A 72,089-nucleotide genomic window follows, 5' to 3' on the forward strand; every position below is an offset into this window, starting at 1 on the left:
AAAGCCTTAGCTGAAAAACTGCAGACTAATTATGCATGTTTGGAAAAGATTAGAGATAGAGAGAAGGACCATGAGCAAGGGAACAGTAAACTTACCTGACAAGACAGAATCCCAAGAAACCTTAGTGTGATTAATTTAGAAAAAAATAGTGCTGCTATTGGAAAAAGTAAACAAAAACTAGAAAGCTTTTATAAAGAGATTTCAACCAGAAACTTAAAACAAGTTTTCCTATAGGAAAGGAAAATATTATGTCATTTAGGATAGAGTCCTTTTCATAAACTAACCATATGGCACAACAGTATGTAACCAGTCAACTACACTGCTTACATACATTCCTAAGCAAACCATGTAAGATTGCATCAGAAAATGGTGACAATATTTTAAATGACTGTTTCATGCTAACTTTGTATTTAATTTTCACTGTTACCATCACACAAAAAGAAATATACATAAATTCACAGGTAAAAAACTCCAAGATATGCAATTTTCCAAGTCATGTCATAATTTCTTAGTAACAACTGGAAAAAAACATCACACCCACAAGAACTGCTTGAACAGTGATAGTACAAGCAGCCAGGTTTATAGATGGAAAAGAAAGAAAAAGAACAGAATTAGGCATCAAAGCAAATTCATAGGAGGCTAACATGGATTATACTAAAAAAACAACTCTCAAAGAAAACATGGTAAGGCACTGTGCAATAGGACCAGAAACGTTATAGGCCAGCATTATATGTAGCTGCAAGGATTTATTTTGGATGAAAAGGGAAAAGTTGTGGTCAGTGTGTGTAAGAAATAGATTAAGGCTTTCTGAACGTGAACAGGACATAGTCTTCAGTAGCTGATCTTAATTACATATTTCTATCTAGGTGCTTAATAAAAAGACATCTGTAAAAAAAACCTGGCTATGCTCCATAAAACAAGGTATTTTCTGTTAGCAACAGAAGTGGATGGACTGACACTGTGCTGACCTGGAATTTAGGCCTCAAAGTGGTAATTCTAGAGATCAGCAATTATGTAGGAACAAGTACATGAAGGAAGGGAAGGACTTGTACTGGCACCAAGAGTTTTTATGTTCTTATCTAAATGTGAGCACCTTTGCAAACAAGAACAGACTAGAGAAAAATAAAGTGAAGATATCCAAGCATCCCCCTTACTCCCAACACACAGAGTGTTTCTGCTGACCAGCTACACAGTGCTGCTTCAAAAAACCACAAACACTTGTACACCATTACTGAATCTCTGAAGTTGTTTCTTTTGATATGGCTCAAAATAGTTTTGGGGTTTTTTTAAGCGAGAACATTCCAAGTTGAGGTTTTCCCATTTTTCACCAGCAAGTGACATAAATGGATGATGTTGGATGTTTCTCATCCCAAAGAAATAAGCAAAAGTTTCTGCTCTGAGAACAATAATGGGAAAATGTAAGGAACTAAGAGTTTTTCGTAAAAAGCTTTGTATTCCACAGGAGGCTGATCTGCCAACAAATTTCAAGTAACATGTTTCGGGCAGCAGACAACTTTCAAGTCTTGGTTTGAGCTTTAAACACCCTAATACAGGGTGCAGTTGCAACTTCTAGAAGTTTTTTTGTATCTCTACTAAAATTATACAGCCTTTTAAGAATGTATATGTTACAGAAAAATACTCTTAAACCTTCTCAAAAACAACCCTGGCTTGTGGGACAGCACTTCTGCAGCAAAACAACTGGTATCTCAGGTTGACTTGCAGGATCAGTAGTCTATATTTCTAGAAATGAAAGGAATCAGGTTTTAGTGGTTTTGAATGACCAAGTTTTGTTGTACTGATGTGTTGAAAGGTTGCGGGGGGTTGAACTCTCGTAGTAAGACAGTATGTGACTCTGGAGGAGAGCAGATAACTACACTCTTATTTATTCCTCCAGACATACCTAGTACAGGGTTACAGATCCATTGCTGAATCCAAGGTGAAGATCTACTTTATCATTAGCTCTGCTCAGTCTGAGGAAATGCACCAAGCTCCACCTACAGTTACATCCAGTCAAGGATTAAACACTGATTTACTCCACGCAGTATGATTTCCTTTTTTTTTAAATGCAAGCATCCTAAATATTTAAGTACCTTTTTTTAAAACAGATATATTCATAACTCTATAAAATGAAGTCTGAATGAGGCAGCTCTAATCACTGCAGCTGTTTACAGACAAGTCAGTAAGACAAAAATCACCACTTTTGGCAAGACAGAGCAAAACCCAGAAATCCCAGAACAGGAAACAATACCCCTACAAGTAGCAGTAATCAGAAACTGGTGAAGAGAGTACCACATCCTAATAGCAGTGTTTGAGATAGTAATTGAAATCAGAATCTATTACAGGCTCAGAGAAAATCTGCATAACATTTGAGCAGGACTTCACATCTTGACAGTTTTGAGGAACTAGAGCCACTTGCAATAAATTATTAACTAAATATTAATAGCATGGATTCTTTCTCATCTCAAATCACCAGAGATTTTTAAGGTAATTTCATAGTCCATTAACTTCACTGGAGCTTCAACAGAGGAAGCTAACAATGGCTTGAATTTCCAGCAAGACTCCTGGAACATAGTTTAGAGGTGTCAGTCATAGCAGGAGTTTCAGTAGAGACAGAAATAAAAGAAATGGTTATACAAATGTTTCTGGAGGAATATATACAATCCAACCCCCAGTTGTGTTTCTGCATTAAGACTCTACTTCTCAGAAAGATATCAGCTTCAGAATGCTGCTGTTAATCAGAATTCATCTACAACATATAGAAGCTGCTTTGAAAACCCATAGCTTTGAAAACCTTAAACTAAACATGAGATCTAAGCTGCTAACCAGGATGCAGAAAGACATTATTCTAACCCTCCTCTTCCTACTGTTTCAGGAAAACCTCCTCCTGTTCTCATCAAGTAAGTTTTATGGAACTGAACTGTGCACCCAATGCTCCCCCTGACCCTGGCAGAACTCGTGCTCCATTCCACCACTCCCACCCAGAGAAGCACCAAAAGGGGAGCTTTCACTCTTCCAGCCTTCTGCCCTGCGCATTTAGATGCTGTCCCATTCCCAAAACAACTCCCTAAATAGTTTCTAAACATTCCCAACTTTTCTAACACTCAGATCATCCCTCTTCTGTCTAAAAATATAGCTTGCCATGATTATCTTCCTATGCCATCTCTGTCACCAGCTCTACTAAATCCTCTCATCTACTTACTTTTTTTTTCCCCCTGTGCAATAAAAATCTAGTCCTCATCTTCAATGCTCTGCATATTACTATCATCTCTCAGGTATGTCTTCTCCTCTACCGAATGACTCGTTTTAATAGCTTCTACCATACTCAGAGGCTCTGCAAGTAGCATATACAACCATTATATTAGCTAATCAGCATATAGACAGGACTAACACATTGCCAAGATGAAAAGTTACGTACTTACCCCCTTGATGTAGGCACATCACATGTCTCTGCTGGCTTGGCACTCATGAGACACATGGAGCAAGGCTGCCTCCCATCACTCCTTGGAACAGGCTGATATTCAGTATTTTTTAATAGCGATCTTCTAATTTGCAAAAAAAAAAAAAATAAATCTTTCCCCTCATGCCTCGAATTGAACTTATCTCTGTGAATTGCCATTACTATCTTGTAAAAAACTAAAAAAAGTTATTGTTTTATTACATGGCTTTATGACATGTACACTCAGTTCAACAACTTTTTCAGCAAAGCTAAGCAAGGGACTTGCATCTGTGCTTCATAACTGAGCCTTGGACAGCTGAACACTGGACAAGGGTTTGCACCTACTTACATGTGCTTTTCAACTGCCCATCTCTGCTTTGCTCATGTCATCAGCCCTCAAGCATTTCCACCTTTCCCTCCAACATCTCCCTTACATTTAGGGCATGTTCCCTTCTAAATCCTTACCACCACTACCACTCCCTTCAAACAGATCATTTCCCGTGGATACTCTACCAGAGCAAACTAGCTTCAGCTACAGATGGGTTTTTTCTTCTTGACCGAGAACCAGCAACTTGCAAATTCACAGTTGATCTACAAAGATTTTTACATAAACTCATACTGTGAAGACTACGCAGTACTCCTCAAAATGCTAACCGTAATCCAAGGTCTTAAACAACTAGCTGTTCAGCTCTGGAGCTTGCTTTTTATTGGGAATTTGGCTGAGGATGTTCTAAGCCCACACTACCAGACTGAGACACACTGTCCTCTCTGCTACTATTTGCTATCCTTGTTTAGGGAACAATCCAAGCCTACTTGAAAACGGAATGAAACTATAAAACTTCAAATGGACGTCTTGTGGTCTGCACCTAAATGCACCCCTCACTCAATACCACAAATCTTGTGAAAACATTCCCCACACTACAGGGAAAATGCAAGCTCTCCCATTTAGCTGTTCATCGCATTGTGTTAGCCCATACCACCACCAAAAGTCTCCTCAATAAAAACACACTTCCATGTCTATTCATCACAAAAGTATTATAGCCCAGTACTTATTTCAAAAGCTTAAAACTATACCCCCAATGAATCCATCTGATGTCCTCTGAAACTAACCCCTCAAAAAAACAATAAAAGAATCCTGCCAGGAAGAAATCTCACTTAATTTATCCTTTTTTTTTTTCCCCATCCCAAAGCATAGGAATTCCGTAGCAGATGCACTGTTACAAACAGTTGCTAAGAGGGTTCACTCCCTTCTACTCACTGTTTTCCAGGTTTATACTCTGATTTCAGTTGAGCAAGACTACACATCTGACACTTTTTCCTGCTCCATTCAAATTTTCAGAGTCTCTGTTCAGTTGAATGTGTCCTTTCACGCTCCTGTCTTCATCCACATGCAAGTTCCTGGCATCATCTTATTGTAACTTAATGGTTTAGAACCTTCCAGCTGAGAGTAAAGTAAGTTTCTTGAAGCTGATCAAAGTCAAAAAAGTAGTGATTCGCAACAAAGATATTAAAAAGAAACTTTTTAAAAGAAGCATTTTTCCTCAAAGAACACAATAGCTCTGATAAATATTCTCACTTCAGGAAAATAAGCATGGTTATCTTTTCTGTTCTCCAGTAAAATCATTAGCCAGAAATTTCTCTGATCAGATTTACCATGCAATTCTACTAATATAAGATGGCAATAAGCAGGCAAGTTGGGAGGACAGCAGGGCTGCTTGCTCCACAGCAGTGCTAGTTTTCACTGGTTTGATGTATTCAGTTACAGCCTGGACTGCCAATTGACCTGATTCAATAGAACAATTTGTTTTGTTAGTTAAATAAAAGTTGATGCTCTGACAGATTAAAAAAAAAAATGGGCAAAATCTTGATTCTGCTTAAGTTAATAAAGGTTTTTCCATTCCCTGCAGCTAGGCCTTCTCACAAGATTATCTGGCTCTGAGAAAACTGTTGTGTCAAAAGTGTACAAATAATAGTTACTATTAGGGACAGTACTAGAGCTGTCTCAAGTACTTTGGTTTATGTTTAATCTAACCACAGCCACATAAATCTGCACTAAAACAACTACCACTTCTCTCCTACCAAGAGACTGGAATTTTTTTTCCCCCTCTTTCACCTCATTCTGCACAGGCCTTTAAATCACATCTCTCAGGATTATAGTAACAGCTGGCACCTGTAAAAGGACCAGAATTTAATCACTGAAGAAGCACATATAAGCTTATATGAATCTTTAAACAGAGAATCAAAGAATTAAGTTTATAGCAGATACTCCCAGTGCAAAACAGCACCAGCAATGCCAAAACCGAATTTTCGTGAAAAAACCTAACACAATACGACAATAGTTACTCCTTGAGATAACATTTTATGAAACCATAGAAGAAACAGGCAAGATGAAACAAAAACATAAGACTTTGAAGTTTTTGCTAAATACTTGTTAAAATCTGTCATTGAAATTAGCGGTGCAAATAAATAAGAAGGATAAAATAAATTGGTTTTCAGTCACAGAATCTGTCAAAAGCCATAGTTTTCATCATTATTATTGTAGTTTTCCTCAGTTGGTGTAATGTTTATCTGGTTAAACAGCCACTAATCCCTATCCTCTAGGGCAGAATACTTTTTGTAAAATAACCCTGTCTAGAAAGATGAAAGACAAGCTAACACGTAAGTGGTCTCCAAAGGAAGACACAGTTGTAGTTGCAGGCAAAAACTGTTGTTGTTGCTTACAGCAAAGGTAATGCACAGGGCCATGTCTGCATGATTGTCTAAAGTGGAACCTGACCTCACTCATGCTGTTTTGTGCAGACCTAGCTCTCCAAAACAGTTATCTCAATTCCTGGCTGTCAGGACAAGTCAGGAATCTTCCCCTATCATTGCATGGGAGTATATCATATAAAATATACATTAACTATATGTAAATAAAGAATATGTCACAAACCAGCTTCAGAATGCCTTATCCAATGGAAATTTGTAAACATTACAGAAGGATCAGATTACTTCCAATTTATAAAAGGCTAATTGAGACTAAGTTTTCATTTACAATGCAAATGTAAAAGCAAATGTAAAAAAATCTTAAAATTTACTGCCAAGGGTCCCTTAGGTGAGGCAAGGGATAACAGAAGAGAGCACTGACATTTCGTAGGCTATTAAAGGAAACCAACCTAACCTCAGCTGGAGTTGCAAATTATGTATTTCCAAGTCTCACTTACGGGATCAGTTCACAGCATACCATACCAGATCACAGTTTTCCCCTAGTCCTACTAGGAGAAGCATCCTTTTACAAGTTTTCAGTTTGACCCACTGAGAGCAAAAATGTTTAGAATTTATATGAATTTCAACCTCGTAGTTTACTGTGAAGCCTAACAATAGCATAACACCGGCCCTGTAGGCCAATTTGAAGATGTAGAGACAGAAAAAATTGTGCATGTTGTCAGAGAAGTGTTTGGCCAAAAGACTGTGCATTCAATTGAAATTCTTCTGTAGAGACCCAACAAGCTCTGGATCTAGCACTTGTATCCCTGCAGAAAACAGCAACACCACATTTTCAACCCAGAAGTCATATATGCAAGCATGACAGTTAAACTCAGTGTTTATAGACCAGACCTGCAGCATCTGCACGCTCTTGTACAGCACTTTTCCAGCTTCTACATTTTTCAGCAAAACGATGCAGTTTACAGGACAGTACACTGGTGTTTCAATTTGTACCCAATAATTAACCTGTAAAAAATGCACATTAATTATGCATGCATTGTTAACTTCTAATATGCTTCCTGTTAATAAAAGTTGAATATGCATGCAACGTTTAAATCTTAGTCTCTTCAGAGTCAAATTCTCACTGGCTCTTTCATATAATTTTTTTCTAAAACAATTGCATGTCAGTTTGCACTTTTCCTGAACTCAGATCTGAGGCTTCTCTGTCCTCAGAGCTGCAAAGAGCAGATCTTACAATGTCAAGACCCATGTCAGATTTGCAATTTGTCCAAAAGAAAGTGCACACTTTCTCCACAGTTCTTGTCTTCTGGCATTCAGCTGTGTATGGTCCAGCAGCATGCCAGCATCCAGACACAAAATAAACAGAGCAAGCAATAGTTGTTTGTTTTACCTAAAGCAGAGGGCAAAAGCCCTAAATTAGCTTAAGAAGAAAAAATATTGTTTCCTGTAAATCATACAGTAATATTGTTTTCCCAAGTTTTACTCCTCATCCTTATAAAATATATTACATTTTCTCAACTGTTACCCCATTATAATAATCCACAAAATATTTTTCCCCTTATTTCAGCATGCAAAGTAGAAAACTATTCTAAATGGCTTGATAGTTATCATATAAAGAGAATGCTTTTTCCATTCTCAAAACCTTTATGATGCTACTGTCCATTTCCTAATGCAGAATGCACAGTAAGCTCAGAGTTGAATACGGCAAGGTGCCTCTTCAAATTCCTTTTTGAAGCTGGCTGATCGCAGAACTTGACTTCAATGTTGCCATCACTGAATGCTTCCCTCCTGGCTTCGTCCAAGTCAATGGGATCTCTCCGAGAAACACTTGCCTTTTGCCGCCTCATAGTAATCCCCAGGTTCCCAAGTTGCCTGGTTGGTGATGCATGTTGTTTGACAATGCAGAAGCAGATTGCAGACAAAAAATTTTTCTTGAAGTTTTCATTCATGAAAGCATACACAATAGGGTTGCAAATAGAATTGAAGAATCCTATAATCTGGACAATTGCAAAAGTCATTTTGACTGTCACATCATCATAGTCCTTTTCAAAATCACCTGGAAAGGAAAAAAGAAATATGCTGTAAGCATCAAATGGCATAAATGCCTACTACTTAGCCTATTTATATCCAGTCTGGCATTAGAAGCTTTTGTTTGAAATCAACAAAAGACCTCTCTGGAGGTTCTTAATATTAGCAATAGGGTTTTATCAGCGAGGAACGATCAAGATCTGCCACATGGCCCTGCTTTGCATATAGGTAAATAAGGACAGAGTCATTCAAAAGAGACAATTTATGAGCCAAAAAACTTGTGAAATGGCCAAGCAACAGCAAGCTTCCAGTCTGCTAAGTACTGGCCTTGTTTATTCAAGTTGTTCTTCTGGCTCTGAGTTTCATGTCTGTATTAAATCTGTTAAGTACTTTAACACCAATCCTTGTCTTGTCACTGACCACACACAGCTTCCATCTCTGTGCTGGCACAGATCAGCTCATGGGGGTAAAAATGTATCTTCTTGCTCACATCTCACACTTTTTAAATCACTGAGATCACAGAGGACTGAATACCTTGAATTCCAATACCCAGTGACCAAACTCTCCTGGATAAATACTATAAAGGTTTATATGTCAAGTAAAATAAAGGCCTTGCAGCACCTGAAGTAATTCCTGAATTTGGCAATGAAAAGAAAGCAAACAATTCATGGACCATTACAGACAACCTTAACATGGGACAATTACAACAATTTTAACAGTTACAGCTTCCGACCTTCTGATTCTGACCAGGCATAAACATTGGCTCATCTGACTGGCTGCAGGGCTACTGATTTTTTCTGCTACAACCTTGTTTGTGATAGAAGACAAAGAAATGGCTGGTGCCTTTGGCAAAGTAGCATTCCACAGCTACTGAAAACTTCCTCTTGTTCCTACATAGCCTGCCGCGCAGTCCTGCATGCTATCCCAGTACTCACACAGGAGATGGGAGATGAACAGTGCAAGACTGCAGAGAACATGGCAAACGCAAAAAGCAAAGATAACAAGCACTGAGGGTATTTCCAAGCTAGTATCTAGGCAAGATCACTGAAAAAGTTCAACTGGATTTGTTAGGTATTACCACTATGATGTCCAGTATTTGTATTTCCAATATGCCTACCTCATTAAAACCAGGGCAAGTGAAGGGATAAGTATTTCATAACAGTTTAACTCAAAGCAGTATAACAACTTAAGTGGATGCAAACAGAAGTATTCACACATTGAATTAAGATTAAGTTTGAATTTAAAAGTTCTTGTTCAAGAAGTTTTATAAGAGGTTTTGGAAATAACTTTTACATTCCAGCCAGGTACTTTTGACCTTTTACCAAAGGAGGGTAGCATGACAGACACAGAAAGAAAAAGAATCTACAGAGATTTGCTCACCAATCCAAAAAGTCTTTTTGAGTCTTGTAAGGCACAGCAAACTTCCTTTTCAGGGCTGGATTATGGGCTGTACAAACCCAGTGGCAATGACAACCTCCTTGCTAAAAAGCTTACATTCTAAAAGAACCGGCAGAGAACTTGGGTTCCCTCCCACTCACACTGCACAAAGTTCAGTAGAGTTTACAGCAAGATACAAAGGTTTTATTATTTTTTTTAACTCCGTTAAAACACACAGCAGAGAAGAAATGTGGTTGACAAGTTTATCTCAGATATACGGTATCTCCCAAACACTCCATTAAAGGTCCTTTCCAACCTAAATGAATCCATGATTCTATGATAATAGGTTTTTTGCAATGTTCTTGTTTTCCATGAGCACTGCAGATCTGCCTATCGCTCAGACTTCAGAGTAATTCATCTGTTGTTGGCTATGTATCTCTATTACAAGACAGCGATCCAGGACTTAAAAGCACAACATTAACCTTAGCTAGAAGAAGGTATTATATAGCAGAATGCTACTGCAGCATTAGCTTTTTACAACCTGTTTGTTGTAAAAACAACAAAAAAGTTCCATTATTGTGGGGGAGGGGAACAAACAAAAAAAAACACAAACACCCAGGAAAGGCTTTATTATATGACACGTGACAGATACTCACTGTATTCTATCATCATGTGAATCACATGGAAAGGAGCCCAACAGACTGCAAAGAGAAACACCACTGTCACCATCATAACAATTGCTCGCTTCTTCTTCCTGAAATTGCATCAAGACATTCCATACTGAATCACTAAGAATTGACTGGCAGTTAGATGTGTCTCTTGAAGTTAGATCTGTAAATGTGTTCTGATGGTTGCAGATGCAAATAAAACCCTGGAATAACGCTCACAAGTGAAACAGACAATGCAGCATCATATAAATCTAGCACATCAATTAACATCTTTTATTTCTCTCTTTTGGGAAAGCAATGGACTTTGCAGCTGCAGCAAGCAATGACATTAGGAAATCCTGCAAGGCATTTTCACTCTATTCAAGTAGATGCAATTCCAATAGTAAGGGCAGAGGGACACATGAAATTCCATTAATAGCTTAATAAAAACCCAAAACAGTCCCTTCCTAGGTCTGGGAGTACTGACCATACTTGCAGCACCTGATGACACAGAAAGTTTGACAGTAAGTCAAACTGCACCTGCAACATTCAACCTTTGCTGGTAGGTGAAGTGCTAGAGTAAGAGCAAGAAACACACTCCCTGCCTCCACTGTAATACCTCACAAACTCAAGGTATACATGAATTTATTATCATCCCCAAATCGATATAATTCATATAACTACATTTATATATGCCAAGAGGGATCTCACACTTGAGCTGAAGAACTAGCAGTTCACTGGTAGCAGTTACAGGATCCTCTCCCCACTGAGAGTAGCCCAAAAACTGCATGTCACCTAAGTCCTGTGAGACTGCACCCTCTTTCAGTTTTGACTTAAGAGGGTCTCCTTAGGCACTTTGTTAGATAAGTATCTGAGAAACTATCTTTAAGCTGCTTGTCAGTATTCTCCTTACAGCCAATACTTAAGGTGATACTCTCCTCAACAAGCAGAACTGCTAGAGGTTTGTAGCACATCAGGCAACAGATCAAAGATCAATTTGCCAAATGAAAGGAAAAAACATGAGCCAATATTAAGGGTAGCCCGCATTTAGTGCTGAATAGCAAAGTTGATAATCATCGATTTTGCTACCTTTTCAGATAGCACATTACCATCTGGATAGTCTCACACACACACACATCTGAAAACACTCAAAACTCTTTGGAAGCAGTATCAAGTTAAACTACCAAAGTATTTTTTAAATTAATTCAGGTTTTTTTCCCATATGCCAATTTAAGTTGTAACAGGATCAAAAAGGAGTGTTCACAGTCTCAGAATTATATAAAGAACTTTCCATAAAACATGCAGAAATAATGTAGCAGCATTTTCCCCAAGTCATCTTCTGACTCATGGCCTCCATGTGTTAAAAACAAGCATTTCACAATATATAACATGAGATTTATTGAAAGGGCTTGACGGCTACACTCTACTTTGAAGAAAACAATCTGTGTAAATTGCCTTAAAGTGGCTATCTCAGTGTTAAGTAACTAGATAGCTTTAATAATCTGGTCTATGCTTGTAGACTTGCCAACAGATAAGAAAAGACAGATTTTAGGGTGTTTTGCACTGCTCTTCAAAAACTGGTGGGGAAAAATAAAAATCTTTCTAGAAGTCAAAGTTCCAACTGTATTTTACTTTACAAACCTTGATATTTTAGACATTTCACTCCCATGAATGGTTTGAAGAACTGAAGCATCTCCCACTCGTTTCTTAATCCAGAGTTCATAGCCAATTTTAGTGTACAAAAAAAGCATCAACATCAGTGGAAGAAGGAAGAGTATAACAAGAATAAAGGTCGTATATATCTTCTGATAAATTGGACTGGCCCATTCTTCCAAGCAACAAACATACACTTTTTCATACAGAAAGTCATACTTAACCTGTAATAAGTGTAAAGGAGATGAGTCACTACAGTGTTTACCCCAAGTGTAAAAACCAAGCACATTCAAATATTCCTTGCTCTTAATACAACCAAAACTCAGACAGACTTTTCAAAGTGGCAAAATTCTTCCAACCGGTTTTCCACATCAAGTGTTGGTTGATTCAAGTTGACAAAGAGAGGTCAGGAGATGCTTTGATTTGCACTTCTCCTCAAAACCTTTTTTTTTTTTTTAAATGAGGATTTTTCAAAAGACACCTTAGTACACATTCTGCAAGTAAAGATGAGTGTACAGAAATCTCACATATTAGTAACTTTGGAAAAAAAAATTGTTAACATTCAGACTCACAAGCAACAGGTTCCAACCAGTTGTTTGGGTTTTTTTTGTTTCCCTCCAAAAGTGTATGGTAGCTCCTTAAACTATAACGGGCAGCTCATTACATTTTAAACTAGGCACAGTTCTTCCACATTTCAGGGAAAGCTATGTCATCCTGAAACCGTAGTCTAAGCCCTACCCTGCCATGTGCCAGTGCACCTGTAAATGAAAAGGAGGCCACAGTGGAAGTCATAGATGCAATTACTGCTCTTTAGCATAATGGTGGAAGGTAGACATGACTAGTCCCTGCTGGTAGTCCTCCCAGTACATGAAGATCCTAATCCTTAGCCTTTCTCATGCTGGCACACAGAACAAAAGCTCCACTTCTCTCAGCTCACTCTCATTTCTTCAGTTTATTCAATTTCATTGCTAAGGTAAAGAAATATCCAGCAAGGACCTAGTTTAAAATTTAAGTTCCCATTTCACCTAACATACCTCAAGCCGTTGCACATGCCACATAGGTGATCCAACAATAAGTGCCAGCAACCAGACTATGCCTGTAAACAAATACATTTTTAAATACTTTGTACAATAAATAGCCCCATAAGTTTTGGATACAAACAGCTTAACAGCTTCACCTTTAAGTCAAGAAAAGCAGACAATTTAAATAACAAAGTTTTTGATATGAAGCATATACTAGTCAACATTCACACCAATAACAGTATGCTCTTTTGTCACCAGTTTTCTTTCTCTCAAACTACCTTCATTTATTGGTATACAAGTGTAAAGGCCACTTAATTCGCACTGTATGTTCTCTTTGTGTTACAAAGGAAAGGCCATTTAAGCTGTTACCTTGCTTTAGCAGTGCTTGTACATTTTGAACAAAGAAATGAAAAAAAAGAAAAAAAAATAAAAGCTTGCCAAAGGTTTATCAGTCTTGGTTACATAAATTTTTGACTTCAGATTCCAAGCCTATTGTCAGGGTTTTAGCTAGTAATTACTGTAAATACAGGCACTATCCTTGAGATATATCTGGTAACATTTATAAAATATCATTAATCCTGCCTCTGAATCACTGGTCATATCAGTGCCTTCTCTCCTGTCATGTCATCTACACCAGCACACTGAAGATTATTTCACCATGCACACAATTACTGGAGATGCCTAAAATCTTACCAAGCATTGTGAAAGCTCTTTTATTGGTGTACTGCCACTTCATTTTTAGTGGATGCACAATTCCCTGGTGTCTTTCCACAGCAATGCAGGTCATTGTAAGAATCTCCGTTACAATAGCAGTGGATTGAACAAACGGTACCATCTTGCAAGTGAAGGCACCTGCAATAGTCAGAAAGTAAAGTATGCAACTGCTGCAGTTCATGAAAAAGCTGTTAATACTGGAGTGAATTAATTAGTCAATACTCAAGTGCTATTGTACAAGAAGAACAGACTAAGATTCTTAGACTTATTTTAACAGCTCAACTGCTAAGTCACCCAAGTTATTCGTCAAATGCAGCTTTCAATAGTCCTTCTTCCATCGTACGCACTACATCTGCAAAACCAAGACTTCTAAGGACATATTAGCTTGCTCTGTATCAGACATTTATTCCTATTTCACTTCTGACCAAGTCTTCCATCATCTGTTTTCAAATGCGCCAAGTTACAAGGATATTTATTATCTTTTTATCTTGGCATATTACTCTTCAGTTTTATGAAGGTCTTAGTGTTACCTGTTTAAAAGTTTACCTTTTCTGCTGTTGTAAATACATTCCTTCTGCTCATTTAAATACCACTCTATTTGTACACTTCGACATTTAATGCAACATTTTGCCAAGCAATATATAGATAAATATATAGGAGTCCTCTAAGAGGTGTAACATAAGAGAAGTTCAGCTTCATCACCTTTCCGTTCTCCAATTTCCCTCTTTCCTGATTAACACATTATGTTAAAGATGCTGTCCAAATTAAATGCAATTTCCTGCCTGCATTTTCACAGTTCTATAGGTTCCCATTGTATTTATGCACAGCTAGCACAGATCTTCAGAATTCATTACTGCTATAGCTTCCCAAAAGTACATATGCAATCCTTAACATACCATTCTCCATTACTCATCCTCAAGGTCCAACTATCTTAGAAACTGTGGTGTAAATTACTGTCAGAAATCTTATTTTAATGCCTTTCCCAACCTACTTCTCATTTACTCATTTTCCAACCATATTTCTGACCCTAAGATAATTTTGTATGATGGCATTCTCAGTTCCCTCACGTTCTTACAATTTAGTATCAGCTAATCATTTCTGCTACAGCTGGGGTTATTTCCCTTATTTGATCATTAATGATACCTTACCTAAATATAATCTATGAACTCAAAATAGACAAAGGAATATCTAATCCAATCATAAATCAAGCTTTAAGATGCTACAGACACCAGCCACAAAAGCATTAGAAAACAGAAAACAGGATACTATCAAAACTTAATCTTGCCCTCCATGAAGGAAACAAGGAACAGGGAAACTTCTGTCTGCTAGGCCAGACTAAAAGCCACTGTAACTTACAAGAAGGAACTGGTTTACTACTGGTCTTACCAATTCTAGCTGCCCCCAAAAAAATCACTTTTTATGTAGCTCTAAAAAGGTAAGGAGAGGGCAAGGGGCAAAGGATGGAAGTCAAGTACATACTCAACACCAGCAACACCGTGGATGTGCACAGAGATCTGGCTTAAAACAATAAAAATGCACCATGCAGCCCAATTTCAAGTTACTTGAATGAAATCTTAGCATAGTCAGTAGGAACTGCATGGAAGAAGGTACACTGGGCTGCAGATCTGTTTCTCACAGGGTATGTGTTTTTCCAGGGTCTCAGGAAGAGCAAGACTTGATATCTTGTATCAACAGCAATTTATGCAATAAAATTCCCCCCGCTTCCTCCTTGGCTTCAGTAAGCACAAAGTAAAAACCCTTATGAAATATGGCCGACATCTTATTAACTCAGCATCTCAGCAGTTTCTCAGTACACCACACATGCAAGCACTAGACCCACTCAAGTGAAATTTACAGTCCTTCAACCAGTGTGTTGAAACTTCCTGTAGTAAGATAACAAAAAGCAAGCTCAAATCGTATCTCTGCACATGGCAGATGGTGAGTACAACCAAAGAGGCGGCTACGGCGCACAATCTCTGCCCACTTCTGAAAATCAGCTTACTGCCATGAGTAAACAGAGCTAAAATGATCTTCAGCCAAATCCAAATCCTCCTTGGAATCAAAAGGAGAGTTTCCACTGTTGGTTTCAAGTGCTTTGCTTTGCAGACTAAGTTACAAGCGACTCCTGATACAAATAACATGAACAGAAAAGCAAAATTTGTATATGAAACAAATGCTTAAGTTCCTATTTCACTAAAGAAATGAGCTGAAGTTTGAGTGCTGGAGCTGTGGCAAAAGAAACCCTGATCAAATTTAGTCCACTTGAACTACAATCCATTACAGGGGTTTACCTGTAATGCACTACACCTTCACTTAAGTCCCAGCATCCCAGGGTATTCTTAGGAAGAAAAGAAATATCACACTATTACTCAAGTAACAAATGAGGCAACCTGAAATTAGTATTTCAGAATAGTAGAAAGCTCAGAGTGAATACTGGTTATTCCAAGGATATTCTGAAACAGAACATTAGACAGAACAGATTACTGAAAGGACTTCAGAAGTCCTTTATGAAAGGCCAACCACCATTTTATTCATTGGGATTTAGCTGCCTAATGTCCAAAGGGTTGATTCTATTGCCCTGCTCCTTCAGATACTTCCAGGGTACAGGTTCCCAGCATGGCCTCACGGAGTTGTCTCAGTCAGTCTTGGCAAGCACAAAAGAGAATTAAGAGAACCGTGGAACAACACTGGTTGGAAACAAACTCGAGATCTTTGATCTAACCTCATGGCAGGATCCACAATCAAGCCAGATCAAACCAGATGCAGCCCAGAGGATCCAGATCTTGAAGACCTCCAAGGCCAAAGACAGCACAGCCTTCCCTGGGTAAGCCTCTTCCTCTGCTTGACTGTCCTCACATGGAAAAATGTTTTCCTTATATTCTGACTTTCTTGTTTCAGTTGAAACATTTTACCTCTTTTCCTCCTGCCATGCACTGCTGAGAAGAGCCTGGGTTCATCTTCTCAGTAACCTTCCAGTATGCAATGCAAAATGCTGCTAGGTTGCCCCAAAACTGTCTCTTCTCCAGGCTCAACAAGCTCCATTCTGTCAGCTTTTCCACCCATATAGGGCAGCTGCTCCCACACTTGACATCTGGATGGCCCTCTGCTGAACCAGTTTATCAATATCCTTCTTGTACTGTGGGTCCAAAACTGGACGCCGTATTCTGGACACTAAACACAACCTTGCCTGTGAGACTCTATTTAACAGGCAAAGTAGGTTTTACTACATCTAAGCCTTCCCAAAACAGAGATAATGCACTTCCTCCTTCCCTTAAATTGATCACATGCTATAATCACTGAACAAGGGAAGTGTGTAGAAGGGGGCCTCAAATCCAGGGTCTCCAACCCTGAGGAGAAAGCCATACTGTTAGGGCCCCACCTCCAGGACCACCCTCTGAAATGAGCCATCTCACAAGAATACTTAAGGATTTTCACATCCAGGAAAAAAAAAAAACCAACCTCACACAATACCTGCAAACTTGCATACTCACTACTAGGGAAAGAGGTAGTGAGGTCTAGTCCCCGATCCAATAATGCATGCACATTTCACTTAATATTTAACCCATTTGTGTAAAAAAAACCCTTCACCTGCAACAAGAAGAAACTGATGCAACCTCATTCTTGAGTGCCTGTTAGTTGAAAAATTCCCTTCTGGAACAGCTGAGGGAAAAAAAGCCAATTTTTACTATAAGGAAGACATATTAAGTTGGGGGGGGGGATTTAAATTCTGTTACTGTATCTATCATAGTTTAGACAGTGAAATTAAAGACAGAGAGGCAAAAACCAGACCTGTATACATGTATCACTACATTTTACACATCGAGTCTATTCTTCACGTGTTTGTGTTCAGACTTATGACAGAGTGGCAAAATTTTAAAGAATATAGTAGTTCATGCTTTTTTCCTAATCACGCTGATAAAAGCACAGAGTTTAGAACATGGTTTGGAGGTAACATTATTTAACAGCTAGTATTATCCAACTCTTCACTAATATTCACTAACATAACTGCTAGATAATCCGGTTATTTGTATCAGGTGCTATGTCCTTGTCATTATATACTCACCTATAATAAATCAACATTGGATTAAGAATACAATGAAGTTCTTTATCTCCCAATCAATCTGAAAATAAGAATGGATTTGCTTTTTATCTTCATGATAAAAGCACTTGAATGGTTTTATTTTATTATTTACTTATTTTTAAACAACATATTCTTCAAAGCATATTTTCAGATCCTATCTAAAGAGGACAACTAGTAAAGAAGTAACATACAAAAGTAAAGAATAAAACCCCACTTCAGTGAGTTTCAGTCAGGATTATTTAAATCTCACTCCTTAGAGTCTTTTTGGAGTCCTTAAGCTAATCACTATTTGAATAAAGGAAGAATTTGCCAAAGAAAGAACTTCATTTTAATGGAGGAAGGAAGGTAATGTGAACTCTATGCACACTGAAGTAATGCTGAAAAAGCAAAAAGGGTTTAAGAGAATTTTTTAAATACAATGTTTAAAAGTTCTCTTGAGACAGACCAATCATCAACATAAACCTACAGCTGCTGTCAAGAAAACACCAACCCAAATTGCAATAATCAGACTAGAAGAGGCAAGTAGCCTTTGATAAGGAAGAAAGCAATTGGACTTATTTGTCTTTCAAAGGTGAGAAACAGAAGCAGCAGGGAAGTATGCACTCCACTTCAAAGCTAAAAAAAAAAAAAAAAAAAAAAAAAAAAAAAAGAGGTAAGAAAGGACGATATCTACTTGCTTCGAATAAATCTGATATGTCAGTTACAACAGTACATTCACTGCCTACAGGTAACTGCTGAAAACAATGCTGTCCTCTTGCACTTCAGTTACACTGCAACGCCCATCCAGCAACTTCATCATCGTTAGTAAATGACAACTATATAATAAATTACGTTAGAAAATAGTGATTGATTAAGTTTCCCTAAGGGGGAAAAAAAACACCTTATGACATGCATATATATAAAATATCCTCTTACTTATCAAAAAGTAGTCTTCTAACTTGTAAAAGAACTATATTTAATTAAACAGACACCTCACATTTTAATCATTAACTGGCAAAATGAAACCCCTTTCTAGAAAAATAGCTATGAAGTTGTCCTGGTTTCAGCTGAGATGGAGTTAATTATCTTCTTAGGAGCTACTATGGTGCTGTGTTTTGGCTTTGATGTGAGACTTTTCAGTTCCTTGGGCCTTGTTAGCAAAAAGGGTGGAGGGGCTCAAGGAACTGGGAGGGGACAGAGTCAGGTCTGCTGACCCAAACTAGCCAAAGAGGTACTCCAGACCATGGGACATCATGCCAGGTATATATACCTGGGGGGTTGGCGGGGTGGGCAAATCGTTTCTGGGGGACTGACTGGGCATTGGTTGGCAGGTGGTGAGCAGCTGAATTGTGCCTCACTAGCTTCTTTCTTCCTTTCCCTCTGGATTTTATTCTTTTCTTCCCCCTTTTCATTATATACTGTTATTGTCATTGTTGTTACTATTGTTCTTTCATTTTTATTCTATTATTAAATTGTTCTTATCCCAACTCCCGAGTTTTACATTCCTTTCCAACTTTCCTCCACACCCCTCTGAGTGAGGGGGGAGTGAGCAGGTGTCTGTGTGGTACTTAATTACCAGCTGGGTTAAGCCACAACAGAAGTGCAGATTCCAAACAACATTAAAATGTATATATACCCATGTTACCTAGCTGCTGATTTAAATCATTAATTACTAAAGCCACCTTCACTATCAAGTGAAGGAATTTAAAAGCTTAGTCACTTCTTTCCGAGGTGACCATCTTGTTCTGTTATTACTAATTCTTTATCTTAAATCCCTACAGCCTTTAAATCACTGAAAACAAATCAAAATCATTATTTGCCTCTTCTTTAAATGATGAGAAGTACAACAAAAGCAGACAAAAAAGCATGCACCAGAATCATTATTTGCCTCTTCCTTCAATGGAGTGCAATAAAAGTGGGGAAAAGCATGCAAAAAAGCAGACACCAGAATCATTATTTGCCTCTTCTTTCAATGAAGAGTGCAATAAAAGCAGGGAAAAAAAGCACGCAAAAAAAGGCAGGCAAATTGTACAGTTCCAGCAGGATTTGGCTACAGCCCACCTAACACAACCGTATGCTCCTGATCAGTCACCCACTCTTAGAAGAGAAGTCAGTCTATGTGGACTACTCTGCTTCCCTATGTATTACTGTTCATTGATCCAATTTACATTTCTTCCCTCAGGTTTCACAACAGATCACCTGGTAAATACAACATACAGGATTGCAAAGCAAGAGCAGACTTCAAAAAAGAAAATCCTCTTCTACTGCCTGCTTATGCATCCCATCCTGGACTTAACCAGCCATTTTGAGAACAGAAGACATTCCCCTCGTCCCTAAATCAGAATCGGGACATAATTATAAAAATCCAGGATTAATGCAGTCGCTGACTTACCCTTGAAAACAATGTTCAGCTTGATTCATGTGAAAAGCCCGGCTAGATAGATCCTCAAACTGAAGTTTAAATTCTTGAGCCTGACTCCAAAATTTGTTTGGACACCAGCTACCTGAGGTCATTAACGACCATTAAATGAGCCAAACTAGAAAGAGGGAGCTTTGGGAAAATGGGGCTGCTTTCTGCTTCCCAATGCAAAACACACAGCTAGACTTATTCCAGGTCTTTGGGACACCCAGGACATTTTTATACCATACTGCAGAAAATACGTAACAGCTATGTAATGCCTTCAAATGCAGAGCTAAACACAGCTCCAGTACATTACGCATTCTGAGACGACTTCGGCACTGAACGCTTCTTGTTCTAAAACAAGACTGAAGTGTTCCTAGTGCCTCTTTCTCAGATTCTGGTTCTTCTGGGTTTCCCCCCCTCTTTTTTTTTTTGGCTGTAGCTATATTGAATCTTTCAGAACAGAATTTTGCTTAATTACTTTATAGCTTGCAAAAGAAGTTTCAGGCATCCACTATGCCTAATATCAGAAAGAATCCAATCCATATTTTTTCAGAATTTCTAAATTCTAAACCTCTAAAGACTGTTTAACAATATTTTTTTTCTTGAAAAGACTTGCTGAAAAATTATCTCCTTTTTTGCCTGCTCATTTTTCACTTACATACCTCCTGTCCAGAAACAGCTGACTTCTTTGAATATTTTAAATAATAACAATACCTTACCTAATATCTTAAATATTTTTATTATGTATATTTTAATTATTAATTTTAAATGTTTAACCTTCTACAAGCTAAGGCTTTCAGCAAAGACTTCAAACAGACTGTTAGCAAAGACAACACTGCAGGATTTAATACTGACCACTTCCAATTGGGAAAGAAAATTATTTGCACAGGAACACTGGGAATGAAAATAACTAATTGCTTCCCTTTTTCAAGAAGCTAAGATGTTCCCAGAAATATTCCTTATGCACTGCTAAAAACTGCAAAGAGTATTCAAGCAACGCTTAGTTTTCCCCAATGATAACACATTCAGAAGGCTGCAAATATAAATGGTATTCACTTAAACAATTCCTCATGCCTTCATTATCAGATGTTGTGGCTGTAACTATGATTTAGACATTTCATTACCCATTTAAAAGATGGGGTTTTCTTTATTACGGTAACAAAGGCAAAATCCTGAAACGATTCTCTGATAAAAGGTAAATTGCTCCTTCTTCTGTTCCATGTTGTTGGCCAAGCCCTTGCACTACAATCTCTATCACAGCTTGTAAACCAGTTCTCTCTAGTTCACATGATGCAAGTAAGTTAAGATTTCTTATAACTTCTGGGCAGAAAATAAGTCAGTCATCATTACAGAGATGATAACCTTAAGGGCCTTTCATACCTGGGCAATGCTTGTTTTATATAGATTCTCAGGTATACAGGCATTTTGCATCCTTAGGAGTTTACTATCCATGATGCACAAGTCTCTCACATGTTACCTATACAGGATAAAGAACATTATACATACGCTTGCCCAGAAAAAGACACGAGTGTAGCACTTGAGAGTAGACTTGTGGTAGTTTAAGTCTGTTCATGGTCAACTAAAACAGCTGAGATAAAATGGCATGGCATGAGCCCACACACCTCAAATAGCCTATAGTTTATTCACTGATGCCAGATGGAGTCCACACTATTCCCTCTACCCTGCAATTTGAAATCATGGACCACACACCTTGGGCTAGCTGACCTAGGTATTCCACACTGTGTACCCTCCTTCCCCCTTCCCTCCAAGGCTCACATGCAGCTTCAGTGGCTTTGTAAATCCATGGGCAGAGAAACAGGCACCACAGTCTTCAGGCAAACGTGGATCAGCAGCTTATTTCAAAATGCAGCCATTGGTGAGCAAAACCAAATACAGGCACCCAAAGATGCAGAATAGCTGTGTAGCAAAGTACCGCTACTAGAACACAAAACTACTGCAGTAAACTACTGTCTGCCTTTGTGGTACAATCAACAAGTAGTACAGCTGGATTTTCGGCAGGGATACAGATCAAAGACCCTGAACTCTTCTCAAGAGACACTGACCAGCAGGGAGCAGAACAGGGCAAGGCAAGCACATTCCCAATTCACTCAATGCAAGGCAAGAGAATGCCAGGTATTTGTACCAAGCAAAAGCACATAATAACCACTTCATATGAAACCAATCTACCTGCATCCTAAAACTTGCTTTATTTCTTTGCCTGACTAATGCAACAGCAAATATTTCACATCAGTCATTGTGTTTAATATTTACACTAATTAACGATATGCACAACTTGAAGAAATTCCCCATGCAGAATATGTCAGTACTTGTTGTTTTGCTGCTTTTAAGCAAAACACCCTGCCAACATATTATATATATATATATATATTAAAAAAACCCTAAGCCTATTATTTCCTTTACTGAGGCATTCACTGTAAAACCCCTTCTCAAACCGTCTTCATACAGGATTTTACTCCTGCCTCTACTCATAAGCAAACACCCCAAAATACCCAATAGCGGAGCATGGAGAATGAAGGGAAGTCAAGCTTTCACCAAGACAGAACTACAAAATCACCCTGCTCTTAACACAAGCAGATCAATCCCAAGACACAACTTCTCACACTGCAGGAGGCAAACGAAAAGCACTCATGTCCCTGACCCGATTTACAGCAAGACTAGACAATTTAAATTGGAAAGCTAGAAAAAAGCTTAAAAATGGAACATTCAAATAACTGGATCTCTCCCATCAGCTTTACCATCTAGTATTAACCCTAACAGCACGTCAGCAGTTTGAGAGTATTTGGAAACTTTTCATTATCAAAGAACATTCCAGAAGGGAGTCAGAGTGAAGAAGTTTCTAATGTCACACTGAAGAGATCAGAGGTATCCAGGAATATCAGACACAAAAGGCCCAGTGATTTCCATCACTGAGTGATGTACAGAAGACCCACCCCTCTCCTGAATGGCAGCTGGAGGTGAGACAAGATATGGGAGGGCATCTCAAATGCTGCTGTTGGTTCAGTGATGCCTCAGATGACTCACTACTCTATGACAAGAAAAGCCACCAAGTGATACCTGTCTTGAGAATACACATTCTAACTGTTAAAACACAAAATTCACAAGGAAAATGAAGCATAGTGCTAGATGAGGTTACAGTAGACCTTTTGCCAAGGCTGTTGTATTACGCAACATCAAAAGTAATTCTCCAGTAGCTGCTTCAGGCAGTTCTGTAAAGATAACACTGTTATTCAGCTAACTAAGCAATGTCAGAAAATAAAGCAATTCCTGTAATATCTGCTCCAGAGACAAAAGCCCAAATGTATCTGTAACAGCACTGTCATCATTATGACAATGAGACTACTACTGCTGCCTCTTACCTACCATCACAAAAGCAAAACCTCAGCTGCTTCAGTCTGCACCACGACCTTAGCTGTATGCATCGATTTGCCCCTTATTCAAGTTCCCGTTTTATCTTCCTCTCAACAATAAATGTGATCCCAGTGACCATTTATGCCAAAGCCACAATCTTCATTTTTTTCCACAGTATCTTCCACGTTATAAAGATTAACTTGAAGGACTTTCAATAAAAGTTCCCATAGAAATTACAGACATTTTAGTTGCAAAGTATAAAGTAAAAAATTAAATCATATACTATCACTATAAGTCTCACATAGCTATACAGATTCTTAAAGAGATCGAAGAATCAAAAGTGTGACCCATTCACTCATTTTTAGTCAATACAGTGCTGCTCCCAGTTGCTACCTATGTAGAACTCGCAGGTCTGTTTTAATGTTGCATAATTACCAGGCAAAGTGCAGCACACACAGTTTCTTGAAACTGCAGTTGCTAAACTGTAGGTGAAATGAAAATGTATTAATCAATATACTGTGGAAAAAGTCATGCCAGTGCTTTCTTTAGTTTTTCCCCATCTCTGTCAGAATTTCTGATAGGTGTACTGCAGTGAACCTGAGGAATCTTCAGTTTCTAAGGAATTCTAACAAACACTATCTATTAGGTGAACCACTTTACCATCCACCAGTTCAATTACTCTGTGTCACCAGCTATCAACATTCTCCTTGGAGTCCTATTGTAAACTATGCACACCTGGAACCCTTCGGAGTGAAACTGTTTCACCCTTCACTTTAGGAGGACCAAAATGGTATGTAGTCCTTTCTGATAGCAGCCCATATTGTCTTAAAAGACAACAGCTACTCTAAAACTGTGGCTAGTCTTATGATTTCTATGTTCTCCTTCTACAGTCTAGAGTGTTTGCAATTTTGCCCTCACCTCTCCCATTCTGCTGTGGGTTTCTGAAGAGGAAAAAGAAGAGAAAGAAATACAAACACACACATACAAGCATGGAAGTAACAAACCAGTTCCAAATCAAAGGCAAGTACAAAACATGCACATCTCGGTTCACATCACCTACTACAGAAGCTTGTTTTAGTGATGCAAGTGCAAATCAATCAAGATGTTAAATGACTAAATGCTCAGAAATGCAAAGGTATTTCTCTAGCATCAAGTGTCTCAGGATACACCACTCTTTCCAGCAAGGATATATTACATAAGTCTAATCACCTTTTATTTAACAGAGTTGGAGCTTGCACAACTCAGAGATGATGCATTAAGGTGGATGAGAATAAGCTTTTTCAGACTACAAAACAAAAAACAAAAGGAAAATTAAACCAGTAAAGCCAACAAGGACAAGGCTCCTTCCAGATTGTCATGCTCCAATTTCCAGTACAACTATAATCACTATTCACACTTCACAGTGCGAGCCTCAGGAATCGGATACCTTTGGGATACCAACAGTTTACATCCCCTTTGTTTTCCTGAATTTTGCTTCACACCCCACACCCCCAACAGTGAAGGGTAACACCCATCAATTATGTTACTTATCATGTCCTCCCAGTACCCTGTTAAAGGGAATTTTGTTACCAGGACCATAAAGGCTGCTATCAGTCAACAGGATGTATTGTACTGAAGATGCTCTAGCACAGCAAAGAGAGTAGACAAAAAGTACAGTAAAATCCACAAAACAGTATACTTTAAAGTATGCAGCTACTGAATATCTGAAGGTATTTGTCACAACTATGCTATCTTTTACACTCACGACTTCCAAAATTGACTTGTCAAGTGTCTTCAGTAACAAAAGGTAAATGGAAACATACTGTTTCCCTGTACTGTTCCACATGCCTGTGCCACATCTGCCGTAATTCACCTCAGAAGGCTTCATCTCGCCCCACTTTTAGTTGATTCTGGTCATACGTGCAGTCAAGCTGACAGACCAGGGTCTTCCTTAGGAATGAGAAGAATCACCCCTCTTTAGGGAAAGCTACTCAATTCAGTCCTCTCCCCTTCATGTGGGATCTCTTGACACTCCCAGTAATCTTCTGCTGTATTCCTTGAGGAAGGAGAACCAAAACTACCACAGTCAAAAAGAAGGCATAGCAGTATAGCTATCAATTTACTCCATTATTTTTATTTACATATCCTTATTAGTTTTGGGGTTCAACATCTGTACTGTCTTAGAACAGTGGTTACCTCCCCCAAAAGGCAACTTGTAAGAAAATGGAACAGTTGTCCTTACTGTCAGCAGTCCCTGCAGTTTTATATTCATTACAGTAAGTTCTGGTTTTCAGACAATAATAAAGCCATTTCTCACAGGGTTAGGTATCCATGTGCTTTTCAAGTCTCCTCTGATGTGTCTATTCCCAGCCTGCATTCCAGTCCATTGGATGTACTGGAATTCTCCATTTTCTGAGGGTAACCTTCACTATCTTCCAACAACTAAAGCACTGGAAGCCTTGGAAATTGAAACATAACTGTGTCACTTTATGAACACCTTTTCTGTTTACACTGAAATATTCTGAAAAATATTTTCATTTGTGGTTGTACAAGATGCTGTCTGCTACTTGCTGCAAAACCATCCCTTTTTCCACTTATAATTGCGAAACACTGTTTTAAGACCAAGAAAAAGAAAATAAATACCATTTGCAGTGTTACTTCACCTATGTCTTCTTCTTACTTTATTACCTTGGAGCTGGGATGCACAACAAAGAAAAAGCTAATAATACGTTCCAGGCATCAGGGAGGTGCTGTCTAAAGGTCTTTCACATCAACAGGAATACAACACAATTTGCAAGATACAGGCATATCTTGAAATTAATGCATCCTTTCAACATAAATTCTGTGTGTTCCCTCACTCCTTTATTTCACAAAGGATGCATTCTTTCTACTCACAACAGGTTAAAGAGGCCTGACTCCGAGTCGACTACTGTCAGAGGAACCCGAGGTGAATAGAATGGTATTTCACTAGCCAGACAGCTTCTGTTACTTAGAAAACCAGAGAAGGTACTGCGAAAAGACCTCATCAACACCACCTGACATACCATTCCTCACACATACTGCAACTTGTAGCGAATACACAGAATGCACGTATGAAAGCACACTGGGTTTAACATAACCTGAATGAGTGGTATAGCCACTATTTAGCCCTGCGGAAAAGCAGCTGACTTTTCAAGTTTTCGCCGACGAGTTTAAGCCCTTAAGCGAGTAGGAAGAGCTCCGCAGGGCAGCGCAGAAATAACGCGGCCCTGAGGGAGGACAGCGGCCCCTCACAGCGGGGCGGATGCGCCGCTCCCCCTCAGCGCGGGGCCGGCCCCGAGGGCCAAGGCTGCCCGGCGCTCACCGCGGGGACATTCACACCCCTCGGGCTCCCCCAGCGCGGGCGGGAGGGAGACGGGGTCCCTCACGGGGGACGCTGGCCACAAGCACGGCCCTACCGCCGCGCATCACCGGCCGCCCCCCCCCCCCCACAGCGTCACCTCCCTCCAGCGGCCGCCGAGCCTCCGCCGGCCCGGGACTGCCCGCCCCGGCACCCACCGCCGAGCCAGTTAGAGGAGATGTTCTGCAACATGGTGAAGGGGACGCAGAAGAAGGCGATGAGGAGGTCGCTGAGCGCCAGGGAGCAAATGAAGATGTTGGTGACGGTCCTCATGGCTTTGCTGCGGGTCACCACGTAGAGCACCAGGCAGTTGCCGAAGAGCGCCAGGGCGAAGATGAGCACGCAGATGAGGACGAAGGCCACCTTGGTGCGCCCCGGCAACTCCGGGATGTACACCAGCGGCTGCAGCCCGTAGAGGGCGATGAACTGCTCCCGCGTCACGTTGTTGTCCTGCAGGAGCTGCGCGAACTGCTCCGGGGTGATGTTCAGGGACCGCATGGCGCCGTCCTTCTCAGTCCCCTCAGCGCCGCCGCCCGCGCCCCGCCATCACCAGCCCACCGTCCCTCCGGCACTCTGCCGGGGCGCGGGCGGACCGGGCCCGGCGCGCGGCAGCGGAGGCGCGCGGAGCCGCAACAGCCCGCGGGGGACGAAGCGGCGGCAAACTTCGACACGGCGGCGCCGCCCGCCGTATCCAGCGAGCCCTGGGCGGGGGGGCGGCAGCCAATGAGCTCGCAGCGCGGGAACGCCCCGGCCACGCCGCCGTGGAGCGGCTCCGCGCCTGAGGGAGCGGCTGGCGCCCCGCGCTGCCCGGCGGCAGGTGGCTGTCGTTCGCCGCGCGTCTCCCCAGCCGAGGCTCGAAATGCCCAAGGTGGGGGCTAAGACTACCGAACCAGCCTCTCCTCAGGTTTGGATCAGGCTGAGAGGGAAATGAAAGAGATTGTGTAGTAGATACATGGTTGCCTGCACGGAGGGACGTTCGTGCCACACGCTGGTCTGTGCCCAGGCCAAACGAGGCAACAGGGGGGGTTATCTGCCCTTCCAGCCCTCATCTGTGCCAATGCTGCTGCAGGCCTTCACGTGATGATGAACCAAAGCTCATCATAGAAAAAAAAAAAGTAATTTTCCAAACTTTTGGCCATTGAGCTCAAGAGCCCAGGAGGCTCCAGAAGATTCCTTTCCCAGGCAGACATTCACCAGCAGTATAACTGCTGTTGCTGGAGGAGGCTTGTCAGAATCCCATCCCACTCAACCTAGCTGGCTAGGCTACTTAGGTAAGGTTATATACACTACTAATGTTACTGAAAAATCAGAGACAAAACCCTCTAATTCTCGTTTTGGCATGTTAGAAAGCAGGCATTCTTTATTTTCGGCACCAGATGCACGGGGGTAAATTCTGCCCAATGTGCATACTTTGTTCACTGTTTATCTTTGTATGGTTGATCTATACATATTAATAAAATTTCTGAGAAACTATTAGTGTATTCATTACAGTTCCAAGAACTACTTGTATCTACACTCTTACTACACATGTGGGGCTTAATGGGTCAGGGATCCCCTGACGGTCACTTGGGACATCTTCATCCTTTCTTCATCCTCTTCTTTGTCATCTCCTCTTCTCATCCTTTACATGACCTTTTCCTTTTCTGGCCCTGTTTCAGCACTCTTGGCTTGTGACTTGATTTCGGACCAGTTCTTATGTACTTAGCAGCTAAACCATACAATGCAGTGTTCTACTAGTAGCTAAACTACATACTAGAGCATTGTACCGTTCAGCAATGTCATGGATACATTAATTGCAACATTTACCATTAAGCACACTGGTGAAATTCCTCCGGTATTAATAAGGTATGCTTAGCTAGCTGCAACAGTAATCAAGAAAATGCCATTGCAGTTTAAGTGTGGATAATAATGGGAGTTAAGGTCTAACGGCAAGGTCACGTTGAAAATATGCATTGATTTGGCTTCCATCCTGTTTTAAATTGCTTAGCACAGCTTTCTCACTAGTGTAGGTATACCCTCTTTGTACCATATGAAAATATATTTAACAGCAACAACTTGTTTTTAATCTGTCACGATAATAAATTATTGAAAAAGATCCAAAGAAGGCAATAACAATGTAGAAAATTGTTCTAGCAACACTGCCTCCTCCCCACAGTGATAGGTGTTTCCTAAGGAAACAGAATCACCTGGGACAATGCTGCAAAATTTGATTTTATACAGAAAGTGTGCTCCTTGCCCTGGGTACACATCTTTACCTGTACCAGGGAAGTATAAAACAGAATGAAGGAAAGTCTAACAAAAGTTGTCCATTTATTAGGCATTGTGTTGCTGGCTTGCAAGGAAGACTGGGGAGGGAAGAGTCTGCCACCAAGTCGTTCTCAGCAAAATGAATGTTCTCAACAGCAGCAAAGGTATTTTGTGTAATCTTTGGGGAAAAAATTGTGTTAAGTGGAAATCAACAGACAGAAGTTCCCATGCCTGCGCTTATATATGTATTCCAGTCTGCACAAGTCAGTCCTCCAAATGCTGACAATCCTCTTTTAAGATATAGCTTCATGTCAAAGAATTAAGATTCTCTTCATTATCCCATTGTGAAAGAGTCCTGTCACCCTTCCTTGGTGCAGTATGGCCCTGAGTTTTCCTCTTGAGATCAATATAATCAGGCTCCCTCTCTGACAGGCTTTCTAAAGCCTTGTTTGTGGAGGGAAATGCTCACCATACCAGCTTAGTTCCCAACATTCAGACAGCCCCTTTCACCTTCCCTTAGGCCTACCTTGTTGGCTAGAAAAGTTCACTTTTTTAATCCTGTAATGATCTTGCTGACCTTATACTCCATAGCGCAGATAGACTTCTTTTGGATTCAATTTTCCCAGCACCTTCCCTTGGACTACATACTTAAGTACACGAGGTGTAGCCTAAAGCCATTTCAGGTACTCTGTTCATACACCAGTTCCTATACCTCTTTCCCCTCTTCTCTGCCCCATTGTGTTAATAACAGAAACCTCATTTAGAACCTCTTCTATTAACAAACCAACCAGACGCATTTCAGCAGATTTCATTCCTATTACAAATAAAGAAAGGCCAAATGTGAAAGCCAGTCTTTGTCATCCTGGACTGCAGTTTTGTGTTATTCATTGCAAAAGCATCCAAGCATATCAGGAACTTAACAAGCAAAAAGGAGTAAGCTCTCACCTAAATACTGCAAATAATCAGGGTTTATGGTTAACATGGACACTTGTTTTGCATCTATCCTTATTTTATTACTATGATTGTTCATTACAAGTAATCAAACAGCATTAAAAACGAAAAACGTCTGAATGGTTAATCTACATAATACTAACAAATCTTGAAGCTCTAGGCTATGGAAGTGTGCCATTACATCTGCTGCAGATTTAGCTGGTGTTTGCGTGCAAAGAAAGGCATGATGCAGGTAATTTTACAGACAACATTTGTCCTGAGTATTTACTCACATGGAGAGGATAAATGCAGGATTTACAGAAACTTTCATTCTCTTGAGCATTATTGATCCTCTTGGCTAAAGCAATAACAGCATGGGCATCATAAAAGTGATATGGCAAATCGCTAGTAATCATATTACCCATCTCCTTGACCTGAATAAAATTATATTTGGAGTAAAAAGGGTTGAGTTACGAAAGGTGATCTCATCTAAAACCTGCTGAAATTACTGAAATGACTTCTCTGGTTCCCTGGGCTGCAAATGATTGGTAAAAGTGTTGCTTACTTTTCAGCAACTAGAGTTCTGCCTTATCCTGCACCTTGTGGCTGCTGCTGACTCCTGCTGCTTCCTGCAGTCTGCAAAGTAAAGTAATCTGGGGCTGCTCCGACACTGCACAATGTCATTCAGCTCTCCAGTAAAATGACACACCATGTAAATGTGTTTCTCTAGAAACAGAAAGAGAGGGTGTGCATGTGCAAGGGTTGTCGTTTAACCACAGCCAGCAATTAAGCCCCACACAGCTGCTCTCTCACTCCCCACTGGTGGGATGGGGAAAACAATAGGAAAAGGGAGAAAACTTGTGGATTGACGTAGACAGTTCAATAGGTAAAGCAAAAGCCAGGCACAAGCAAAGCAAAAAAAAGGATTTTATTCACCACTTCCCATGGGCAGGCAGGTGCTCAGCCATCTCCAGGAATGCAGGGCTCCATCACAGGTAATGGTAACTTGGAAAGACAAACACAACATACCCCCTTCCTTCCTCTTCCTTCAGCTTTATATGCTTAAGTGTGACATCATATGGTATGGGATATCCCTTAGGTCAACCAGGGTCAGCTGTCCTGGCTGTCCTCTCCCAGCTTCTTGCACACCCCCAGCCTACTCGGTGGTGGTGTGAGAGCAGGAAAGGCCTTGGCTCTGTGTAAGCACTGCTCAGCAGTAACGCAGACATCTCTGTATTATCAACAGTGTTTTCAGCACAAATCCAAAACATAGCCCCATACTAGCTACTATGAAGAAAATAAACTCTATCGCAGCCAAAACCAGCACCATAAGAAGGCAGTCCTGCCTTGATTCTTGACAGATGAGGTATAAAACAGCCTTTTGAAACAAACGGGTTTCTTCTTCCTTGATTGACTTTCTTACTTCGTAGATTTGAGCAACTTTACAGCTGCCTCCCTTGCCAAAATATATATGTACACTTACATATATATACACACACGTCTTTTATATTCTCCTGCATGACTTTTTTTTTAGTTTTTAATGATGATTCTCCATATCTTTTATCATCTACCTCCAAATCCTTCTGTTTCCATTGAAGTCTATGGAGTTGTGATATTTGCATCATGTCATATGCTGTTACATAATTTTTGTAATACTTAACAAATTAATCTCTGTTCTAAATTTCAGAAGCTGTAGTGTTCTGTAAAATAAAGACTATGATTAGCCCATACACACCTTTATAGATAATAATAAATTACAAGGCACTTTTCTGTTCCTCTTGATTTTTAATTGTTAAACTGATGTGGTTAAAAATATAAAGTAGGGTTTGAAAAACCAAAATATTCTAACTAATTGACTATACAGGAACAGTATATTTGTCATTATTCTTAAGTAAGTGAAAAAATTAAGCCTCCTACTAAAGAAATGGCTAGAATTATTTTACTTCTGTAGAATCCCTGTAAAACAACTTTGCACCTTGAACACAGATCAAGTCTTGGGTTTGCCAGTAATTTTACTTGACTTCAAAGAAATTATATATTCTTTTGTCACAAACCTACAGACTGATAAGTGTGAAAAGTGGTAAATGAGTTGTACCAGATTGCACTCTGTGAAAACCACTCATTTCTTCATGCCACCATAAGCTAATTTTTTTTTTTTTGCCTAGATGATTCAGAGGTATGACTCTTTCTTCTTATTCAAAAGGGACAGCCAATTTTCTGCAGACTGAAAAATACTGCTGTAATTGAACTCTGTTTTCCTTTTAATAGCAAGCAGTATGGTCCATGTATGGCTGCTGTCAAAAAAAGCCAATGACAAAGAGTGTGCATGCATAGTTTTGCGTAAGTTTTGTAAACTGAGCGTGAAGTTTGTAAAAACTGTAACAGCACACATTTTGAACATCGAGAAAGCAAATACTTATTGTGTAATACCAACACAGAAATGTTAAAATGTATTCTTTTCCTTCCAAATCTCTACTCACATTGCCTAGTTCGGGCAAGAGAAATAGATGACAAAACTAACAGAAATAATCCCTTTCCTCCTCCTCCTCCTCCTCTTTCACTCCTTTGACATTTCAAAAGACATCGGAAGAGATAATTCCTTTCAGAGCCATGTTACCAGCTTTTGAACAGCCACTGCAACTAATGAATAGTAAACCTTACTAGCTTTGGATCCTTTGGTAGTTGTGTTGGAGATGCACTCACTGCTAATCCATATTAGTATCACAGCTTTTAGGATCATTCTTCAAAGGAACGGAACAGCTTACCATCATCATTAGGTAATTTTAGGTTACATCAAAAATAAAGTAGCTATTGAAGTGGTCAAAGCAGCCTCTGAAACATAAGTTTAGTTAGAACATTTGCTGTTTGTTGAGAATGTGTGTTTGGGGAGAGCACAGAGGCTAAATCCTAATCTTTACATGCTTTTATACTTTTAGATAAACCATAAATTCTCTTAGATAAGGGAAAACTCGACACTAATTGGACTAGAATCTTCGTTGTTTACTAAGGATACAGCTCAGGGTTGGTCTTACCAATATATACTTGTTTCTGGCTATTGTCTCATCTTCTTTGAGCATGCTTTACTTTCCATCACTTGTGATGACAGGCAGCTCCCACAAAACACTATTTATTAAGGAAAACATCAATATCTAAAATAGAGATTCCCACAGTTGCAAGGTATGTTGGAGTGGTTGAACGGAAAATAAATTACGATAACCTAGCGCGTGGGCTAACTCCAAAATGTTTTGTCTCATACTGTGTGATTCTGCTGATAAACGCTGATGGCTGAAAATCTTTATTCTTGTGAAGCCTTATGCCTCCATGGTTGAATTCATGCACACCTCTAGACTGAGTGATCCCCACTTAGTTTTATAACAACCCCATCTATCAGTGATATTAATGTATAATGCACACATGGGTGTGGGAGAGATACAAACCTTACAGCCCCATACATCTTGCTAGTCATATTTGATACAATGATCAAACGAGAACTACTTCATGCATGAGTCTCTTTGTTTAAACTGGGAAAGCCTGACCTCGTTAGTCCTGTCTTTGAAGAGGAACCATAGATCCATCAGTGTCTGTCACAGTGGCATGTCTCCAGAATGCAGGGTGCTGGGTCAGGCAGCTGCAGCCCACCTGGCACAACTCCCCCACATAAGCTGCTAAGGACTGCAGATACACCAACAATTCACCATGGAACATGCAACTGTAGCACCTATGCATCTTAAAGAATTCACAGGGAGACTAACTTTATGTCTTACGGAAAAAGTAGCAACCCACCCCAGTGTAGGTGATTATTCACCCAAACCAAGACTTTCTTGCTAAGGCTGTTTTGACATTGATTTACAGTTTCTATTCTCTGCACTGTATCCCAGCCCCTCAAATTATTCAGTAAGCACAGAAATTGGTTCATTGAGCAAGAGCCTTTAAGATCACCTTGAGAAATTGATCCCTTCCCTCAAAAGAACACATTTCTAATAGGTCCTGATGCATGTCATGACTACCTCCATTTACTTTTTACCCCACTTTCTGACAAGCTTCCCTCAGGCTCCTTCCTGGGCTTTCCTCCTATCACAAATGAAGACTTTTCTAACAGAGTCTGTGCTGAACTAGGACTTATTCTTTTAGACACTTTGACTTCTGCCATTTGCCATCCCAAAATGTTTAGTGAGGAACTTGTGGAATCAAAAATAAGCTGCAGCAAGCAGAATGCTCAAAGGAAATAATTTAAATGCACTTGTTTTCTTCTACTTCCCTTTCTTTCCTTCCCTATTCTCTCTTGTCATGCAAATGAAGAAAAAAAAAAAAAACAAACCCAAAACAAAGACAACAATCAACAGCTGTAGAATGTAAAAAAATACACTATTTAATTTGTTGGAGGGGGGGTGAATTTGAAGAGTGGGTTTAATCTAAACCATTAAGTACTGATTATGTACATATATGCAAGTATCAGTCATACACATGCCCAAACGCTAAGCTGTATATTGATTAGGTTTTTAAGTTCTTTCCATGTGCTTGTGCTGAGGAGTTCATCCATCCTCATTTCTCTACATCTTTCCTCTTTCCAGTTACAATTCCAATTGGTATTCTCCTTTATTCACATACACAGAAACCCAGCATCTCTTTACTAGCAGTTATCAATTACCACTGTTTCCACCAATGTGAAATTAAATTTCCTCATCTTCTGATTCAATACCAAGTCTAAGCCTTGCCTCAGAATATTAGAAATAGTCACAAATTCCTCAACAAATAGTTTTCACCGTGGCCATCCACAAATTATTTCTGTTGTCCTCAGATCAGTTGTAATGAGTATCAGGAAATAATGGGAACAGTACCATGATGCAAATACCATCACCCCTTGTAGCCCTCATGTCCTTTTCATTACTTTCAACGATTTCCAGATTACTTGTATCCAAAAATCAGTTCTAAACCTCATGTAAACCTCATTTACAACCACAGTGAAAGGATTCCATTAGTAAATATTTTCTTTCACGTAAAATCTTTCAGCTAGTTGTCTGGTCAGCCTCAAATGTATCAGAAATCCTGAATACCTCTTGCTTTTTCTTTCACTTTAAGGATTAATTTTTGTACTGATTTTTAAGACTTCAATTGACTGTCAGACACAGCCTTATCTAATTGCAAAAGACCTATTACCCTGCACAACTTTTAGCTATTAGCCCTCTATTCAGCTTGCTCAGGAATGAATTCTCCATCTAAGAGCAGACAAGGAAATTTCCACACTTTCGTTCAAGAAATAAAATACAAAAGCAATTCCATTTCCTGATAGTCCAATTCTCATTTTCTTTCTTCTCTTCTATCGATTCTAGTATTCAGCATTGTCATTTGCAAAACATTGTATTAAGTGTCTGTACTGCAGTATTGTCTCTTTTTTCCTTCTCAAGTAAAGACCCATTTATCACAAAAAAACAGATTCCATCCTAGATGCCAAGTAAAAACTGAGGGACTCTTTGGATCTAAGCCTTTCCAGGGAAATGGAGAATATGGTGTTACAGGGGTTGACAACAGAAGCTGCACCATTTTGGAAGAAAGCACTTTTAAAATTTGAGTTACAGTCATGATTTTGTGCATTGAATATCACTAAAATACTTTGGTATGAGGATTATGATACTGTAATTCTGTCAATAATTTTAATTGTTTCTATTTATAATCATTAATTTGATGTTGTCAAGTAGAGATTTAAACTGTTTGACTGATAATGACCATCTGACAAAATTTCAGTCACACATTTTCAAGCATCAAATACACCTCAGAAAAAGTTCCTTGCTAAAGAATATAATGGTGCAGTTCTAGATGTGTAGTATTCAGTTAAATTACCCTAAATTATTTCTGAAAGATAGATCTATGTTAGAAAATTTACTTTAAAAAGTAAAATGAGATCATTAAACTTCTGTAACCAACTTACTAGGATCCTACCTTCTTGCCAAATGAATACTTACTGATTCATCAATCATCTTTTGAAAAGCTTATTGAAAACTAGGTCCATATTTTTGTGCTTTGCATTTGTATCAGGTATCACTAGATAATTACTAAACCCTATAAACCAAACTGTAATAAACATGGTTTGGTAACAGATGTAAAGGAGAAAGAGTTCATGAAAACTCTAAACCATGCCTGAAGTCAGAGTCCCAAACACAACCTCCACAGCCTCGCAATGATGTGTCACTGGTCAGATGCGTACACTAATTTTCCTTAACAGGCAGCTGCTAATATGATGCACAGAAGCCTGAGTTGCCTGAGTGCTCTCAAGAATTACAAGTGGCATGTGAGGCTGATGACCCACCGTCTGACTCTCTCTTTGAGAAACAAACTGAGTCCCAAAATAATGCTCTAAAACCCTGTTAATAGACAAATTAATGTGGGCTAATGACCCATTGATCATACAGGCAACTGGTACATTGAGAAGATTCAGTGCTAATATAAGCATTGATATCAGTCATGGTACGGCAACCTTACTGGCACGACCTTATTCTCAGCATCAAAGACAACACTTAGTTAAGTGAAGCATCAGAAAGGCTGATATTTCATCACCTTTACTTGTTCTCCTCATTATTACCAAACATACTTGTAGTTTTGGTACTGACCCTGGCATCAAGCAGCTTGTAAGAGCTCAATTGTGTCTCAGTTGCTAATGTTCTAGAGGCAAAAACATTCAGTCACCTCACAAAGGAAAATAAGTCAGCTTGTGATGTAGCCAAGATGAACCTCACCACTAATGACATTCTATTAGACCCGTAGGAATACTCTGGAAGTTGCAGGCTGCTCCAAATTAACTCTAACTGCATTAAAAAGAGGTATCACCCACCTCATTTTCAAGTTAAAATACTTGTATTTTCATGTCAATCCTGCCTCCCTGCTATTTGAGTTATGTGAGAAATTCAAGGCCATCAAAAGTCTTCCACAGGCCCGAGTCCTCAAAAATACACATACACCAGCTTGAGAGGAAACCTTACTTGGGTTGCCCCAGATGCATAGTCAAATGCCAGCCTCTGAAACTGAAAAATACAGAGCAATTGTCCTTCTTGTTGGGTCACACCGCATTATCAAAGAGGAGCTCAGGGGTATAATTTTAAAAAGGCAAACAAATGTCAAGGTGGCCTTCTAGCCTGCCTTACACACTTAGCTACTGCAGCAGCCACGAACTCCAGGCACTGGACATTTCAGAAGAGGCACAGGGTGAAAACTCAAGACCTGTCTTCTGTCAGCTCTAGTAAGAGTGCTGGCCTACTTCTCTTCCATGTGATATATCAGTCCTCCTTTGCAGCAGAAACCCTAGCACCAGCAGTGGGCAAGGAAAATAATATTAACACATGTATTTTCTCTCCCTCAGTGCTTCACCCTGCTCCTGTTAAGTGTTGGCAGAACTGATGGAAGCAATGCTAAAGGCAGTTCACAGAGCTCAGCCAACAGAAATGACCTCAAACTGGACACCAGAAAACCAATACTGGAAATTGCCATCTGTAAGTAGCCCCTCTAATGAATCTGCCCTCTCCAGAGGAACCGTTTGGTGACAGCCAACCACAGACAGAAATGTTTCCGTTGTTTCATCTGGAAGAGTAGAACAAGACTCTACTCCCCATAATTCAAAAATTACCAGAGATGGAAGAGAGTCTGTCCCATTCTTGATACAGGAGTCCTCAATGGATGATAAGGCACCTCAGATGCAAGATAACATTTCCATTACTTCTCACTTATAAGCTCAAGCCAACAGCTTCTGTCTTCCAGGAAACCATGCTGCAGTACATACACCCAGCTCACCAAAAGAGCTTAAGATCTGCAGCAGGCTTCAATAATTGGCAGATTATTCTGCCTTTTGTACTCTGATACTGGGAATAGTTACCAAATGCCATGCCACACTGACAGTGGACTACAGGAAACGTGTCACCCATGAGCAGCCACAGGTAGGCAACAATTTTTTTACTCCTAGAAGGAGCTCAGCATAGTACATTTGTCATAGGTGATTGCAATGATCCATATTTTGCTTTAGGATAGTGGATTTCATGTTTCATATCTGCTACAGCTTGTAGAAAGGCTTTTGCTTTCTGAAAAGATATTGGAAAAAATAGTTAATAGATGTTCCAACATTTTACAAGCATTAAAGGCTGGATATTCCATATGCTGGAGCAAAGCATTTGATTGACTCTCTTTTCACCCTTGTCTTGCAAAAAGACTTAACAATCACTTAACAATCACTCCTGCTGAACCGAATGACAACAGTAACAGCTAAATGGCAGATGCCATATTCATTTATGTGATGAATTTTTCTATGTAAGATTAATATTTGCAACCCCTTAAAAATCCCTTTACAATTTACAAATTAAAAAATTAAAAAATAGCCACTTCAAATGCAAGACAGTGTTGCTGAGAAATTACTCAGGGGAAAAAGCTGATTATTAGAATAAGAAATCTTGGAAAGATAGCCTGTAACAGAAATAACTAGGGGAGATCAACACAAAAGTATTAACAAAATTTGGTAATATTGCTTGGCCCCATAGTTCACTTCCACAAAAGAGCTTTCAGAGCATATCCATAGATAGAGCGAGATGAAGGCTGACCACCTGGAGATAAAGTATTTCTTACCCTTTTTGATGAAATTAGAATTAGACTTTCAGGCTTTTTTTGTCTCAGAAGGATCTTCCTACTGTGATTAATCTGCACTTTCTCTGAGAAGGTGATTAAAACAATCACACTTCTACAAAAGCCATGAACTAGACTTTCAAAAACCATCAGATTACTTAACAGGTACTAGTCTCACTGAAAGGCAGGGCACACCACCACTTACAAAAATCTCAGGAAATGGCTAATCCTACCCTTTTTGATCTGGGTGCTTACTACTTTGCCATGATTTGAATAGCAACTGGATTGGTCCTGCTAAACTCCAGAAGGTTTTATTACATAATAACACGTTCTTTCCCCTACATGTTTTGTTTGATTGGCAGCAGTTTTCTAATTTAAAGATGATCACAGGATTTCAGAAAGGAAAAAAAAACCAGTTTATGAAATACCCTGTACACCACTCTCCTTTAAACAATCCACACAGTATTCAAGTAGGGATGAATCACAGGCCCCTTAATGTGGCCAGACACAGGCAATGTGGGGCTCGTGTGAATAATAATCAAGCTCTTTGGCTATAACCTGTGTATCTTTTAAGCTTTCTTTAATACTGTTGTGACTGGTGACCCTGCTAGGATGCTATTACACCAGGATTTAGTTAGGTGTGATTAATTTCACATAACTGGGATTATTCTAAATTAGATCAGCTTGCTCTGAATGAGTCATTTCTTTCTTTCAGTTAGAATATTAAATCATTCTTCCTTTTTAATATTTTGCATAACTCCAGCTGGAAAGGGTAGCACAATGTGCTAAGCAGCAAGAGGCTCATCCTAGCATACTTATCCTGCTTCTATTCATGCTACCACCTGCTGTCCTGAAAAATAAAATTTACAGAAGGAGATATATCTGGAAAAATACAGACTTCAATGTACAGGCAGTTTTCAGGGAATAATTCTTATGAATAGATTGATTTAGGGCATTTAACAATGCATATTGAAACTGCCAGGATCAACAGTATACAGAAGCAATTTAATTTTCTGCTTTTAAGGGTTTGGGAGTTGTTTTCAACCTGGCTAAACATGATGATGATCACCTCTGTGACAGACTAGCTAATTTACCTTCAGTTAACATTATCTCCATGAATCAAGTGTCACAGCATATAATGTCAGCAACATACATGCCATTGCTAGACAGTGAAATAGGAATCAAAATTTGTCTGAATGCATTCTGCAAGCCTACACATTGACCTATAGAATATGGGTTAATCTCCAAACAAGGTTTTGTTGACATCCTAAGTGTTATGAATCAAGAGGGCAGAAAAAGAAAGGTTGTCCAGACATGAAAAATTTACCAGTAAGGCTACCAGTTATCACCTCCTTTAGGCAGCAGGTATGGAAGAGGAATATATATAATTTGTCACACAGAGTCACATCTGACTAATGAGGTGGTCCACAGGCTGGCAAAAGCAGTGGTAAGAATGAGACTGAGGGGAAAGAACAGGAGTGAGAAGAGGTAGAGTCTCATTCTCATAGTCCATGTGGGCAAAAAATGGTTTTATTTCCCCCTTCACGCACCACCTCAGCGCTCAGTTATACCTTGCTTCAGAATAATAGGTTAAAAGTGGATCCAGTTCCAAAATAATTTTAAATAATGTTAAATTATTAAATAACTGAATGCCATAACTAGGTAGAAAAAGGTATGTAGGATTTCACTGTTGGTTACAGAATTTCAGCTTAAGGCTGAAACAACAAAAACCTATCATAGGTAGATGCAATCACCACAGACCAGCTTTTTCGATAATTTTATCCACTCAGGTGGTGTTATGCTACAGGAAACTTTTATAAGCTCTCACTATCTCTCTCACTATCCATAAGAGAAGTGAGATTTGCAGAAGCAGCTAGATGTTCAGTTGCCATCACTTTCAACTCTTTTGAGATCCTGAAGAAACTTGCATCTTTGCATGCTGGTGCAGCACTTGACAAACCTGGCCTCAAAAACCTTGAGACACAAAAGCAACTTCCTCAGTGTAATCCAAGGATAAAAAAGGCCAAGAAAGTGGGAAAAAAGCAAATTCATTAAAAAAAGCAGGAGTTTTCTGGAACCAATCTGGGCATTAAAGATTGAATTGTGTAAGAAATCCTGGAAATCTTAAATTAACTGAAGTGCAGTGGAACAATCTGATTTTCAAATAGTGTCAGTATCAATAAGCCTTTTGTGCACAATTCATTTTTCACATTACATAAATGTATTTGGGGCCACTGTGGTCTTTGTTTGGTGTGACTGTGAGTGGTTTACAAAGTAAACACTGTGAAATGAATCTAAGTAGTTTTCTCCTAAACATTATGGAGACAAGAAAATAGAGCTGTGAAGCAAGTTTTTGCCATTTAATATTTCACAGCTGTCATTATATTGTACACTGCCCACTGAACTATTTATATAATTTAGATAATTTTTTTCATGGGAAAAAAGAGTTCAGAAAAAAACCAGCCTGTTAAGGAATCAATGGCAGAGAACTTTGGATTTTTTCAAGGAGCGTTTTGGCCATGGCTCCATGCATTGTTCCAGTCCTTTATTTGGTAAATGAAGTATTTAGTTGAAAAAGGTAAAGACATTTTGCCAAAAAAATCCAGTAAATCAGAAAGTCTCATGCCTGAACACAAGTTAGAGGTTTCCCAAATCCTCAAAAGTTAAATCACTTGTGTATTAAGCACCTCATCCATCTTTGCCTGGTAGTGCAAAGCGTTTTCTAGAAAAGCTGTATTTAACAGCCTTGGACAAGCTTGTGTTTGATCCTGCACACTCCCCAAGACAGAGAGGAGAAGAAAGATAAAGATAGTTCTGCATGCACATGAACTGGATCCCAGGAAAACACACAAAGTTAATATTATCTCTAAATGTTTCTGCATTTCCATACACTCAGTCAAGCAAATTAAATCTCTAATCAGTATTTACAAGCATGCAGCAAAAATGAGAGCCTGTTTGACCGCTCATCAATTCATTTTAATCAAGATAAATTCACTGGATCGTAGGTGGGGAACCATGTCCTTTCTTGTTGCTGAAAAGCAATTCTAATTATCTTTTGGGGGCTACTTAGGGTCTGTGTACAGAAATCCAGCTTTATGACTTTCAGCTTGGACTAATTTACCCAGCAATGGCTTGAAGCATGGACAGAAGGCACACAGAGTAGTTTGATTTGCATTACTCCAACATATATCTTAGTCCCACTGTGGGATTTCAGACACTTTCCTCAACTTCAGAAGATGGTGGAGGGGAAAAAAGAGAAAGGACACTGGCTGGCAGTACCATTTCTGTCTTTAACACACCACCTCCATACAGGGACAAGAGCCGACCCACCCTGCATTTCACCGTGCTGGCAGCAAACCCATCCATTGCCATCAGCTAGGTGTTAGCAAGCCCCAAGGAGCACGGTGGTGCCACAAACTCAAGGCACCACAGGAGCTGTGGCCACAAGGATGCAGCCAAGTGTTCTGCTGCATACAGGTGCAGTCAGGCACCACAGGCAAGGCCAGGAGAGAGTAGCATGGAGGCTTGGGGGTACTACTTACAGAGATCTCCAGCTGAGGCAAGGCAAATTCAGATTCCAAGCCACATTCAGGCCAGAGAAAGCCTAATATTTTGTTACCAAGCCTGGAGGTCATCATCCCTCTCAAGCTGAATTTGAACAGTTTGGTCAAACTGTCTGCCCTTTGTCGGGAAACACAAGCAAGCTCTGCACATCCTGGGAACCAGCTGCAAGCAAGCCAGCTACCATTCAAAAGACACATAGTCATGTTAATGTAGTCTAACATAAATAAGTCTAAGCTAAAATGACCTCTTGCTATTTAGCTCAAATGCAGCTCCACCGCTTCCCTGGCTGAGCTGGTTTTCAGCCTGAGTTTGCTCAAAGCTGTCTAAGAGGATCCTGTAAGGATGATGCCAGGAAATGAGTGTTACAGAGCTCCCTTGAAATCTTCTTCCCAGTTCTGAAGGTATTGAGGCCACAGATGAGGCAAGTGTGTAATTCCTCCTTACTAAATCTCTAGAAAAGTTTTCCTAGGGTTTGAGGTTTCCCATTTCTCCCATACCCAGAACAAACGAGTGGCTGCAGTCCCAGGTGTAAGATCGGTGAAGACTGGTTTCAGGAAAGACCCCCTTCCTTATGTTAGAAAGGACAGAATAACAACAGCAGTTGACAGCAGGCATGTCCGCCATGCAAGTGTTTGTGACGCCTCTGGAATGCAATATGGCACAGCCCACAGACTCTGTCATCAATTGACATTCAAACACCCGACAATGGAGAGCAGTAAAATGTTATTGAGGGGGAAGCTCAGGTACAAAGAAATATGATTTGCTAAAGGTTATTCTGTAAACAAAACCAAGCATGGGACTTAGGCATTAGACCAGTGTTTTTTCAACTAGACTATAACTCCCCCCTACGGGAAATCTATTGCATAGGTTCCTTTTGTTCCCATCAGCTTTTGCCTAATGTAAAGTCTGTGCCACTAGATGATACGTGCACCCTGACATGGGGCCATCGGGTGTTCGCGTGAGTTTCACATCGAAACAGCTCCTTGTACTCATAACACCACGCAGCCAAGTGACTTGTCCCATATAGCTGCACTGAGGAGGCCAAGCCAGGCTGGATCATGCTGGGAAGGAGGTCTGGACAAGATGGAGAGAAGGGGAGGAAAGACCCAGGGAAAGAGGGCTGTGTGCCGCCTCCTGGACAGGGAGGAGTGCTGTTCTGCCTTTTGTGAGCTGCTAGGTCATAGCAGATGAGCCTTGGGGAAAGCTGCTAGTCCCACACCCAAATATCTTATTCCTTGGATATGAGGGTTTGGCAGAGGACAGGCAAGCCCACACATTCCCATGCAGTGCTGTGACAGGTCTGTGTGTCTCTAACAAGCTGAGAGCAAAGCAGGAGCACTAGAAGAGCCTTTCCAAAGGAGCTTTGTGCTGGTGACTTTGATGTGCAGATGCACTGGACAGCCCTCTGGCCCCACTGTTTAGAAACAAGTGGATGTTTTGCATAGGACGACTCATGGGAACAGTCTCCTGTAGCCCCGCAGCAACTCAGTGTAACCTCATCCCAGGAAGGGCTTGAAATAACTGCACAGAAAGAAATTGATTGCTCTTTTTAAACACCTAAAAAACTGTGGAGAACAAGAAGAGTTATTTAAGTTGCAAAATTCAGCTGGGCCAAAACCAGATGTCAGGAATAGTTTTAGTTTAAGAATAAGGAAAAGTCAACATTTTTACAAAATCTTGTCTATGCTGTGCCAGCATATTAAACACAAGATGCAGTTCTGATTTCTCTCAGTTTAAAAACAACTGAGCCAAACTGGAAAAGGTGCAGAGAAGGATAGCTAATGGTACCAAGTTTTCTCATATCCAAAACTCTTCGGCTTGGAAAGGCATGACTAAAGGGAAGAGAGAATAGAAATCTAAAAGAAGAATGCTGAGTGACGGAAGATGAAGTGAGCATGGTTGTTTCTTAAAAAAAATAAAAATAAAAGCAGCAAACACTAAACAGAATGAAAAACAGGGCACAACATGAAACCAGCAGTTATCAGGTTAAAAAAAGCAGCGAGATCTTCCTCCACTTAGCATAGTTATGTGTGTTCCAAAAGTGACCAGAGCAATAGGGAAATTAAAAACTGACAATACATAAATATACTACCTAATGTGTTTATTGCTGCAGTGGAAACCTCAGCTGAGGAAGTACCAGTCTATACTTGCCCCATGTTAACATGCTTTCCTAAGCTGTTCTCAGATATGCCTAATAAACTGGATGGCTTTTCAGTCTCATGCGCTATGGCCAACCTCTACTTCTTATAAAACTTCTCAGAGTGAGATTCCTGAACAACGTCCCAAGAAAAGCAGAGGATGCAAAGCCTTCAAAAGTAGAGACAGATTAGTTCCTCTAAGGGATTGCATGGTGTAGCAGATACAGTATCACAGAGATGATGCAATGTCAAGATCATTAAGTCCCCTTTGCTTCTAGTCCTGTGCTCCTATATCTTCAGATTTACTCTGTCATTTGAATCACAGGTATGTTGCTCATTTGCCTGTATTTGTGAGTACTGCAACACCCAACTACAGTTATATTATTTATATAGCTTGCCCTTTTTCTGAAGAATTTCCCTGATTATATTTTCTGTTTTCAAGCTGTCAAAAGCATAAAATATTAAAATCATAACTTTGAGAACACAATGTTCAGTTTTCTAGGTTATCGTTAAGTCCATTGTGTTGAAATATAAAATGCCTCAACAAAAAAAATTAATAACTTGATCCAGATCAGAAAAGAGAGATGGTCGTTAGTAAACATCATGCCTTCTCATTCACAACTCCGGCAAGATGCCAAATCCTACTCATTCAGGTTTTCAGTCTTTGCTAACTCCAGGTTCCAGGCTGACAAGACTTGACAAGCTTCAGAAATTGTCCTCCCATGAATTTTATCCACAGAAAAGTATAAATCATCCCAAACAAGTAATTATAAATTCTCCTTCTTATAAGAGTCACTCAATGCACCAAAAAAAAAAAAAAAAAAGCCTTAAGACACAACTACATTCAACAGGAAGATGTCCCTTCTGTGTTAGTCCCAGCCTAAGTGACATCAGCTGCCTCTTCAGTCTGAGAACTTGGCATGCCAAACGGGGAAATAGTGTATGACAGATGACATCTGTGGTGGTGCCATTGCTGTGAAAATGGCTTTTGACCTGCTAGTGAAAAACAGACCAGTAAGATATAATCACGAGACAGTTAGGCCTGAGGAAGACAGAAGGAAATCAGGGTGCCTGCAGTAACCTTTTCTCTAGTGCAGGCTCCAGCTGCCCTGCTGTCTGGTGTACAGTCCAAGGCCCAAGCAGAGTGCAAGTCCTCTGCCAGAGGACCCCGTTATTAGTTATATTCAAAGATGGCAGAAACCTGCCTCACCTTGCGCTGGTGGGAGATGGAGGGATGGAGACAGAAAAGAGGGGGAGCAGGAAGTGTGGACATGGAAGTACCATTTTCAATTATCACTGGTGAATGCAAAAGGAAAGTAAATTCAGTTATTAAAACATGATTGCTTGCCTGTTGCTTTAGATCACACTGGTTTATATCAGTCCTCATTTATTTATTCTTATCTTTTTGCCTTTGGTAAAGTATCATTGAGAACCTTTTCTTATCATTTCCATGCAAATCCAAAAAATGTATTTTCCAGAAGCCTTTATTATGTGGGCTTTTTTAATCCAGAGACAACATACGTACCATGGCACTCAGCATTTAATATTTGATAACATTAGAAACCTTCAGAGAACAATCTGTCAGATTTTGAATTTCATTTGAGAAGGGCATATCCATCTTTTCTTAGCTTTACAAAACTCCACTAACTCTAACATGTTAGCAACCACAGAAGCACCTGACAATGGTCATGTAGGAATTAGGGCTTCTCTCCCTTAAAATGGTGGCAGGATCAATAGCCCAACTGAAGTGTATCTACACCAACGCACGCAGCATGGGCAGCAAACAGGAGGAGCTGGAAGCCACTGCACAGCACGAAAAAACTATGACATAGTTGCCATGATGGAAACACTGTGGGATGACTCATACAACTTGTGCTGGTGACTTTGGTGTCTCCAAGCAATCATGCTGTGTGGATGCACTGGGCAGCCCTCCAACCCCACGGTTTAGAAACAAGTGTTATTCCAGAAATAGTGATTATTACCTTGTATAATTGCCTACAGTACGCAATCTGTCCTTATAGCTTAGTATGTTTTCAGTAAATGGTTTGAGCAACTACAGCTATCTAACAGTGAGTATTCTTCCCAAGACTAAGATTTCAAAGATTTCAGTATATGCTACCTTTTTATTACAGTTCATTCCTAATTTTTAATATCGGACTGATTTCTTTCTCACTTCAAGTTTTTACATAGAGCTGTAGTTAACACATAGTGATAGATAGGACCGATCAATTCTAACAATGTTTTCCAACCAGCCTTGGAAATGTCATCCTATTTGTTTCATGGTGAATTTGTTAAATGAAAAAAATAACACTTAGAAAGAACATCCAGTCTGAATGAAATTCACACTGTAACTATAACTCATGTGGGTATGCTCCAGGTACACACATGACTTTCAAGTGCCATTTAACCATTGCAACATTGGCTTATCTTTCAAGCAAACCCAAGAATATTCAGGCACCTTTTTGGGTAAAATCAGTAGCAGTGGCAAATTTACGCACAAGTTTCAAGTGCTTCTCAAAACTCTACATAAGTTACCATCCTGTAATTGTGGGGTTTGGTGAGATGAAAAGAATTGGCAGGCACTCAAGCTTAAAAACAACCCCATAGCATTTCCATTTTATGGGTCAGAAAGCTTTGTCAATGTTTGTTCGCAGGCCATTCAAGACAACTTTGTTTTCAACTTTCAAGACATAATTCAAGAAGCCATTTCTTTGGTGGAAAACCTGGCATAAGAAGTTATTGATTTTGCCTCCCATGACCTGCTTGCACAGTTTACCTTCCTCCCATTTGAACCAGTGCAATGGCTTGTGGATTCACAGTATAAACCCTACCACTGAAATGATGCACTACAGAAATAACCCACCACCTGCTAGACAGCGAGCTAAAGCACAGAGATTTAAATTACTAGACAGGAACCTGCCTTCTTTGCTGATGCCATTACCTTGTGAAATTACACTCTCATGTCCTTTACTTGAGGGGTTTGTAGCCTGCACCTTTCAAGGCACACAGACATTTAGAAGGTTCATAGCTTAAATTTGTTTTTATTCAAGTTAGCTTGGCCTCAACCTAATAATTTTGTTAAAGGTTAGGACCAAGATCTTAAACCTGCATCAGAACCTGGCCAGGACATCATGCAGGACTGTGAATATAGCAGCAATATATTCTTGGAAGACTGTGTTGAAAGAGGCACTTTTGTTTGGTACCAGTAGACAACAGGCACCATTCTCATGTAGAGATCCAGTAATGCAACTAAAGGTGACAGATGCATGGATGGTCGCTGCCAGCCCCAAACAATGAGGATTCTTACAGAGCAGAAGGTACGGGAAGGATCAGGCTATTTGAGCATCTGTGGCTAGCAATAAATTCAAAGGAATTCAAGGAATCTTGCAATTACAATCACCAGTTTCAGTCAGCAATGGGAAATGAGAAAAAAGGGCAAGAGCTTCTGTGCATTTGTCAATAGATGCACAGCAAACCCCTTGAGCTTCTAACCTCAATATTTGTATATGTGCAGGTTCCATTTCTGCCAGGAAACTGGGAAAACTTGGGGTTTAGGTATGAAGTCTTTTTCTCCCCCATGATCTTTCCTTCCACATTTCAAAATATTATTTTTACTTAGAAAAGGCAGCTCAGAATAAATTAGAGAATAAAATTCTTGTCTCCAGAGATAATCACTCCCACTTCACCACCACCAGCAGCAATTTAATGAAAACAGCAAGTGCTAGGCATGCCTTACAGCCACCACATAGGCTGGGGGGACTGCACCAATCCTGAAAGTACCAGTAGTCAAATCCTTGAGGCAATATCCCTTCCTTCTCTAACTTTTCAAACTTTTGAAACTAGCTAACAAAAATAAATTGGTAATAGTGATTTTGGCAGGCATTCCTGGGTTTGCTTTTAGTGGAAATTATTTCCCCAGAAGACAGGTTTCTTCTTCTAACAGGTGCGCAATGCTTGGTTATATGATCCCAACAGCAACTGGCTGCTTATTATTATTATTCTGTCCTTCACTGGAAGACTTCCACAGTGCCCTCACATTTTTTCAGGTATATGTTATCTAATCTCGTTCCCCTTAAAACTGGTTATAGGTATACATACATAGCACACATTTCTTAGAAATGTTAAGGACATTATGCATTCAGAGCATATTTAAACTGGTTTAACTTGGGGAAGAAAGTTGCAATCAACAATATTTCTCTGTGTTTCATATTCATATTGAATTCAAAACAGATAAATCTGACTATAGGCACAAAGAATATCAACCTTTAATTTCACCATCTCTATCCTGATTGACACATGTTTTTACAAAGAAGTAATTTAAAGGATGTCCTTGAAAACTGTTTGCCTGCCCCCAGTTGCATTTTTATTCATCCTTTCAAGTAAGAATGAAAATATCCCTAGAATCATATCATCATTTAGGCTGGAAAAAAACTTGAAGATCATCGAGTTCAAATGTTATTAAGCACTGAATATTTTCTTATTTAAAAATACAAGAGTAAAATCCTGTAAATACAAACATTTGTAAAAAAAAAATAAATTTAAATGTACAAAATTACCACACACACACAAAAATACAAATTCAAGCTTAAATATATTCTGTTTATATACACACACACAGATGGGATACACAAAAATTACTACATCTAAAAGGAAAATTACTAGGAATATCAAATGACAGGTAGGAAGTATCAGGATTATGTCTGCTTGTGAAATCTTAATTTGCCTCCATGTTGCATTGAATAAACTTATTAGACATCAAAAGAAATGCCATAAAAATAAAAAGTGTTGACCATGGTACAATGCTTTTGAGAAAAAAAGAGGACTTATCACCACCAGGAGAGACGAAGACTGAGAACAGAGAAGTGAAAGAGGACAGTACCACAGATTAGCATTATCATGCATTCTGGAAGCGTCAATTCCTCACATTTTCACTTGTCAGCACAGTCTATCATGGCAGAAGCAGGAACACCCTTACAGCATTACATCTTCATAATTGTAGCCAAAGTTTCCAATTTTCTCCTAGTTTATTGAATCAAGTAAGTTTTGAACTATTAGGCAAAAATAGTTACAAGTACAAAGGCAGTTTTGAAAGGCTACCTTTTTAAAAAGATGTATTTTCCATGGCTCTAGCAGCTAAAACAGTGGAAGGAAGAAAGCTGAAGAGTAATACAGAAACACCTATTAAAAAAAAAATCTCATTAAAAGCAGGTCTCGGGTCATCACATGACTATACTTTAAAAAAAATCCAGAATACATTTAAAATAGGAATTTGCTACTTTTAGGGAGTATGTATCAGGGAAATTGCAGTCTGAGAAACAGTTTCTTTCGGGGGGGGGAAGTCTAGTGAAGCTGAAAAAAGGGAAAGGCCCACAGAACCATTTATATGATGGAGAGGAGCAAGGCCCTGGGACTCAAACTTTGTACCACCGGTCTGTGCTGCTCTGTACTGCTGGTCAGAGGTAAAACGTTGGTTGTGAAAGAACAGCTCCTGAAATAAAGCATGGAAGTTTCTCAAGGCAGGCTGCTCCAGAAAAAGCTTTGAAATTCTTGAAATGAACTGCTAGGGTTTTGCTCTTTTCTCCAAATATTGCAGAAATTTCCATTTTACTCTCAAGAGAAAACAGAGGTAATATGAAGACTTAAAAGTAGTGTTCCCTGACTTTTGAGGATTTAACAACACATAATCATTTTTTATTTTCTTCCCCAGTATGAATAATCTGTTATGAACCTGACATATCACGTATTTTATTTCTTCATGTAAAATTAGTCTGCTATATGGTCTACACAGAAATCTCTCCTTTTTGCAGGCTGCACCTTCACTTATTTTTCAACAAGATAATTTTTTATCCATAACTGACTTAAGGATACAACAATCACATAAGTTATCTATAACTCATGTAACATATAATTCACTTCGTCCGTCCCAATTTAATTTTATCCACTATAACTTTATAATTTATTTTCCCAAAAAATAACTGTTTATACCAAACAGGTAAATTTATGACATACAAGAAAGTAGTAGCTGTCAAGATAGTTTAATACTTTCACAATTAAATTATCGAACTGTGAGTTAGAAGAAAAGTTTGAAAAATTTCATCTCAGTAAATTGTTGGATCTACCTAATGTATTAGCACTATAATAAGATTCATTAGTTTTTTGGCAACATTATTGCATTTTTCAGAAATTATTAGTGTGTGCTAGGTTAAAAGGTTGCATCCTAGTTACCTTTGCTTTGACCCAGAATATTCAGGCTGCTTCTCCTGAGTTTTGCGCAGACTAAAAGCACTTACAAACACAGTGGTGGGTTGCTCTGGGAAATGCCTGTGACTGCAAGGGGGAAGAGAAAGTCTCAGACAGATGCTCCTTAATTCACCCTGGTTTATGTTCTTCTGTTCTGGAAACAGAGGAGTTTTTCTGGGAATTTATGTCTGATGATTGATGCCGGGGATTTCTCTCTGATATCACTAGCTAAGGCACAACAGGCAGGCCCATATGCAGAGAGCCTCACAGATGCCACAGCAATTGCTCAGAGATGCTCTTCTCTCACATTTCATTGGCAAAGACTGCTGGATCCTGACACAGGTTGGAAGAGAACAGACAAGGTCCCCACCTCCCCAGAGAGGCACGCCTCACACACTGCCTACATAGGTAGGTACAGTGCAGCTGCACAAACGTTAGCCATGGAAAGCATGTGCAAACTTGAAGTATCTGGAAAGTCAGACCCCAAAGTTTCATAAAGCTTTCACACTTATCAAATTAATAAATAATAGTTTTTCCTGCATCTCCAAAAATCAATTTCATATAAACGGGGGGGAGAACACAGACAAAACCAAACCAGTAAAAACCACATAGAAAAAAAAAAAAAGTAGAAAAACATACCAGTGTCTCCATTAAGCTGCATTGTACCATCTACTTATCCATAACCAAATAAACAGCTATGAAGAAGTTCACAACTTAATATGTTGCCAAAAAAAATAACGCCCAATTACAAACTGTGTGGTTTCTTGTGAGAGCTTCCAGTTTCCTTTTCCTTGAACTTGTTTCATTTCAAGAGCAGTTCCTTTACTTTACTCCAACAGAGGTATGTGACAGAAAAAGGCATCTCTGAGTATATCTGCTCCTCATCAGGCCTATCTAGCTGGACTTAAGTCATTTAACTTTCATATTCATCCCTCAGAGAAACACCAACTCTCTCTAACAATGCACTAATACTTGCATTGGAGAGCAGAGTTTTTCCTAGACCTGAAATGTCACTGGGCTTTTTAGGAAGTCAAGTTCACTTCTCAGAAATGTTACTCTAGAACAGCTACGACAATTCCCTTTCTGATTAATTTCCTTCTTCAATTCTGCACAGCAACAGGTTATAAAGTCATCTTAAAAGCTGTTGGTGAGATCACAGTGATCTAACTCATCCAGCTTACAGGAAGATTGCTGAGCTCAGACGCCTGCCCTCTGGGGCACCTGTTAGTGAGAACTATTCCCAGACAGCAGTGTGACCACCCATGGTTTTGACAGCATTTATTTCTGGTCCTGTACGTGAAGAGGGCACTGCTTGTATTTTAATACTTCAAGTCAGCGAACGTGGGGTAAAGGACAGCAGAGTAAATACTGTTCACCATTGCAACAAACTGGGTACCTACTGACTCCTGCAGTGATGCTCATGACTTCAATGTGCTCACTGCTTTCAGGAAAGACTCCTTTTCCCTGAAAAATGCTTTTATTTTAAAACTGAGTTCCATTCATCTTGACCTAGATGCTGTCCTCCCTAGTGCTGAGGTGAAGAATTACTGCTTTAATTTCTGTCTGAAATTTGTAGCTGCTGATAGACTCTTTTAAAGGTAGAATTCATCAGATATTTCTCAAAACTTCAGTCACAAGAAGGTACAATAATTTCTGATCTATTACAAGAATATCTTCCCATGACAATCTAGTGCCTGTTTTTCTTAAAATAAAAGACAAATTCATAAGTCTACCCTGCTTTAAATTTAAAATCACCTCTGAATAATTGAAGTTAAGTCATCAATAGTGTTAGGAAATATTTTAAATTTCTGGAAATACTTCTAATTTTTTCAAAATTTCTCATTACTGAGCATTACTACAAAAGTCTGTCTCAATACAACCCTCTAACAGTAACAGCTTTGATGAGAACTTCATGCTATCACCCACAATTCAAACCAGCCTATAAAAAGAAGTGATGCCTTTCCAATAGGCACACTGGAAGATTATCATGGCATTCAGCTGGCCACTCATTCTGAAAGGGCAGGTGTTATTTTCTTTCAGGAAGAACTGAGAAAAGTTGAACCACATTAAGCTGTGAAAACATTCTACCTTTTCTGTTCTTAAAGCATTATTCTCAAAGCAACGCTTTTGCTTTGCCCCGTTTAGTGCAACAGAGGACTTCCTTGGCTTAGAGAGCTCAGGGCAGTACCAGGGTCCAGGCAGCAGCACTACCTGGAGAGGATTCCTTTTCCAGCTCAGAGAGCCTTCAATACCCAGACCTCACCTTTTCTTTGACATTTTTTATTCAGCACCATATTGGCTTTTATAGATGCTACTTAGAGGCACCTAACATTCCTCACATATTGCAAATAAGCTGGTGTATTAACTTCAGGCTGTGAATCCCACAGCATTGGGGGGCACCTAAGAGTTTGGAGCCGGCTGAGCAGACGTCGACTTTTGAAGACATCATCCTACATCCTACTGAGAGTAGCAGATGAGTTATACATCATCGGATGAGCTCAGAATGAGTAAGGGTAACTATGTGGCCTCCACTGAGAATAAATCTGTTCTGAATTAGGGAGATAATGTTGCCTACAGAAACACATCAAGAGAAACACTTCTGAACAGATGTGCAGATCCTCAAATGCTTGATATTCCAGTTGCATTGTCAGGAACTGAAGCTTTAAACACCTACTGGGAGTGACTGCAATTGAGTAAGAGGTTTATAAGGATGAGCTATATAGAAGGTTTTGGCAATATTTTATACTGGCAGCTAAAGCCTTCACAGAAATATTTGGCACAGATGTCCCACTTTGGAGTCTAACCCAATGGAAATTAACTGCAGAGTAAAAGCTCACTTCTGACCTCTCAAAGCCCAGCCTGAGCACAAGGACATCTAACTTCTACTGTTTAACAAACTCAGAGGCTAACACACATTTTCTTCTTCACCCGTTTAGAGAACTTTCAGCAGAACTGCTGTGCACAGCCTCTTTGACCCAGAGAGGTAATGGTGACCATTCACTTCAATGCCTTTCCATTGCTGTAGCTTCTCCTGAGTCGCTTCCTGCCTCTTTCCTTTGTGCTATTAGGACCACAGCTCCTTATCCTGTGGAATTAAAAAGAGGGAAGACTTGTTCTGTTGGTACACACCTTTCATACAAAAGTCAAATAAAATTACTCTTAAGTGAAAGTGCTATATTCAGACAATTCTGATTGACTTATGACACTAGCGGATGCTCACTTCTACCAAGCAGAGGTTCATTCCACCTGCACTCTAGTTAACGGGGGTAAGGCTCTTCTCAGTGTAAGTATGAAAAGAAAATCTATCTCTTGCTTAAATTAGATTCTGTTGAAGTCTTACTGTACTGTGTCACTGTATGGGAAGCTCTATCCCAAACACTTTGTTTTAATATTTGACACAGCAGAAACTATCTGAAACTATTTGACACAGGAAACAATCATCATATGCAAATCTCATCAGAATAGAGCAAATATAATAGCTCTAATAAGCTTATGTAATATGACTTGTCAAATCAAGATTTCTTCTGTTTATCTGGCATGACTATAAACACATCCTTACAAACTATCAGAAATACAAAATTGCTTTGGTCTCAGATGGCTGCAGTCAAAACTCCATCTGTATTTAATAACATACACATCAGTAAAACCAGGGACAAGACCTGGTTTGGCTTGTCAGGCTTGCACTAGATGCAACACTTGGCAAGTTGTGTATTGAATTGGTTCTAACTGCTCCACTGCTGTTGCCTGCAAAGGCAATATAAAAACTCTCTGAAGTTACACAAACACCTGATATACAATTCTCACCAAAAGAAACACATCCCAGTAATCCATTTTGTTTGCATACTACCTATTGGCTTCAGCTTCCAGGGGCATCACAAACAAGATAAAAAGTTCATATGAAGTTCAGTCATGAGCATTCTTTAATGCTATGAGTTCAATATAATGCTTAGTTTTGTTTTGTTTGTTTTTTCCAGAGAAGTTAAAAAAAGCATGTTAACACTTTTAGTCCCCATTGGTTCTTAGCCTATTTTATTTATATGCATGTTAACAAATACTTTATAAATTTTTGTTATCTCAGGCTAACATGAAGGGAAAAAAAAGTTCACATGTATCTGAACATTCCTAAACTGTAAAAATCCTGGGATTCATCCCTTCTCTACTAATCACTTCAGTCTTGTGCATATATTTCTTCTTTCCAATTTTGTCCTTCTCATCTAATTAGTAAGACAGGGATTCACCCTTACTCTTACTTCCAACTACAAGTTTCCAGAAAATGCAGTTGATGCTACTGCCACACGTGCCACAGGCTATAAAAACATCCCTTTGTCTCTTGACACCAATTATGGGAAAAATAACATACTAGAAAAAGTCCAAGATTCCTTCAAAGACAGCTTCCTATCTGGTCAAATATTGTTTTGCAATTAGTTTCAAGGTGTTGAATGATATATTAGTTTTTAATAGCATTTTCATCCTCAGAATTTCCAGGAACTTTTAAAAGCTCTGAGGATGCTTCTGCAACAGCAATGCTGTATTACTTGTAACCTCTGAAAGAGGATAGTTACTTTGAGCTGCCCAGGCTGTGCCTGGTAGGTGAAAGCAATATAAATTTGAAATAGATGTAAAATTTCCAATTGTATTAAGTAGGATGGGAGCCTAATAAAGCTTTCAAACACATATGAGGTTTAATTATTGACATAGTTGGCCTTTTTCTACATGATGTTTCATGAAAGTAGAATTATGAGATGAAGTACCAAACATATATAAAGTTAGTCTTACAGATTATGAACATGGCATGTAGCATTAAGTAGTGAAGATACTCTGTTCACAGTATCAGTGTAGAAACTGTTGTATATCAACAATGATTAATTTGTTTTGGAGCAAGTGATATATTATAAACTGTAGCATTGAATTTGCTGGTTTGCCCAGATTTCTGGGTGAAGAAAAAAGATGTAATCTCTTTTCAAAAGTTTCACCTTCCTCAGTGGATATACAACTTAAGTTTACAACTTAACCATATGCTATCCATTGTAATATCACTTGATCTCCATCTCAGCTACATCAGGGAAATGTCCTTTATCTAGGTTAGCACGCTGGCGTGTCCACTAGGATATTAAAAGCATCAGACTGATCTTGTCACAGGGTCAGTATCTGCAATATCCTTATAGAGCAAATAATAGAAATACATCACAAATAAAAGGTGAAAAACAAGGGTCATAAACAGTGCACCTTTTTACAATCGCAAAAATAAATCATGTCCAGCTTGAACTGGCTTCAAGGAACAATCTCTGGTACAGGTGTAGGAGTGCCACAGCTGTCCAGTCCTATTTCACCCTGCAGAACATCACATTGTCCAAACCTGTTAAACCACCGATCACGTACCAGCATCGGTACCAACAACATTAATGGCTTCTCCTCACCCCTAATCCCCTCCTACCGGTCTCTCTGGTATCTTGCAGATGTCCTCTGGGATTATTGCATAGATTCTTCTGAGTCTTTTTTGTACACATTACTGTAAGCACCCTGAGACACATTTAAAAGGCCTTGATCAGACACAGACCTAACGATAGTGAATGTTTTTCCACCATTATTATAACTCAAATACACCTGTATTTTTCCAGCTACCTTCTCAATGCTTAAAAGTCTTCAGGGGGAGCGGGGAAAGAGATAGTAGCTAGAATAGGAGACCACTATGGAGATCAAGAAAGGAGAACAAGAACAAAAGGAAAGAGAGATGAAAGGGTTAAGAGCAGCAAAGAAAATAAAATCATAGAATTGTTTAGATTGGAAAAGACCTTTAAGATCATCAAGTCCAACCATTAAACCAGCACTACGAAGCCCACCACTAAACCATGTGCCCAAGTGCCACATCTGCACATCTTTTAAATACCTCCAAGGGTGGTGACTGAACCACCTTCCCAGGCAGCCTGTTGTAATGCTTGACCACCCTTTCAGGGAAGAAATTTTTCCTAATATCCAATTTAAACCTCCCTTGGCACAACTTGAGGCCATTTCCTCTTTTCCTGTCACTTGTTACTAGGGAGAAGAGGTGGACACCCACCCCACTACCTTTCAGTTAGTTGCAGAGAGCGATAGGGTCTCCCCTGAGCCACCTTTTCTCCAGGCTAAACAACCTCAATTCCCTCAGCTGCTCCTCATAAGATTTGTGCTCTAGACCTTTCACCAGCTTTGTTGCTCTTCTTTGGACGCAGAGAAAAGGACCAAAAGAAAAGGAAATGGGAACAAATATTTACTCTTAATCATTCACCTCTGTTACACAAAAAACTATTTTAAGTTTCCATCAAATTAAAAAATACAGGGGGGGGAAACACCCTTGTTCCTTAAATTGAAAGACTAACTAAGAAGTTAACTTCATTTAAAAGTTTTTAAGAGGGAATACTAGCTCTACTCTGGGAAGTCATTATTCTTAAAGCTTAGAATTACATCTTATTTATGGGTATTCAATACAGTCCACATGCTATTTCAAGTTCTTAGTTCTTTTAAAAATTCAACTACAGTTATTCATCATACCATAAAGGAGATGTACAGAATTATCAGGGTATGGAAAAGAATTAACAGCTGGTAAAAATAATTAGATCAAGCATCAAGTGCAACTTCAGAAAATCTCATGGGAACATTCATTTCTAATTGCTTTCCTCTGCTAATCGCCACCTGGATTGTACAGCTTGCACTCATTAGTAAGCAGCATTTCTACCTTATCACGGCACAGGATAGAGGGTGGGGGGTGGTGCAGTTGAATGAGCAACACAATGCTGAGTCCTGAAAGTTGTCAGCAGGTCTAGGTGAGGTGTGGACTGCTCCTTTCACAGGAATTATCAAAGTCGAGTGGCTTATAGTGCTCAGCCACCACACCAGGACAGGGGACGGCTCTCACATGGTGTGGCACAACCACCACCCTCCACAGAGATCATAGGGTCAGAGGCTGCGTGGGTGGGCTCCAGGCTACGGGAAAGTGTCCCTGGGGAAAGATGAGCATTCACCATAAGTGCACTGTCAGCCTTTGGAAAAGGTTTTTTTCATCTTGTCTGTTCTAGTCATATCCTCTCACAAAGTCAAAGGGAAAAAATTCCACTTTAGTTTCCCTCTGGCTCCCCTTCACAAAGCCCAGAGAGTTTAGTCAGTCTAACGTGCCATAGCTATCAGGAGGCATCTGTTTCACAGACAGGCAACAAGACAATTATTCCCAAGACAGTAGTAATAGCAGGGAAGTGGATGACTGACATAAGCCCTGACAGCCCCAGATGCTCCCCAGACATCAGAGAAAGGTGGAAATCTGTGAGATACCTGCAGGGCAAAGTCATTTCCATCTCCAACTCAAAGATGCTCAAATATGAGCATACACATGGAAGCAAAAATGTCAGACAAAGACCAGAAAAAGTATCCTTTGTGCCACATCAAAGGCCCATAGGAGTCTTGTGTCACACTTACAGCTAAGATCAGCCCCAATGTGCCAGAGGAAGGCAGTAAAACAGATTTTGTACCCGTCACAGCTGAGGAATGAAGCATTCCTAGTTGTGACAGGAGAGCCATCACAATAATTTGTCTTGATACAGAACCACAGTGACCAAAGTGAAGAGCAGGCAGGCAGTGAAAGCAACTCCGATTACCAGATGTAATCACAATTTTAAATCACTAAATGCAAGAGCTTTACTCAGATCATGAATTCCAGTCTTAGCTGCACCTGTGCTTTTTAGCAATTTTCTATTTTCAGTTTTCTCAGAAACTGTTGGGATTTGCAAAACACGAGCATAGTTGTTGAATTGCAACCAGTGCTACTTTTCCCCAAAATAAGAGAGCAGCTTTAAATACATGCATGTTAAAATAGCAGTCATGAAACTCAGTACTTATTTACTGCATGATAGGTGATGTTTTGTCTGTTTTTAAAAGTGCAGGTTATGTGCCAGCTCTGATGGAAATCATACTAACATGGCATCTAATATTTATAAATTTAGCCAGCACTGCTTTGTGACTGTCCTGCAGATAGTTTCTCATGGGCATCACAAATGTGCACTAGTCCCTCTATGTATTCTTTTCTACTTTCCCAAACCATGTTGGAAGCACTCCACTAATGGCCTTAGCCCAGCATAAGGCAGGATTTGTGTCATGCCCTGACTGATCCATAGCACAACATAAATATGTGATGGTGGATGTTTTGCCTCGGCAAACCAGTTACCTGGTTTAAGAGAAACTTATTCTGCACACAAGCTTACAAATTTTACCCCTTGCACTCTCAGAGCTACTACCTTTTCCTGCACTGGCACAGGAGGTTGCTTCCGATTCCCTGGCAACCTGCCCTTGGAATTTCCTTCCTTGTTATTGTTTCTAACTCAGCACAATCATTTGCGTGCTCACTGCCAGCCTTCAGTAGCTGCAAAATCACCCAGATTATCTTCCTGTACTGAGGGCTGAGGCGATTCAGTTACCTCATATTTGCCTTCAGCTATGAGCACATGCAGTTACCAAAGACCCTTTGCTCCCTCATTTACTTCCAGAGTACAAGATCTTTACCTTAAAAAAAATAAATCGCCAAGATGTCTTACATTGTAAAAAAAAAAGTTCTACAATTTTAAGCTTTCCATACTTCCAAATAATTCACCCATCCATACTCCAGTTCATGTAAAGAACCCATGTATACCTTACATAGCCTGTCTGCATATAAACTAGGGACTCCATCGAATTCTCATGGAAACTAACAGAAAAATAACTGTCCAAATATACATTATGTTTAACTTGAAAGCACTTATTTCTTTTTTTGCTAGAATTAATTTCCTCATATCATTATTTTTGAGGATGCCAATGATTTTTTTTCCTGCCAATAATCTTTATTTTTCTTTATAGCAAGAAAATTTTGAATATTCACACTTCTATGACTTCAGAAATTTGTCTTTGGAGTCTATGTAAAGAAACACACACACACACACCCCTCTTTAAAAGAACATGTTGTTTGTAAAATATAATTAGTTCACAGGCCTAGAAAGCATTATCCCTTTTCATATATTGATAGATGGTGACCATAAGAACGTGTGATGCTGATTAGTTGCTTGGCTTCAGCAAAGACAACTACACGTATCACAAAGCAGGGAAACTCACCAGGACTACACAACACAACACTAAATACAAGACCTTTTTTAACTCTGCATGGCACTTGGAGTGCTTTCAGGGGATATACAGCCCACCAAGCCATTTCTCTCCCAATTACCTACTGCCTTAGCTGTAATAACGCTCAGTAGAGATCTTCAGAGTGAGAAGTCTGAGGCTTGTCTGCAGAATGCTCTTCAGAAGACCCCCAGAAATAAGGGGCATGCTCCCTGACCTGAAATAATCCAACGCAGGTTACTTTCCAGAAACAACACCAGCCTCTGGCCAGGGTTCTTGGAAAAGGCTGAATACCTGTTCCTGGGCAGCTTTGGAAATTAAAGTCTTCAGAGGAATTCTTCTATTTTCATCTGCTGGGCTAAATCAGCGTTTTCACTGGTGCTGGCTTGGCAAAGTTTATTTATTGGGGCATTTGTCTTCATACTGCTGGGCAGCAATTGCAAATGTAATTACTGCCAAAGTGGCTCTTGGGGCTTGTGCACAGGTGTTTTGCTTAATATTAAATCTAAATAAAAAACACACTAGCAGGAACCAGTTAATAACAATTTGTGACATGAATGCTCTCAAGGACAAAAGCCACAGCTCTTAACCACCTCTCCATGCCAACCCCTTGCTATTTAATCCTTCAGGCAGTACCACTGTGCAAATCAGCAATTATCATCATTTATTGGTAACAGTTTTCATAGTTGCCAAGCAAGTACACTCAGGTGGGGCTTTCTCTATCACTGCTAGCACCAAAGACCTAATTGATTTGTGAAGCTTCATCTTAATAGGACAGCTTTGTTCATTTTCTGTGTTCTCAGTGACACCTATATAGTCTCACAGGTGCAACTATCACAGATTAATAACTAATTCAATTGAGAAAGCAGAAGAAGGAATTGAAAGTGAGCCAAAATGCTTCAAAAAGCAATTTTTTAATATATTTGCTACTCTATGAGGCACACTTCTTTGGTAAATACACAAAGGTACACATTGACTGAGAAGCTGCCCTTTTAAGCATATTGTTATATTTCACAGTAACACCATCCGCATAAAAGCCTTCAAACAAACAAACAAACAGAAAAGTGCCATGTTTTTCAGAGGTTGACTCCAAAATTAAGTTAAGAGCACAACTGTTCCCAGTACAAAGAAAAATATTGTAGAAGTTGTTGACAATCACTGTTCTTCATTCATTCTGTGTATATTTTCACCCATGCTTCAGGATTTGATATTAAGCATCTGTGTAGGTTAGAGGAGTCTTAAATGAAATGTTAGTTCATTTATTGTCAGCTGTGCTTCACTAGCTTTCACAGCAATTTGTATTACCTTATCAGAAAGTATGGTGAAAGAGTTATTTAATTAATCTTTCAAGGTTTTTCCACTTCTGAGGAATATAATGAGTATAGAACACAGCAGAATAATAAAAATTTACAACAGTTTCTTTTGCTGACTTTGAAGAGTATTTTGTTTAAATTTTAGCATCTTCAGACTTGGATGTCATTCACATATTTTAAATCAGCCAGTGACACTCCCTTTCTAGCTCCATCACTGGTTGCTTTGCACTGCTTGCACTGTTCAGAGGAACTGGCACAACCCTGTGTGTCACTGCTGCCTTCTACAAGCCAGACTGTATTTTTATTCCTGACCTTGTCAAAAGAAAAATCTAGAAGACCAACCTGTAAAATACATTTTCCAGCCATTCTTCACCAGTGCCTATCACACTATGGAGATGTGATGCTAGTAATTGTGGAGCTTCATGAACTAGAACGCATGAAACCCACAGACAAACTCCAGAAAAATCCAGAAGGTGGGGTGGGAAAAGGAGGCTAAATCATGTCATTCACAAGTCCTGCAGCACATACAGGTCAACCACCCAGGCAGAAACATTTTGCTTTGGTGTTTCATATGAACCAGATTTGGGTTTTGGTTTTATTTTCAAGCAATCATTTCATTTCTCCTTTGAAAAATATATTCGACAATTTCACCAAAGCTCATTTTGCCAAAATGAAAATCTTTTTAAGTTGACTTGAGGCAAAAGCCCTGAAAAGAAACGCCAATAGCAGTTTTCACTCTGGCATGGACTTACACTCTGGAAAACTTACAAATATTTGGCCAATGATCACCCATCTTCCACAGGTTTCTACCTGAGGGATTTAATTACATTAATTCAATCAAAATGTAAGGTTTCAATTTACAAGCATTTTTTTTTTCAAGAAACAGCTCTTTAAACTTTCTTTTAAATAAAACCAAATTTGAACAATAATTAGCAAAGACAGAAATTCAATTTTTCAACCAGTGAACAGACAGGGTAGTGATATACTTGTCTGTTTATGGTTTTATAATTAAGAAAAGAAGTTGTCTATTCCTTCTTTCAGAGAATAAGCTTCTCCTGAAAGAAGTACTAAACACAGTCTTCTAGATATTTTTGTTCTAGAACAATATTTAAAAACAACAATCAGCAAAGGGGAAAAAACCCAAGATCACTTTAACCTTGTCATGACTTACTTGTGACTCACAATATCCTCAGAAGGTGAAAAAAAAAAAGATTGATTTTAAAAACAGAAAAATAGGGAGACAAGATACTGAGAACATCCCCTATAAATATCACTAGTGCTTAAGCAGTCTCTTTTTAGGGATTGGCTGCAGTTGTTTTGTTACTTCTTCTTTTTTTATTATTGAATCAGCAAAAAAATGAGTAAGGAATGAAAGTACAGGTAGAATAACAATTACAATAGTAAGCATGTCTTCCACAACTGCAAAAGCTATAAAAATGCCTTATTTATCTGTTGCTGATTAATTATCAAGTAGTTTATTCTAACACGATTAGTACATTGCTACATTTATCCTGATGCTTTCAGTGGTGTCAGTCACACTTGTATTGTTATTGTACCATATTCCATTACTGTGGCTAGAAAAATATTTTTGTGTTAAAACTATAGTACTACTAGAAAGAAAATTGTGTTTCAGCATAGAAAGGCATCTTGCTAATAATCCTTTCTTCTCCCCGGAGGAGGAGAATGTGACTTTTCCAAACTAGTTTTTTACCCTCAGAGGTTAATGAAAAGCTGGTGCTTTGCTGTTATCTAACCAAAAAGGAGAGCTTAGGTATCTGCACTGGGGTGTGCAGAACCTGCACCTGATGAGAAGGGGTGAAGGATTAGGGACTCAAAGAAAGGGCATTTCAGGATGAGCCGAAAGGAGAGACTGTTCATCATCAGCTTCTGCACAGAAGTGTGGGGGAGACCTGATCCTGTCCAAATGGGTGCAGCTACCAGGAGCTTTCAGTGGCATATCAACCCCAGGAACATGCATTCATTTGTTGTGCTTTGAAACATCCGCAGCCAAGTCAAGCTTGCTAATGATTCAGTGCCATACACAGGAGCTGGCTTCGGAGACACCATGTCACACCTGAGGAAGCACGAGGATAACAAGGCCTTGGCAGTATTCTTTCCATAAGAGATGTGTACTGCACATAGCAGTTAACTTCCCCCACTGAATCAGGTGGTCCTGGGTGTAGTCAAGGAAGGCAATGAAGGAAGAAAGGTGTGGGGGACTGGGGAAAACATGACTCGGGGATCGAAGCAAGGCACTGCTCAGAGAAAGGCAACAGGAGATCTGCTCTTCTGCTATTGGCTCAACTCTACTGAGGTTAGAGGTTAGTGATCTGCAGCAGCAGAAGAATCAGGTCCAACACTCAAAAATGATAAATAGTAGTGATGATACTCAGCCTGTCAATGAGGAAAATGTAGATTCTCTTCAGCATGTTTATGTCTAAAGGACTATAATTTCTTCTTTTCATCTTTTTCAAACCTTTCCATCTGAATGAGAAGTTGGAATGCTGTATGATATTTGAAGACAAGAAGAAACTTTCAGAATTGGGAAAATGAAAACTGTGCAACTCGCAACGAGATTTGTTTGCACAATACTTAGTTTCAATATCAAATGGAAAATATTTGAAGAAGATACAGTCTTCAGTCTGAAAGTGTGAGAACTGGCAGTACAAACCCATTGAGAAGATCAAGATGTCTTCCAGGAAAATATGAAAAGCCAACAAATTTCTAATTCCAACTGGAGCAGGAGGTAATGCTTATTCAGGTTGGTTTACTATTTAAAATTCCAACATTTTTAAAAGGTTGTAATCAAACTTTTCCCTAAAGGGAAAAAGTCTTCTAAAGGAAATTAGAAACTAGCTGAGTGTGCTGTCTAAAAAAAAAAATCATCCAGAAGGATAAATGCTCACAAGCATAGGTGCTTATTTGAAATTACTCTCAATTGCCTTGGTTTGTGATATTTGGCTAAAAGCTTCTTGACAGCTTCACATTCATTATTTCAGAGACTTCCACTTCTGATCTAAGAGCATCTTGAAAAACATTCTTTCATGATAATGCACTACATCCACTTTGTTCAGTGTTGATAACAACAGAAGACAAAGGCGGCATATTTTAGAACTTCAGAAGACATTTCAATTAAATTTGATTCTTTTTAGAACGTGTCAAAATTAAAGTTGTGGTTGGAGTGAGGGATTCGTGTTTAAAGTCGGCTGGTTTGGTTCTCAACTGAGGCTGAATAGATTTCCTTTGTGAGAGCATCATTTTTTATGAAGAAACAGATTTTAAATGAGATTCTGTGAGTCCAAAAACAGGGATGTTAATCTCTGTGAGGAACTATGAAAGAAAACCTGCAGGCATTCTACAGAGCCCTGGGGGAGAAGGAAGCTCAAGAGTTCTGAAGTCCTGTGTACTCCTTAGAGCAACGGCATTACCAGAAAAAGAGTGGGTGACCTTTATGCAAGTCTAATGAAACAGGACTAGACAAGGAACATGGCAATGAAGATGGAAGGTGTCCTTACACGTAGAGGTTCAGCTCACCTTTTGACATGTGATTTCATCAGGTGTTTAAAGAAGATTTTACTTCAAAGGGCAATTGAGGCTGGTTTTGTTGTCAAAAACCTGTAGCAATTTTACTATTGACTCGCAGAAGAAAGTCAAACTGAATTCTTTCATCCTCAGCTTATTCCTATCCATGGGTAGCTGACCTGCTCCAGGCCACTTACTTTTATCTTTCTTTTTAAGCTTCACAACAGAATGGAAGGCTTTGAAGGTGACTGCCTTCCTTTCCTTTTTGTGTTCAAAGAACTCCTAGTCAAAAAAACTTAGGGTCAAGAAATAAGTTAATTTGATATAACCTACTTTGCACTAGTAATTACAGAACTGCTCCCTACCTGATTTCTTTATCTTTCGAGAAATCATGGCTAAATGAGCAGATGCTTGTCAGAAATGTTTATTTGCAAAGAAGATGTTTTCATACATGAGGTAAACTTTTCTGAAATTCAACATGCTTTGAGGTAACTGGTTTTGGTTCCTGCCATTTCTTCCTACCAAACTTTGGCTTTATTTATCTCCACTCTGCATGTTTCCAAACACAGAGATGGCTGCTTTTCAGTTGATTCCTTGATTCTCTCAACCCAGTTGAATGTAACTAGGAAACAAACTTCCACACACAATCTTCCACCTTCTAGGGCACAACTCGGAGGGTTTGGGCCAAATTTGGATTGAAATTTCAGCAGCCTGAATATCTCTCTCTCTCTCTCTCTCTCTCTCTCTCTCTCTCACACACACACACCCACCCACCCACCCCCACACACACCAAGCTATGAAGCCCATATCGTTATGGTTGTGCTTTTAAAATCCTGTTTCTTTGTACTTTTATGAATTTCCAATGCAGGTAACTAGGAAATATAGAAGTTATTGTATCTTTTTTATCACATAACCAAATACATCAGTATAGTGGCACTTCAGCAACTCATTCAAGTATTTCGATGAATAGCTAGTCCAACAATTATTTGTATGCATTATGTAGCTATTTACATATTTAATAATAAATTTTAAATACAGAATCTGATTGATGGTTCTTACACAGACCTTGAGTAGGTCAGCCTTCACTGAAAAATTGGAAATACTGTTCAGCTTATATAAAAAGTTAACAAAAGAAAATCTCTAACACCAAAATCCTGAAAAACTAGACACTTTATCCATTCAATAGAAAGCACAGCCAACAGATTTGTTTATTCCAGCAAATATTCGTGCTGAATTCATCTTGCCACCAGAAAGTACCTTTCAAAAACTACTCACATAACAAAACAGTAAATCCAGCTTACCTAACAGGTAGGTAGGTATAGAGGAAATAACCAGCATTTTTGAAAGGCATAAAAAATCAAAACCAGCAGGAGCCATTACACTTGATTTGATGAAGCTTTTTGGGAGCATAAAGCCTTCATTCCTGAAGCAGACTTGCAAGCACACACCAGCACAGAGCAGGCAGAATGCAAACTCCACCACCGTCTCTCTGTTTAGTTTTTTACTTCTCAAATAAGCAGCTCAGAAACCTGGTTTTTAATAAGTCACTATCTCCATTTTATTTTGCTTTATGAGACAAATGAAAAAAACTATATAGAGATGTGTGGCCTCTGGCATCGCAAGCAATTAAGTGATTCTAGATTCTTCCTTACTAGGTAGATAAAACTCCCAAATGCAAGGAGGTGGAGAAAACAGCAGATTTTAGGAAGGGGACCAAGGATGTATATATACAACTCTAGAAAGATTATTCTGTGGTGGGATCCTAAATTCTGCCACCTACACTCAGTATCGTCAAGCCTCCTTGTTCTCCCCTTCACCACTCTGCCTGGTTAACATGTTGTATGAGAGAGTCTATTGATCAAAACAAATCACTAAGCAGCTGTGGCAGAACAGAGCTTATGTCCAACAGCTACTTGCTTTGCTCTGCCTTTGCTGTAACTTTTTCTTAATAAACACCATTGATTTTATTCTTCCCTGCAATGTAATCTGGAATGGGAAGGCACAGGTTATCAGTTACACGGTTGCCTAAGCACATGCAAGTTTTATAGGCAGTAAAACTAGGAAAGGATTACTTTTCTGTGCCTTGTGGCAAGACCAGCTGTACATGTTATTTTTGACATTTATTTCTGCAGCCTGTGCTTAAAGATGTCAGGGTCTGACAGAGATTTCAGTCTTTCCAACCTATGCTAGCATTTCAGTATCCTTACCTTTGAAAAGTCCTAGTAAGCACCTCTGTATTTTCTTCATTTAAATTTAAGCCTGTTCATTTTACCTTTACCAGCAGTGGTCAGGCAGAACAAGCCATTCCCTTCCACCCTGCAACAGTCCGTAAATATGTGCAAAGGACAGATCCTCTCAATCCTCTCTTCTTCAAGCTAAAGAATATTGATATGCTTCGTCTTTCCTCACAGATCGTGTTTCCATCCTTCCAGCAACTCTCTTTTCCTCTCTACACAGTCCTCAACTGGTACACAGCTTTCTTGGACTTCAGTACCCAAATGTTTTAAGATTTGGTACCTGATATTCTAGGAGAAACCTTGATAATGCAGACAAACTCATTAACCTCCTACCCAGACTATGTATCTCATTTACATCACCCAACAGGATTTTTCTTTTTACAGTCTTCCCCTGAAACTGTCATCCTTTTCTGTACAAATGCTATGCAGCCAGCTCTCCCATGCCATCATTATTCCTAAGCACAGTGCTTTACATTTGTACCTGTTGATTTTTTATTCTTTTCAGACTACACCTGCAGTTTGTCAAGATCATTTCAAATCCTGAGCTTTTTATTCTCCCACATATTTGTGGCACCCTCTCCACTTAGTGTCCTCTGAGGTTTTAAAAAGGCCATTCACCGGTTCTTTGTCCAAGTCATTAACTACACTGAGCAGTTTTCATCCCTGTCTGGTCCACATCTATGCTCTGTGCTCATGCTTTTAGACAGAAACACCAACGATTATCTGCAGACTTCCAGGACAAGACGTCAGAGTGTTGTACCTGCCCATAAATAAGAGACAACTGAATATCAACAACTATCATCATCTATTATATTTTATTCCTAGAGAAATCAGACGTTTCTGATACCAAGGAACATATGCATTCAAACCTACCTTCCTACACGTAGTCGGATTGAGAATTCAGAATTTAAGTTTTTAAGGCTTTTGTTTGTACATTATTATTCGACATCAGTTATTGCTCCTCCAGAACTAAACCAACATTACATTATGAGCATATCTCTAATGTTTTATGACTTCAACTTTTATGCCATTTACTGAATGGCTGCCTTATTGCATAACTCCCTGCCTTGAAAAATGCTTCACTGGTACAACACATAGCAATTATTGAAAGATAAACACACACTTACTCTGAGAAACTAGCTTCTTGCTGACAATGAAGCCCACTGTTTAAGAATAAGAAAAACGTCTCCTGAAGATGCTTCTCATCTCAGAGAAACCTTACTTTCTTATTTCACCTAAGAGCAGTTTGTTAAGAACCTTTATATTCCTCCAAACCTCTCTCAAGGTTATCTCACAGATGTTCAGAAATTAATTGAAAATTAATTGAAAATAGCATGACAAAACAAAGAAAGCTTTGGCTCTCCAAAGTGGTTTTTAAGTTGCAGCTAACACACACAATCTCTGTGAACAGCCAGAAACAGATGCAGGCATGGCCAAGGACAATTTAAGCACTCAAGGTACTCCCAGAGACTAGGTTGTACTCAGCCTTGGGAATCCCGCAAAATAAATGAAAGGTTAGTAGGCTTCTCTCAACAGCTCAAGACAGAAAACAGCATTTTCAGAAAGTTACAGCCTGGCCACTCTCTTAACAGTGGCATTGGGAAAGAGGGCTATATGCCAGTCCCACACCACCTGGGAAGCCCACCCACCAAAGGTGAGGTCTCAGAGCACCACTTTCAACATTTTAAGGCATTTATGTCACTGAAGAAATGGCAAAGGACCTTCACAAAATTCAAAATCTAGTCAAATACATCCACAGTTTTACCACCCCTCTACTTCTGGTGAGGAGCAGCAGTTGTGTAACAGCGCCATTTGGCAACGCTGGCCAGCAGTGGACAGGCAACACAAGTATCCCATCTAACTGGGAACACGAAGTCTGTAACAGACAGATCGACCAACCAGACTGAAACTTGCTGCCAGCACTTTGTGGCTAAATAGGGAATCATAAATCAGGCCAATGAGCTGGTGCTGGAGAGACACCCCAGGCAGTCCTACCACCAAGTGAAGTACAGGCCCAGCTGTAGGGCAGACAAGATGGGAGCCAACTCTGTGAGCTTCTCAGGAGGAAAACAAAGCAAGGCTTTATGGTAATGCCATTTTATTGGTAGGGGAGATAGTGGGGAGAGTTAGCAGTAAGGTTCCTACCACAGATGCCAAACACGTACCATACCAATCTATGAGTTCTATCTGAAAGCAAAGTAGCAAAGCTCCTAAAGTAGCTGCAAGATGTCTGAGAAACTATACGCCCAAATAAAGATGAGTCAGATTTAGTCTTCAATCTGTTAAATGCTCTGAGGCTTGCACCCTAACGCAGGCTATATGCTGTGTTAAACAAAGCTCTCAACACACTCCATCAAAGTGATCCTTGAAAAGGCAACAGAAAGGGCTGTTACCCAACAGCTAGTTTTGCAATAGTCAGCTTGAGACACAATAATTAAACCTAGCATCAATTTATTTTTTTCTCCAAGGAGAGGGGTATGGTCATTGAAAGTAAAATAGAAGATAGATAGATAGATAGATAGATAGATGGATGGATGGATGGATGGATGGATGGATGGAGAGTTTGGGAAAAAAATTGGAGGTTGAAGGCCTCTTATCTTCCTAGGTCCCAATCCCCACTCAGAAAGTTGCAGAGTAGTGTAGTGCCAGCCATGCGAGCCGCAATGACAAGGACAAATGCCCCTAGAAGTGCCCAAAACAGCCGGAGGAAGTGACTGTGAAGCACAGAAAGTTTGTCTGACCAGGGCATAGAGTCATCAGGAAGGAGTCTCACAACTGTGAAAATTTGTATACTACCTGTATACAAATGTGAAAAAGTCAGTAATGGTGAAGGACAAATATTAAAACCTCCAGCTGACTATGTACTGGTTTGTTTCCTTCCTTTTCTTTCATCAGCTGCAATAACTAACAACTGCTTCAGTTTAAAAGACACTTTCCCCCCCAGGTTTGAAGAGCACAGAGGTGAAGAAAAGCAACTAATTTCAACAAGTTTGCCTTGAATATTTTTCCCTCTAAATATGTTTTGGCTGCTAGTCAGCACAATTGAGTCAGTGTCAGAGTAGGTAAATTATGTAGAGGCTGATCCCCAGGGATCAGTCAGTCCCTGGCAGTTTGTGTTTGAAGGGAATGTTTGGTAAGATCTCACCTTTTATCTGTCACCTTTTTCCAAGCTCAATATAATCTTATAAATAATGCTTACTGTTATTCAAATTTCCTTCTTTTATATCAAAATAAATGTCTCTAATTATTCAGAGGTGTTTCAAACAGACATTTTCAAATCCATTAAAATACTGAAATAGGTTGGTTTTGATCTGCTGCTTCACCTACTAAATGCCTGTCATTCTTCAACAAGGCTACCCCACAAAGTATATTTGTTTCTCTGCCCTCCACAGATCAACTTTCACAGCCACTGCAACAGGAAAACTCACTTGGGATGTAGCAAAACCAAGCAAATAAGCAAAACAAGCAACCAGTCCTGTAATCCTGGCTTACTGAGCACTGCTGAGCCTCAGTACTTCCATTTGAGCTGTCTAGACACTGACAGACTGCTGAAAACAGCTAAAACTTATAAAACATGACTCAACATACCTTTTTCCCCACATAATTTTCAGCAGATTTGCCTGCTGTTAGTTCTCTGCTAACAACTTGCCCTGCCCCCATGTTTATTCCTCCTAAAGCACATGTCATAAGAAACAGCACTATACAACTCCGAGGTCAGTAAATGTAAAAAATTTTGAGTCGATATGGAAGCCAAAGTTTTTGATGACTGACAAGTCAGGAAACCCCAGAAGTCCAAGTTCAGCTCTACAATAATTTTTTTTATTTTTCAGGCTGTACTATATATGTAGATTTCTCTTGCTCCTTTGGGCACACGGAGTACAGAATACTGATTACTTGCAGTTTCACTCATCCATCTCTTATTTGCATGGCCTGCATTTATTAATAAATACAGACCTTATTTTCCTCCATCTGGAGGCACAGCAGGTTTGGCAAGTCAGCAGCAAAGTTGCAGTCGTTTTCCTGGGGCTGTGATCAGAGCTGCAGTGGCTCCATTAACTAGGTAAATGGTGATAATATTCAAACGTGTGCTGGTCAGCTGGAATCAATAGCCAGATGGACCCTGTTCCTAGCCATGTACCATCATCAAATTAAACACATTCCTTCTGTCATCTCATCACTTTCCCCACACCCATGATTCCTTTGCACTGTTCTGAGTCTCCAGTGTTTGAAAAGAAACTAAAGCAAAGCTCAGACAGTGCAAATCACTGCTCCTCACAGCCAAGTGCCCTACATTGCCTTTTTCAGATCAGTCAACACACAACTGGAATCAATTTTTGAAGTGACATGCCACATCTCATACTGAAAACGCAGTTTGATTCCCAAGCAACTTGATCTGAGCACCTCCACGGGACTTTAGCTGCTCTGGGTTAATGACAAAAGACATTTTTTCTACCTGAAGACAGCACAAATGAAGCTGAAGAACAAAACCCACATTATTTTCCAGCCTTCTGAACTTTCACACAGACTTACTAAACAACAAAGTCTATAAATCAGTTGATGCTGTACCTGCAGAAATAGACCCCAGGTCAATGTTAGAGCTCCACTGGCTATAAAAGGCTGAGAGATTCATAAACAGGTCTTGGAAACCAACAGCTATATGTAGTCTGTGCCCTGGTATAAAGATCTCTAAGCTGACTTTAACCTGGAAACCAAAAGACAGCAACAATAAGGTCAAACAGATTAACATGCACTGAGCTCTGCGCTGGCAGAGACATGCTGCCTGCTCATGTAAAGCTAGTTCAGCATCCTGCTAAGGTGCCAGTGGTCTGCTATAGTAGTTACCTGTATTTTTGTGTTTCTGGCTCATCAAAAAAGCACGACCTGGTATTTTAACTATCGTTTTAAAAGGCATGCCATTTTTGCTGGACTGTATTTGAAAGTCTTATGCACACACCTGAACTGGGGTTACTGATAGTTTTTGTCTGTTTTGGCATTGGTTCATCTAATGCAAATAACTGCTTGCTGTCTGGCAGAAGACAGTCAGTACTTTCAGATGACTAGCCTAGGTATCAATAATCTGAAATGTTTCATGTGAAGCATCTTATTCAGCATTATTTTTCCTCCTTTCTTTTCCTTTTTTCTCCCTCCATGTAATCATAGGCCTCAGTGTAATCACGCAATAGACTTTGCTATCATCAGATCAAGATGCAATACCTTTAAATGGTAAAGAGAAGCTTCACTGCATTTCCTTCCTTCTCCTGTGAGAAGAAAGCTGTTTTGAAGGAGAAAAGGTGATTACAATATTTCCAAAGGAAAAGAAAAACCCAACAACAAACACACACAAGTTATGAAATTTGTCTGAAAACTTGGTTTCTTGAATGTTCCAGTCTGCTTTTTCAGACGGCAGATGTT

At 39.5% G+C, this 72,089-nt stretch overlaps 1 protein-coding gene across 1 annotated transcript; it reads right to left on the reverse strand.

The window, feature by feature from the left end:
- Positions 1-7,606: 7,606 nt before the first annotated feature.
- QRFPR (pyroglutamylated RFamide peptide receptor) lies at positions 7,607-27,425 on the reverse strand. Its single transcript, XM_037394612.1, has 6 exons — positions 26,933-27,425; positions 13,563-13,721; positions 12,882-12,943; positions 11,836-12,071; positions 10,204-10,301; positions 7,607-8,198 (listed from the first exon to the last, which is right to left on the reverse strand). Exons 1-6 carry the CDS (start codon positions 27,270-27,272, stop codon positions 7,795-7,797), a joined length of 1,299 nt encoding a protein of 432 aa, XP_037250509.1. The 5' UTR covers positions 27,273-27,425; the 3' UTR covers positions 7,607-7,794.
- Between the last annotated feature and the right edge of the window lie 44,664 nt (positions 27,426-72,089).

This window comes from Falco rusticolus, chromosome 1 (genome assembly GCF_015220075.1).
Source record: "Falco rusticolus isolate bFalRus1 chromosome 1, bFalRus1.pri, whole genome shotgun sequence".
Classification (NCBI taxonomy): Eukaryota; Metazoa; Chordata; class Aves; order Falconiformes; family Falconidae; genus Falco; species Falco rusticolus.

Excerpts from the sequence above, each read along its gene's own strand:
- QRFPR (XM_037394612.1), bottom strand. The coding sequence starts at position 27,272 with ATGCGGTCCCTGAACATCACCCCGGAGCAGTTCGCGCAGCTCCTGCAG. Across the intron at positions 12,072-12,881 it reads GGCATGTGCAACGGCTTGAG|GTTAAGTATGACTTTCTGTA; the intron begins GTATGTTAGGTG and ends CACTTATTACAG. Across the intron at positions 8,199-10,203 it reads TCACATGATGATAGAATACA|GTGATTTTGAAAAGGACTAT; the intron begins GTGAGTATCTGT and ends TTTCCTTTCCAG.